This window comes from Oryza sativa, chromosome 5 (genome assembly GCF_034140825.1).
Source record: "Oryza sativa Japonica Group chromosome 5, ASM3414082v1".
In the NCBI taxonomy this organism is placed as follows: Eukaryota; Viridiplantae; Streptophyta; class Magnoliopsida; order Poales; family Poaceae; genus Oryza; species Oryza sativa.
In genome coordinates, this window is record NC_089039.1 from 13979463 (window position 1) to 14050492 (window position 71030).

The 71030-nt window shown below is 42.9% G+C and overlaps 4 protein-coding genes and 1 pseudogene across 13 annotated transcripts; 2 read left to right on the plus strand and 3 right to left on the minus strand.

Moving 5' to 3' along the window:
* Positions 1-1351: 1351 nt before the first annotated feature.
* LOC136356640 (uncharacterized) lies at positions 1352-6907 on the plus strand. The gene is made up of 4 exons (XM_066310886.1): positions 1352-2620; positions 5592-6512; positions 6684-6827; positions 6902-6907. Exons 1-4 carry the CDS (start codon positions 1352-1354, stop codon positions 6905-6907), a joined length of 2340 nt encoding a protein of 779 aa, XP_066166983.1.
* Positions 6908-19722: 12815 nt separating this feature from the next.
* LOC9272544 (uncharacterized) lies at positions 19723-28936 on the plus strand. Of its 3 annotated transcripts, none has more exons than XM_015784896.3 (14): positions 19745-19978; positions 25432-25543; positions 25672-25907; positions 26016-26248; positions 26985-27060; positions 27307-27393; positions 27502-27582; positions 27681-27713; positions 27804-27857; positions 27958-27999; positions 28122-28200; positions 28363-28433; positions 28539-28626; positions 28710-28936. In XM_015784896.3, exons 1-13 carry the CDS (start codon positions 19814-19816, stop codon positions 28599-28601), a joined length of 1332 nt encoding a protein of 443 aa, XP_015640382.1. In that variant the 5' UTR covers positions 19745-19813; the 3' UTR covers positions 28602-28626; positions 28710-28936. The 3 variants fall into 3 exon arrangements, with proteins under 3 accessions (XP_015640381.1, XP_015640382.1, XP_066166820.1); XM_066310723.1 differs by having other exon boundaries at positions 27027-27060; XM_015784895.3 differs by having other exon boundaries at positions 19723-19978; positions 28539-28936.
* LOC4338370 (pentatricopeptide repeat-containing protein At2g34400) lies at positions 25719-32579 on the minus strand. Of its 4 annotated transcripts, none has more exons than XR_003242352.2 (8): positions 31567-32579; positions 30226-31470; positions 29443-29689; positions 29012-29204; positions 26957-27095; positions 26785-26873; positions 26010-26296; positions 25719-25887 (listed from the first exon to the last, which is right to left on the minus strand). XR_003242352.2 is itself a non-coding variant. In XM_015784894.3 (2 exons), exons 1-2 carry the CDS (start codon positions 32550-32552, stop codon positions 30522-30524), a joined length of 1935 nt encoding a protein of 644 aa, XP_015640380.1. In that variant the 5' UTR covers positions 32553-32579; the 3' UTR covers positions 29953-30521. The 4 variants fall into 4 exon arrangements, 1 of the variants encoding a protein (XP_015640380.1); XR_010741518.1 differs by having other exon boundaries at positions 29438-29689; XR_003242350.2 differs by having other exon boundaries at positions 30128-31470.
* Positions 32580-39538: 6959 nt separating this feature from the next.
* Positions 39539-46521, minus strand: LOC4338371 (double-stranded RNA-binding protein 3-like). 5 transcript variants are annotated; one of them, XM_015784952.3, is made up of 8 exons: positions 46193-46467; positions 45951-46044; positions 45379-45638; positions 42856-43069; positions 42195-42718; positions 40582-40684; positions 39914-39978; positions 39539-39837 (listed from the first exon to the last, which is right to left on the minus strand). In XM_015784952.3, the coding sequence occupies exons 2-8, from the start codon at positions 46033-46035 to the stop codon at positions 39793-39795; spliced, it is 1296 nt and encodes a 431-aa protein (XP_015640438.1). In that variant the 5' UTR covers positions 46036-46044; positions 46193-46467; the 3' UTR covers positions 39539-39792. The 5 variants fall into 5 exon arrangements, with proteins under 5 accessions (XP_015640438.1, NP_001407254.1, XP_066166326.1 ...); NM_001420325.1 differs by having other exon boundaries at positions 39542-39837; positions 39914-39996; positions 46193-46521; XM_066310229.1 differs by lacking the exons at positions 39539-39837; positions 39914-39978; positions 40582-40684 and having other exon boundaries at positions 41964-42718; positions 45951-46062.
* A 4423-nt stretch (positions 46522-50944) lies between these two features.
* Positions 50945-52373, minus strand: LOC136356542 (uncharacterized; annotated as a pseudogene).
* Between the last annotated feature and the right edge of the window lie 18657 nt (positions 52374-71030).

A 71030-nucleotide genomic window follows, 5' to 3' on the forward strand; every position in this document is an offset into this window, starting at 1 on the left:
AGACCCCCTCAAATGTATAAAATCAAGCGGACAGGAACTCGAGAAGTGCATAGGATAATTTATTTATTGCAATCAAGTTTTTAGGAAAAACCGTACTATTAAGAGGGGTTTCAGTTGATGCTCAGAGATATGTCAAGTGCTCTTAGTGTGAACCAAGTGTCGAGTTTCCCTAGGAGTCCTTTCTGCAAATACTCCATCTGTCCTGAACTGCAAGTCCGGAACTTCCTGTCTTCCAGGTCCGGAAGTTCCGGTCTTGTGAAAAAGTTTTTCCTAAGTATAGTCCGGAAGTTCCTATCCTACAGGTCCAGAACTTCCTGTCTAGTCTCCAGTTCAAATTTGTGAGTAACGGCTAGATGACGTCACCTAGCCGTTATACATATACAGCTCGTTTCCAGCTCGTTCTTTGGCCATTCCACTTTCACTTTTCTAACCTAGAGCTATTGCTAGCTTCTCCCAAGTGTTTCTTGCCTTCTCCACTCAATCTAGAGCCTAATTCGTGTGTGAATGAGAGATTGAGAGGGAGAGAAGAAGATTTGGAGAGGTGTGAAGACTAGGATCTTGGATGAGCACTTGGAAAATCTCGTGGGCTGTCATCTCGGTGCTTATTACTCTTGGAGATGATCTCCTAGACGGTTAGGTGTCGCCCGCGAGAATCCGTTGCATATTGTGGATGTCCCGGGTAAGTTTGTGAATGATTTCCTCTCCTCCGAAAGGGAACGAGGTAAGTTAGTGAAGTTCTTGTGCTGAGATTCTAGAGGCTTTCCAAGTAGAGCAACCCACACTTGTGGTGGATTTCTAGAAGTAGGTTGAGTTGGATCTTGGTGGTCACTCAATTCTAGAAATTTGCCTAGGGGTGTTTGGGGTTGAAGGTTGTGGATTTCCTCTGGGTTTTTGCACAAGTGAGGCAAGGGGTTAATCGAGACCCAGCTCTTTGGAGCTCCTCAACGGAGAGTAGTATCGCAAGATCCGAACTTCGGGAAAAAATTGCTCTTGTCTTTTTCTGTGATGTTTCTGTGGATGATTCTGTGATATATCCTCTGCTTAGAATACCTGTGCACCATCTTGTGAAGATTGGCTTAGTCTCTTGTTTCAAAATTTGAATTTCATCTCTATTCTGTTACCCGGAAGTTCCTGTCTTAGAACACCAGAAGTTCCGGGCCTGAGATGCCGGAAGTTCCGGAGTTCCTTACCAGGAAGTTCCGGGTTTGTTTGAATTTTACCGCTGCGATTTGTTTTTAAGTTTTCAGGGACAACCTATTCACCCCCCCCCCTCTAGGCTTCATCAGCGCGTTTAATTGGTATCAGAGCAAGGTGCTCTTGATTCAAGCTTCACCGCTTTGAGTGATCCACAATGTCGGACTTAGGGGAAAAGAATGGGGAAAATGGAAATGAAGATGGAGCGAGCAGCAAGGGAACTCCATCAACCAAGGGAGCTACTATACCTTTTGATTACAGCAAACTTACCATTCCCTCTCACAACTTTGTCTCCGTGCCTTCCGGGCATGCTCCTCAATTTGATGGGACACATTACGCCGCTTGGAAGCACAAGATGAAGTTGAATCTAATCTCTCTGCATCCAAGTATTTGGAAAGTTGTTTGTACAGGTGTTGATGTACCCCATGATGATATGGAGCTCACTTCGGAGCAAGAGCAACTCATCCACCGCAATGCTCAAGCTTCCAATGCAATTCTCTCCGCCTTGAGTCCGGAGGAGTTCAACAAGGTTGATGGGTCTGAGGAGGCCAAGGAGATATGGGATACTTTGCAATTGGCTCATGAGGGTTCACCCGCCGTTTGTGAGGCCAAAATTGAATTATTGGAAGGAAGGCTTGGAAGATTTGTGATGGATGACAAGGAGACACCACAAGAGATGTATGATAGGATGATGATTCTTGTCAACAAGATCAAAGGACTTGGGAGTGAGGACATGACAAATCACTTTGTTGTCAAGAGACTTCTCCGTGCTTTTGGTCCAAGAAATCCCACTCTTGTATCTATGATATGGGAAAGAAAAGACTTCAAGAGGCTCACCCCAAGTGACATTCTTGGAAGAATTGTGTCTCATGAGATGCAAGAAGAGGAAGCTCATGAAGTGAGGCAAATGGTGAAGAATGCCGCCATGATCAAAAATCAAGAAGTTGCTTGGAAGGCAAAACAAGAAGAAGAGTCAAGTTGTGAAGAAAGTGAAGATGAAGAGATGGCTTTTGTTGTCAAGAGATTCAAGCACTTTCTTCGCAAGAGTGGCTATGGCAAAGGGAGGAAGGATGATGACAAGGGAAAGCGGCAATCAAAGAGAGCTTGCTTCAATTGTGGTGAATATGGCCACTTCATTGCCGATTGTCCCAAGTCAAATGAAGCTAAGGCTAAGGGAGGCAAGAAGAAGCCGGAGCGTGCTCATGTGGCGGAGGCACACATGGCGGAGGTGTGGTACTCCAGAGATGAGGAAGATCCCGAGGTCAAGCCCATGCCCAAGCCAAAAGACAAGGTTGAAGGAGAAGGTGGTGTTGCTACCGTCGCCTTCAAGTCATCATCTTCAAGCAAGGCGCGTCTCTTCAACAACTTGAGTGATGACGACGACGACTCCTACCACTACTCTTGTTTCATGGCCCAAGGCCGCAAGGTGATGTCACGCCCGGAATTTCTATCCAAAATTCCAAACGCTTACATGTGTGTGAACCCTCGTCCAGGAATCAGCCGAGGCACACAATAACAAATTGATAATAGAGTACAATTATTACTCTAATTAATAAGCGAATAAAATGTCATTACAGAGGTAGATAGTTCCTCTCAATCAATAAAAATCTAAGCAGCGGAAAAATAAGATAAACGGCGCAGACGGCTCCACTCCACAGGCAGCTTGACCAGGGCTACACCTAATCCTCCACACCATCAGCATCACTGTAGAACTCTTCCTCTGATGAATGATTGCAAGGTGAGCATATGACATACTCAGCAAGCCACGCAGCAAATATGCAAGTGCACAAGGATACCAAAGAATGGCATAATATAGGGCTCATTTGCAAAAGCAGCATTTAGCAAACATTTGAGAATTATAAAACAGTAGAGTAATTAATCATCAATTTTAATCAACACTAAACAGCACACCCATGCTGCTCAGGCCCAACCATCCTGAACAACCATACCCGGCTGTACAGATCTATCTCCAAACCAGGAATATACCATTCCAAACCAGGAGCTAAACAACTTATTACCAGTTATAGCATCTTTTATTATGGTGAGAAGTGTGAAAATAATCACGAAAGACATTGTTAGACCCGTCCATAACCGCGGGCACGGCTATTCGAATAGTTTTACTCTGGTCAGAGATGTACCACTATACCCACAAGACACAGCCCCACAACATGTCACCATGTGCCTCAATACCACCACGGTACCTCGGAAAGGAGCTGTGACAGTACCCCTCGCACAACACAATCCACCACAGCGCACCTTTCCTGGATCATAATCACCCCCTTTTAAACAAGGCATGGACTCCCCAGCGACCCCCGTGGGCTTATCTCCGCCACTTCTCAGTCTGGTGCTCCACAATGAACCATGCTATACAAAAGGTAAAGCCGTTGCCCACGCTGGCTTGTGGTTGGCACAGTTAATGTTTCACAACCGAAACTCGTGAACCGGTCCTTAATTGTCATGAGCACGACTCTCAAAACCATGTGCTCACAACCCACCATTATCAAGTTTTAGTTGGCAAGTAATTAATTAACCAATCACGATTGACCATCGTGAACTATCATTAAGCCATCTTTAAATAATAGTGAGTCATAAGTTATCCCAAGAGTGTGCTAATGTTTCTAAGCATGGCTAAGCAATCATATCTAATATCTAGCTGAACCAATATATATAGCCCAACTAGTCAAGTTATAATAACCCAAGGTATCAAGGAATAAAGTAATCAAGAACAAAAGGGCTATAACAAACAATAGGTTAATTCCACCCAATGACATTCGAAAATAAATGCAATAGTTGAATAGAAACAATAGCTTTAAACGGGATCAACATGCTCAAAGGGTTGTTTGGGATCTGTGTGACTTGCCTTGCTAGCCTTGGAACTCTTCAAATTCTTTTCCTGCGAAAATGAACTCTCCGGAAACGTCGGAATCTAAATAGAAAAGAGCAAAAACACCAAAACAGCACATAAACAAGCATGAACAGTACATGTGGATATTTTTAACATGTAGATCTCAATTTTAGAAAAATTTAGAGACTTGAACCAACTAAATCCGAGCTAAGATGAATTAGTTATGAATTTTCAAAGATTCAATCGGATTAAAACACTTATATGGGTTTTTATTGAATTATGACGCAATAATGAATTATTTTTGAAAAGGAAAAGGGAATTATTGCGTCAGCGGCTAGGGTTCGCGGTGGACCGGGTGCACGGCGGCGGCTCACGGAAACGAACGTCCGAGATCGATCCTATCCAAAACGGACGGCCAAGATCCATCGGTCCACGACCGGGCCACGGGGAACGACGACGATGACGTCGGTGGTGACGTCACCACCGGCGGCGGCTCGGGCGTGCATGCTCGCCGGCGAATGACGGCGCGGCGGCGCAAACGAAGAGCACCTACGGGTAGCGGACGGCACGGCGAACTCACCGGTGACCAAAGTAGCGGCGGAGGAGCAACGGACGGCGACGGCGTCGAGGAAGAAGCGGCGGCAACCTTCGGCTTGATGACGACGGCGGTGCTCCGGCGACCTACGGCGACGGCGGAGGGGCGGACGAGGACGGCGACGTGACGGCGACCACGACGGTGGCCTTCCCGAGTGACGGCGACGACTGGAGCGACGGCGACGCACGGCTGGAGCGGCGGCGACGACGGCGGCGCGAGGCTACACGGTGCTAGGGCGCTACCGACGGCGGCGGGCAAAGGCAAGGGTGGCGGCGGGTAGCGGCGGGCTTGGGGGTCCTTATATAGGGGTTGGAAGGCGGCGGCGAAGGCCCACGGCAAAGGAAAGTCTAGGGTTCGGGGAGAGAGACGAATCCGATTCGAGATCGAATCCACGGATTTCCAAACGATTTTAGCCGACGATTCCAAAAGAGAAAAGGTAGAGGAGATGCCGAAGATCATTTCCCCTCTATTGATTTCACCGGAAAAGGAAAGGGGCGGCCGAATTTGGAAGGAGACGGCGGCACGGCTCGGCGCTAGGGCTCGGGCGGCGGCAGCGGCGCGAGGAAGACGAAGACTGACAGGTGGGCCCCACCTGTCGGCGGGCGGACGCGCTCGCGGGTGGCTGCTGCCGGACTGGGCCGAGGGAGAGAGAGAGAGAGGTTTTGGGCCGACTTTCGGCCCAAAGTCAAAAGAAGACTTTTAAAAACTTTTTTCAATTTAAATTATTCATAAAATGCAATTCCATTTATTAAAAATACTTCCTTAGCTCAAATAAATCCCAGAAAAATCTAGGAATTATAGAATTAAGCAAAGTATTTAATGAAATTTTATCTGGCCCCATTTTATATTGGAATTTATTAATTAAAACTAGATCTTCTCTTCTAGGCTTTTAAAATAAATTCTAATAATTCCAATTAAACAACAATTTATACATTTAGGATTTTTAGGGTGTGACAGGTGATGACTCAAAAGCCCTCTCACACATCTCTTGATGTTGATTCTAATGATGAGGAAAGTGATAATGAATTAGATGATGTGCTTAAGAGCTTTAGCAAACCCGCTATGCAACATTTGGCTAAGTTAATGAGAGCTTTGGATAGTAAAGAACAATCTCTCGAAAGGCAAGAAGAATTACTTATTCTTGAGAACAAAAGAAACCTTGCCTTAGAGGAGAGCCTAGCTAAAGAATGTGCTAAAAATGAACAACTAGCTAATGAGCTTAATTTGGCTAATGGTTCTCTAGCTAGCCTTAGGGATGTCAATGAAACTCTTCAAGAGAAGTTTGCTAGTTTAGACAAAAGTCATAAAGATCTTGAAGTTCAATTTGACACTCTTTGGAATAGCACTTCTCAACCAATTGTGGTTTCTAATTCTTCCAACCCATCTACTAGCAATGGTTGTGCTAGGTGTTACAATATTGATTTAAACTCTTATGCTACTAATGTTGATGCTATGCAAGCTCTTAAGAAAGAGAATGAAAGGTTGGGCACATTGGTGAAATATGGATGCAAGAAGACATACCATTCAAAAGATGCCCTTTACAAGACCATTAACGCTCATCCTAACAAGGATGGACACGGGCTCGGATTTTCTGGTGGAAGTCCTGTGTCTAAGCGTGTGATGGTAAATGGGAAAGAATGCTTGATGTTTGTAAGAGAAGGAAAAGCTCCACAAGCAAGTGAGATGACTTATCCCCTCACTGGTCAGACAACCAGAAGTTCCGGGCAAAATGACCGGAAGTTCCTGCCCTGTAAGACAGGAAGTTCCAGACATTTTGTCAGGAAGTTCCGGGCTTCTGATAGGCCGAAGGGGCTGACCGGAAGTTCCGGGTATAATGCCAGGAAGTTCCGGCCAGAGGGTCTTTACTATGATTCATATGTAATTTCCAAAAATTCAGAGGGCAAAGTGGTTGTTTATTTTAATGGGAATTACAATGATGAGTACCGCACTTGTGTGTGGGTGCCAAAGGCTTTGATGACTAACATCAAGGGACCCAAACTTAGACAAATTTGGGTTTCTAAATCCCAAGCTTGATCTTTTTTTTTGTAGGCATACTCCTCCGGTGGCTCAAGTTGGGTTGTGGACAGTGGCTGCACCAATCATATGACGGGAGAGAGGAGTATGTTTACAAGTCTTGATGAGGAGGGTGGAAGTCGTGAAAATATTGTCTTTAGAGATGATGGTAAAGGAAAGGTAATGGGTCTCGGTAAGATTGCCATTTACAAGAATCAATCTCTATCTAATGTCCTCCTTGTCAATTCTTTAAGCTATAATTTATTATCCGTGTCTCAATTGTGTAAGTTAGGATTTAATTGCTTGTTTACCGATGTGGATGTGACCGTTTTTAGGCGAGATGACTCTTCCATAGCATTCAAGGGTGTGTTAAAGGGTGATCTCTATCTCGTTGATTTCGACGTAGATAGAGTGAATCCGGAGGCATGCTTGATTGCTAAATCCTCTATGGGTTGGCTATGGCACCGTAGGCTAGCCCATGTTGGAATGAGGAATTTGGCATCTCTGCTAAAAGGGGAACACATTCTTGGTCTATCGAATGTTTCTTTTGAGAAAGATCGTGTGTGTAGTGCTTGCCAAGCTGTCACGTCCTGATAAATTCATCCCAAAATAAAAATCATTTTCTAAAAGGAATAATAGAATTAATTAAAATTCGAAAAGAAATTGGCAAACACTAAAATACGTACAAGAAAAATTCGAATGTGGTCCGGAGAATTTTTGTTAAATTCTCCTTGGTCTAAAAGGAGCCCTCAAATTTTACTTGAATTTTCAGAGCATGGGAATTATTTATTAAGCAACAACAACCTTGATCAAAGTTTATTTAAAAAGAAAAAGCTAAAAATAATCCCCCTCCTCCCTTTGGGCCAAGTCTGGCCCAAAGCGGGCCTTCCTCTCTCTCTCGGCCCGCGGCCAAAGTCCTTCCCTCCTCCCTCTCTTTTTCCTTCCCCCTCTCTCTCTCTTGGGCCGCCCTCCCTCCTTCCCCCTCGGCCCATCTCCCTCCCCCTCCCTCTCCTCTCCCCGCGGCCCATCCGGCCTCTCCCCGCGCACGCGCCGCTGACGGGCAGGCCCGCCCGCCACCCTCGCTGACGGGTGGGGCCCACCCGTCATCCCCTTCCTCCCGCCGCTCCCGCCGCCTCGCCCGCGCCCTAGCGCCGCCGCCGCCGCGAATCCCGCCGCCTCCCGCCGTCCCCACGTGCAATAAAGAGGGGGAAATCACTCCCCGTGATCCCCTCTCCCTTTCCCCCCATTTTTCCCTCTCTCTCTCGCGTTCAAACGGACGGATTTGCCCCCGCAAATCTCACCGGCGCCATTGATGGCGGCCGGACCTCCCGCGCCTATTCCTTCCCCGCCGGCCGCTCTCTCCCCCTTCCAACCCTATTTAAACCCTCCCCGCACCTCCTCCGTCCGTTTCCGCCTCTCGCCGCCCTTCCTCCTCGCCGGAATCGAGCTCGCGCCGTCGCTATCTCTCTCCGCCGTCGCCGCCGAGCTCCGGTCTGCCACCGTCGTCGCCCCAGACCACCTCCCACCTCGGCGCCGCCTCCTTCGGCTTCGCCGCATCCTCGCCGACCTTGTCCACCCCTCCGTTTCGCTCATCGACCGCCGGAGCACCGCCGTCCCCGTCGACCCGAGCCGCGCCGCCGCCTTCCTCCGCTCCGGCTGCCTTTTCGTCGTCGCCGTCGACCTAGGGTGAGCCGTGGACCGCCGCCTCGTTTCCCCCTTTCCCTCCCCTCTCTCGGCCGCCGCTCCGATGTGCCCATAGGGGCGCGGGCGCGCCGCCTCCCGCCGGCCGCGCCGACGTGGCCGCCTTCGGGCGCACCGAGCGGCTGCCGCGTGGGGCCTGGCCGTCAGCCGCCCGCGCCCTCGGGTGCGGCTAACACGTGGGACCCACGGCGCCGGCCGGTGTGAGCCCGAGTGCACCCGGTCCACCGTGGACCGTGAGGCTGCCGCGTGGGCCCCACTCCCGTGGACCCGGTCCGCGCGCCCCTCCCCCTCGGCTGACGCAATAAACCCTTTTAAAATTAAAATTTAAATGAAGAAATTCACAAATATTCATTTAAAGAGCATATAAACTTCAAATGGCCATAACTTGGCCATTTGAACTCGGAATTGGACCGTTCAAGTCTCTAATTTTTCCTTAAGAAGTCAAGAACCCATTTTCGTGCTTTGTTCCTGCTTGTTATATGGAGTTTATTAGAGTAAAATCCTTTTCTTTTCTGTTGGTCGTGTAGATGCTGCAGCTTCGGAAGATCCGCTCTTCGTGGAGGTTGAAGCCGACGTTTGGGAAAACGACCAAGGCAAGTCACATCATCCTTGAGCATATTGAATCCCAGTTTATAAAATTATTTTGATTTAAATTAATGCATTACCGCTTTATTTAAATTCCCGCGTTATCACTGTTTTATTTAGCCATGCCTATTTACCTTTGTTAAGACATTATTATTGCTATTGTTATTATTACCTTGTTCACCCTAGAATAAACAAAACACCAACTAGTGGGTACTCTATTCATGGTTCCACTAGTATGAATTTAGGTAGATGCTTCGCTGATTAATAGGACAACATTAGGTGGTTTTTATAACTTTAGACTTTGGGAATATTCATATCTCTTGGATACTATGGAATGGTTGGCTTATGGTGGAATTGGACATACCCCTCTCTTCCTCTTTCAAAGCCCCTAAAACCTGTTTTTCGGTGGGGTTTGGGTGCATGCCAGTTGTGGGAAGTAGCACCCCGGCCAATATAAGGATAAAGCTCGGGCCTCTGTTGCAAAGCACTACCGTACTTCCACATGTCTAGTGGGTAAGGCTTAGTTTGTGGCTCAGTCTGGTTATAAACAAAAGTACACGGATGGAGATGGACGAAGTCGGGGGTCGATGGACATCTCTAGGACAAATGAAGGCTACACGAGCTGCGGCTCGGTAGTCGAGATGTCATGGCACAGGGCTGGTGTCCTGCTGCTAGGGGCTCAATCCTGCCTGCCTGTCCCAGGGGTTCCGGCCGTAGGTGGGGTTGGGTCGGTACTCTTGTTTATGGCTAGGATGGGTTGGGAACTATATTACGTCTTCCGTCCGTATACCGTGGTGGTATGTGGCACGTGGTTACACGTGAGGAAGATGTGTCTTGTGGGTAAAGATATACACCTCTGATCAGAGTATAATCTATTCGAATAGCCGCGCCCTCGGTTATGGGCAAGCCTAGCAATGTACCCAAATTAGTGTTTTAATTCTTAAAATTTGCTTAACAACTAAAATGTGGAATGTTGGCCTGGGTTGGCTTGGGACGAGCTGGGACCCAGGGTCGGGTTGCCAGTTCGGTCTGAATCATCGTAGACCTTGGGTTAAGGCAGGTTCGTGAGGGTTCACGGCCTTGATTAATAACACTGTGTAACTCTAGGATCGTCTTTATAAAATGGCTTTGGGCAACTAAGTGACTTTTAAATGCTGTTTTCTGCAAAACTTAACCCCTATATCATTACCCCTTGTACCCCCTTGCATTAATCATGCATCCGCCGGTGTGGCTTGCTGAGTACTGTGGTTGTACTCATTCTTGCTCTATCTTTCTCCCCCCTTCAGTAAGAGAAGCTTTGGAGAAGAAGTCTTAGGTGGAGTCCTGGCTTATACCCCAGTTGAGCGCCTGTGAAGATGGAGCCGTAGGCCCGCTAGTCCGCTGCTGGTTATTTTTGATTGTCAGGCCTTAAGTGCCTTTGTAATAATGTAAATATTATCGATATAATAAAGATGTGCCTTTTGTACCATGTTTGTGTGGTGTACCCCGGCTTTTCCTGGGACGGGGATTAATACACTAGCGTTCGGGAAAATGTATTTTTCTCGGTCGCGACAAGATGGTATCAGAGCCATCTCGACTGTAGGATAAGCCAAGTGGATAAAACCTAAGGACATATTTTATAAATAAAACTATTTGCGAAAGTTCCTTTTTTCTCCTTCCCCTAATGCTATTTGCAAAAGGTTTACTCCCTTCTTCCTTCTTCGGATTTCAACTAGTACTAGATGGTCAGGTCAGTGAAGAAGAAGACATCGTCAGTTGTTTGCCGAAGCTCCGGAAAACTGCAGGATCCGCTAGCGAAGTGGAGGAAGCAGTGAAGCCAGCTGTGAAGGAGTGAAGATCTTGGGAACCAGTCGCAGAACCTAAGCCGTCCTCTAGTATAGTGTTGTTAGTCGTGTGTTTCCTTGCTTGTGTGTGTAGTGCGTGGTTTGCATCGGTGGGTTGTGATGTGACCATGCTAGGTTGTTTGCTTAATCAACCTGCAGAATAAGCAAAACAAACAACACATCAACAAAAAGAGTTAGTTCCTTTAAGGTCTTGTCCCTAGTTCTGGTCTATTCTTTCCTTGTATGCTTCCCCTCTCAACCTCTACCTTGTGACAGATGGATAACACTGGTAACAAAGGCTATGGGAATGATGGATCCGATGACTCAAGAACCCAAGCCAATGGGAATGAGAAAAGCATCAACGAAACCTCACCAGAGCTAATCCAAATTGTGGTTAACCAAACCAACATGTTGGCAACAGCCTTTCAACTATTACAGAATTGGAACAACCCAGCAGGGGCAACCAACGTTCAAGTACCTACAGTCCAGCAACAGTGCAAGTTATCAGAATTTCTCAAAACTGGGCCTCCAACCTTTGCCATTGTCGTCGATCCTATGGAAGCCAGTGATTGGTTGCGCACAGTCGAGAAGAAGCTAGGGTTGATTTAGTGCACCGACCAGGAGCGGGTTGGCTTCGCAACTCATCAGTTGGTTGGACTGGCTTCAGAGTGGTGGGATAGCTACGAAGCATCATGGCCAGAAGGACATACCATCACCTGGGACGAGTTTTCATCTGTATTCAAGAGATCACATGTTCCCGCGGGAATGATCACACTAAGAAAACGAGAGTTTCGCTACCTGAAGCAAGGAGATTTGACCGTCACAGAGTACCTGCACGAGTTCTATCGTTTGGCTCACTATGCACCAGAAGATGTGGAAACGGATGAAGACAAACAAGAAAAGTTTCTCCAGGGGTTAAAAGATGAGCTTGTAGTGCAACTACTCCAAGCAAAATGTCATCGGTACCAAGTGGATCTTTCGCAACAAGCAAGATGAACATGGGGTGGTTGTAAGGAACAAAGCCCGGTTAGTTGCGTAAGGGTTCACCCAAGTCGAGGGTCTCGATTTTGGTGAAACCTTCGCACCTGTCGCTCGCCTTGAGTCAATTAGAATTCTTTTAGCCTATGCCGCTCACCATGATTTCAGGTTATTCCAAATGGATATCAAGAGTGCCTTTCTCAATGGACCTATCTCGGAGTTAGTCTATGTGGAGCAACCACCGGGATTCAAGGATCCAAAGTTGCCAAACCATGTGTACAAGCTCCACAAGGCGCTCTACGGGCTCAAACAAGCCCCTAGAGCTTGTAGTATCATGACTAAAAGGTTCGAGATATCTATGATGGGCGAGTTGACCTTCTTTCTCGGGCTACAAGTGAAGCAAGCACAAGAGGGCACATTCATCTCTCAAACCAAGTACGTGAAAGACATACTCAAGAAGTTTGGGATGGAGGATGCCAAACCTATCAAGACGCCCATGCCTACTAATGGCCACCTAGACCTCGACGATAATGGTAAATGTGTGGACCAAAAGGTATATCGCTCCATGATAGGATCTTTGCTTTACTTATGTGCATCTCGTCCCGATATCATGCTTAGTGTTTGCATGTGTGCTCGCTTTCAAGCGGAGCCTAAAGAGTGCCATTTGATTGCCGTCAAGAGAATTCTAAGATATTTAGTTCACACTCCTAATCTTGGCTTGTGGTATCCTAAGGGTTGTGACTTTGAGCTTTTGGGCTATTCCGATTCGGATTATGCCGGGTGTAAGGTTGATAGAAAAAGCACAACCGGGACTTGCCAATTTCTTGGGCGGTCCCTTGTTTCTTGGTCCTCCAAGAAGCAAATTTCCATTGCATTATCCACCGCCGAAGCCGAATATGTCACCGCCGGTTCTTGTTGTGCCCAACTCCTTTGGATGAAACAAACTCTAAAAGACTTTGGCTACAACTTCACCAAGATCCCACTCCTATGTGACAATGAGAGTGCCACCAAAATAGCCAATAATCCCGTTCAACACTCTCGAACCAAACACATAGACATTCGCCACCACTTCTTGAGAGATCATGAGACTAAAGGAGACATATGCCTTACCCATGTGAGAACCGAAAGCGAATTAGCCAACATTTTCACCAAGCCTTTAGATGAGAAAATATTTTGTGAGCTTAGGAGTGAGCTCAATATCTTAGACTCTCGTAACATTACGTGATGGGTGATTGGCTAATTCATAGCCAAACATGTGTCACTAAAATGTAAATTTAAAAAAAAAAGAGCTTTTGTGTCTTGAGATCACTTCTTGTGTAGAAGATGGTCTTGATACCAGGAATAAAGCTCAAACATTCCCTCTATTATCCAAAAACCCTTTTGTGAAATTTTGCGAAAATTTTTGTGTGTGTTTTTATTGTGAACGTTTGGTTTTTATCCCTTCTTGTGATGTATATTGACCATTGTTATGTAATGTTGATTGTTGGCTGGTCATATACATCATAAATCTCTTTATGTCCATAGGTTTTCATTTCTAAATCATTGAATTCTCATCTATTCCTTTGAACTTGGGCCTGACTGCCCTCAGTTCTGTCAGGCCAGAAGTTCCGGTCACCCCAGTCCGAAACTTCCGGGGGTCGGGGGTATTAATACCCAGGGGGAGCCCGAGCCTTTTCTCTCTCTCCTCACTTCTTCTTCTCCCCGATTCCCAAACCCTAGCCGCTGCTACAGTGCTCCTCTCGGCGATTTTCTATTCCAACCGTGGAAATTTGATTCCTCTCCGTGGAATCAACCACATTGGTGGCTAGGAGGTTCATCCCGCGATCGATTTGCGATTTTCCCTCTCAAGGTAGCACTTTTGATCTTCTCCTTTGGTTCATCATATTTTTGCCCCGATCTCTAAATATGTGAACCTAGGGAGAAAACCTTTTGGATGGAATTGTTCTTGCTACCTTGTAGATTGCCGATCTATAGGATTTTGTCACATGCACTGGCCTGGTTAAATCCTCTGTTCTTCAGTTTTGCAGGCCGGAAGTTCCGGTGTTCTTGGCCCGGAACTTCCGGTCTCTGTCCAGCCAGCCAGTAACCTTGATTCTGCTACTGTTTCATTTAACCAGTGCACTCCAACCTTGTTGATTCTTGTTGCAGTGGTCATTATGCCTCGTGAGAAGAGACAGAAGCTTTCTCAAGATGTTCCTGCTGACTCGAGCCCCCCGGTTCGTGGTCCTAGGGGGAGATTGGGCAAAAAAAAAAGTTGGAGATTTTTACAGTGGGAGTCAGATTCCGATCCATTCCAGGAGGGCTGGTAGCATTGTCATTCGTGATGCACCCCGCTCTCCCTCTCCAGCTGCATCTGAGTCAGATGATGGTGGCAATGAGGATGAGCCTGGTTCTGAAAGCAATCCTTTGAGGCTGTACAAGACAAGGGCTGTTGATCCTGATCCTAAACGCCTAAGAGTGAACTATCTGAAGAATCTACTCAAGTGTGGAAAGGACAGAATGGTTAGTCCCGATACTCTGCCAGCTGACTCTCAGGATGACAGATTCAGGACCTTAGTGCAGGTTGATTGGTATAACTCTATGATCATGGGAAGATCTCATCCAGTGGTAGAGATGAAGTGGCTAGACTAGCAGTACATGTCCTCAAAGAACAACAAAGTCTTCAATGAGGTACGCAAGGTGTGTGAGCGCAAGCACGTGGCAGATTTGTTGCCCTTGCAGTATTCCTGGAATGAGGAAGTGATTGGACAGTTCTACTCCACTGCTTTCTTTGGCACCACCAAGAAGGGGATTGATTTTGTGAAGTGGACCATTCAGGGGCAGCAGTATAGGGTTTCTATGGCACAGTTTGCTACAGCCTTGGGGTTAGATGATGATGACCTGAGTCGTCCACATATCTTTGTAGAGAATGCTCTGTCACCGACCAGCACTACCTTTATGTATGAGAAGGATGCTCCCAAGGATTGTTTGGGGACTACTCGAGGGTTGCGTCCATATTATAGAGTGTTGTACTCTATCTTCAGGTGGTCTTTGCTCCCCAAAGTGGGAGATGCTACAGCTCTTCCAGGTAGGCATGCGCTCCTCCTCAGTCGCATGCGCTACAACAAGCCAGATTTCAGCATCATGAAGCTTATTTGGAGTGAGATCTATGAGACAGTGTGTGAGCCAAAGAGGGGCTACATCTATGCTCCTTATATCATGAAGATGATTGAGGCCAAGACTGGGATTTGTTATTTCAAGGACAATCAACACAAGCCTTTCCGTCCTCATGCTCCCACTACTTCAGCTACTCCTACCACCAGAGTGACTCGTGCTTCCAAGTCAGCTACTCCTTCTTCCTCTGCTGCACCTCAGCGTTCTGAGTCTTCTTCTCCCATAAAGAGGGCTCTCAGGGCTATCTTTTGCATGTGTGCCAAGACAGCTAAGAAGGTAAAGAAGATAGAGAGGCGTCAAAAGGAGGATGTCTCTGACATTTCTGATGATGAGGAGTTTGTTGATCCTTTTACTGCTTATGAGACTGCTCGAGACATTGCTAGTGGTGAGGGTCCCTCTGGCACTTCTCGTTTCTTCAATGAGGAGTCCTCTCACTCCGAGGAGAGCAGTGATGATGAGAAGTCAGATGCCCCTACCGAGAATGTTCCTACAGATCCCAATGAGGCAGTGGACGCCGCCGGGCAAGACATCGACTCTCCTCACTCCGGCGACACTGAGATCATTCCTTCTGATGGCGATAATGATGAGGCTTGATCCTCTTCTTCCCTTGTAATTTTGTCTCTTTTTGGTGCCTTGATGCCAAAGGGGGAGAAAATTGCAATCGAAGGGGGTCAAAATTTTGTTTTTGATGCTTGCCGCCTGCTCTGTCTGTTTAATCCGGAAGTTCCGGATCCTCTTATCCGGAAGTTCTGGACCTGGCAATCCTTTGACCCCTATTCTTAAGAACTCATGGACATGTTCTAATTCTCTTTTTGTGTGAATGTAATGTCTGTTAGATGCTCTTAGCTGCCCTTTATTTATACTGCTCTTCATTTATGCTATGAGTGTCTTATTTATTGTTTGTGATGTGATGTTGATCTTATCCTTTTTTAGTGCTTTCCATGTCATATCTTTTGCACATCATGTCTACTTTTACTGCTTATTTGCATCCCACGAATGGGTAGAGATGATCGAAACTCTCCTCGGTTGCTCCCTTATAGATATGCATATGAGTTTCACTCATATCTTCCATATGCATACACTAAGGGAGTGTTTTATTCACCTCTAACCATTTAAAACAAAATTTATATCAATCTTTTGTAAGCTTTAACCATGTTGTCATCAATCACCAAAAATGGGGAGATTGAAAGTGCATTAATCCCCCTAGTGGGTTTTGGTGATTAATGACAAATGTGGTTAAGGGACTAATGAGTTTATTGAGCTACTTTCAGATGCATTAGTCCAAGGTGTGGAAGATGGATGCTTGGAGACCCCCTCAAAAGTATAAAATCAAGCGGACCGGAACTCGAGAAGTGCATAGGATAGTTTATTTATTGCAATCGAGTTTTTAGGAAAAACCGTACTATTAAGAGGGGTTCCAGGTGATGCTCAGAGATATGTCAAGTGCTCTTAGTGTGAACCAAGTGTCGAGTTTCCCTAGGAGTCCTTTTTGCAAATACTCCATCTGTCCTGAAGTGCAAGTCCGAAACTTCCTGTCATCCAGGTCCGGAAGTTCCGGTCTTGTGAAAAAGTTTTTCCTAAGTATAGTCCGGAAGTTCCTGTCCTATAGGTCCGGAACTTCCTGTCTAGTCTCCAGTTCAAATTTGTGAGTAATGGCTAGATGACGTCACCTAGCCGTTATACATATACAGCTCGCTTCCAGCTCGTTCTTTGGCCATTCCACTTTCACTTTTCAAACCTAGAGCTATTGCTAGCTTCTCCCAAGTGTTTCTTGCCTTCTCCACTCAATCTAGAGCCTAATTCGTGTGTGAATGAGAGATTGAGAGGGAGAGAAGAAGATTTGGAGAGGTGTGAAGACTAGGATCTTGGGTAAGCACTTGGAATATCTCGTGGGCTATCATCTCGGTGCTTATTACTCTTGGAGATGATCTCCTAGACGGTTAGGTGTCGCCCGCGAGAATCCGTTGCATATTGTGGATGTCCCGGGTAAGTTTGTGAAGGATTTCCTCTTCTCCGAAAGGGAACGAGGTAAGTTAGTGAAGTTCTTGTGCTGAGATTCTAGAGGCTTTCCAAGTAGAGCAACCCACACTTGTGGTGGATTTCTAGAAGTAGGTTGAGTTGGATCTTGGTGGTCACTCAATTCTAGAAATTTGCCTAGGGGTGTTTGGGGTTGAAGGCTGTGGATTTCCTCTAGGGTTTTTGTACAAGTGAGGCAAGGGGTTAATCGAAACCCAGCTCTTTGGAGCTCCTCAACGGAGAGTAGGATCGCAAGATACGAACTTCGGAAAAAAATTGCTCTTGTCTCTTTCTGTGATGTTTCTGTGGATGATTCTGTGATATATCCTCTGCTTAGAATACCTGTGCACCATCTTGTGAAGATTGGCTCTCTTGTTTCGAAATTTGAATTTCATCTCTATTCTGTTACCCAGAAGTTCCTGTCTTAGAACACCGGAAGTTCCGGGCCTGAGATGCCGGAAGTTCCGGAGTTCCTTACCAGGAAGTTCCGGGTCTGTTTGAATTTTACCGCTGCGATTTGTTTTTAAGTTTTCAGGGACAGCCTATTCACCCCCCCCCCTCTAGGCTTCATCAGCGCGTTCAGTCACGTCTGACTGGACGGACAACCGTGCTCCCACGTCGCATCTGCTTCCGGCGGAGTGGAGGTAGGTATGACCCGTCCCATCGGGGGGTCATTCGGACGGCGGCCACCACAAGTCTTCACCTATTAATGAGGGAATGACAGGGCTGTCCCCCGTGTCAGGCGAGGGACGGCGCTGGGCCCCGCTCAAGGACAAGCTGTGGTTTAGCTTCCAGGCGAAGGCACGGGTCGAGTTCCAGTCAAGATAGGGTGGGTTCCCACCCGAAAGAAGAGTAGGTAGAGGCGGTGCATGTGGTATCCCCTTGAGGTATAAAAGGAGGACTTTGCCCACCGAGAATGGGGACGACTCTCAGAAGACCTGAGCTTGTGGAGGAGGGAAGTAAGAGTGTTCTCCCGAGTTTAGGAACCCTTGTAACTATCAGTCTAAATCTCATACACATGAGTAGGGTATTACGCTTGATAGCGGCCCGAACCTGTATAATTTGGTTGTGTGCGAGCTAGCTAGGAGCCTTGGGGACGGATACGCGATTTCTAGAGGCGAGCTTCTTCCCCCGGCTGAACTCACGAAGGGGAGTCTCACGATCTCCCGCTAGAAAGGATCACTCCTCGACAAATACCATGTTTTTTTGTGACTTACATTTTTTACAATCTTAACTTATATTTCTTATTTGAAAAATTATAATTGTTATTTATTTTTTGTGACTTATTTTATTATCAAAGAAACTACAATCTTAACTTATATTTTTTAATATTAATACCAAGTTTTTAAATAAAACGAACGGCCAAGCGTTATGCAAAAGGTTAACAACATTATACTAAAAAAGCTGAGTTAATATAATAAAAGTAGAAACATATTTATGTATTGTATATAAATAATAGAAAACATAGTCAAAATTATATTTTGGGAGACTGTATCGTTATCCAAAACGTTAAGTATTATGGAGTGGAAGGGAGTAACTCTTTTTCTTTTAGGATTTCACTCAACTCAATTAGGGATTTGAATCAGTTATTATAAGATATTTTTCCTGCCACCAATAATGCACATATGTGTGTATGACAGGGCGTGCATACTCTTCCGTGGTCCGACCGGATCATGCTAAATATTGAAAAACAAAAAAGGGAATAGGCGAAAGTGAAAGCACGAGAGACTTTGCTTTCATCGGGAGCAAAACCAAACCGCATTGTTGGTTGAGATGTAAGTGCAACTGCTATTGATCCCACCATGTGTCTGTACTATACCTTTAATGTTAGTCTCACCACCTTTCCCTTAATTTTTCTTTCTCAATCTTTTGGATCCCTTAATTAAATTAAATTGCAAGAAACCCCCTTTGTATTAAAATAAAATTGCATTTATAGCGTTAAAAAATTACCTACAAAAGATGTACTTTTAGCTTATAGACAAGTGGCAAAGCATAACCTTTTCTTAAGAGAACCCACACAAGATTTACGCATCTTTGTATTAAGCCCTGTTTAGTTCCCACACAAAAATTTTACACCCTGTCACATCGACGTTTGAACACCTACATGCGTGAAGTATTAAATATAGGCTAAAAAATAACTAATTGTACAGATTGCGGTAAATTTGCGAGATGAATCTTTTAAGCCTAACTGCTCTGTGATTTGACAATGTGGTGTTATAGTAAACATTTGCTAATGATAGATTAATTAGACTTAATAAATTTATCTCGCTGTTTACTGACTGGTTCTGCAATTAGTTTTTTTATTAGTGCCCAAACACCCTATGCGACACACTATATAATACTCGATGTGACACATTAAAACTTTACACCATATATCTAAACACCTACTGAAGGAAGAGTTTTACAACTGACAATGCTTAGAGCAGGCAGTACATCAAACGCATCTCATCTCATTAAATCCACCCCACATCGCGCCAATGGAAAAGCAAACCTTGAAGAAAACAATGTCGACAATTTACAAGAGTACTAATATTAATCTACCCATGCTATTGTTACAAGCGCGCTTCTTTTGTATTCTCATTAAAAGTTGACAAGTTAATTAATCATATTAAATCTTGAGTATGAATCTGGACACATCCGTCCCAAAAAAACCCCAATCCTAAATGGATTTGAACCTGGACACACATGTGTCCAGGTTCAAACCCAGGATTAGGTTTTTTTTTTTTTTTTGGGACGGAGGGAGTATGGCCCTAGTCTTACGTCATCCGATCCATTTAGAAAGAAAGAGACAGAGAAGCAGAGAGAAGCATGAGACTAAGAAGTATACTTGATTAATAAATAGAGAGAGTGAAAGAAAGCGCCCACACACACTAACACTAACACAAAGTGGGAGAGAGAGAGAGAGAGGGGATGGAAATGGCGGATGAGCTGGGGCACTTGCTGGTGTTCGGGTTCCTCTTCAACCTGGGCGTTTACATGGTGGCGCCGGCGATGACCGACGTGACCATGGACGCCCTCTGCCCCGGCCAGGACGAGTGCTCCCTCGCCATCTACCTCACCGGCCTCCAGCAAGCCGTAAGCTACCTACCTTAGCTAGCTCATCATCCATGCATATCATGATTCATCATCTGTTCAATTTCGATCTCTCTTCAGCTGTAAATGATCCATGATATGCATCCATAATCCATCTATCCATCCATCCATCCATATCATCATTTTAGAAGTTAAGCTCAGATCAATCGATAATTTTTTTAAGGAAAAACAGCATGAGACTGTGCTTTTTTATTATATATAGCGAGAGAAAAATACCGCCCCTAAGAGCAAGAAAAGGGGAAAAGCTCTATAGTGTGAGGCAAAAGGTCACGTAAACGCTTTGCAAATCAATTGATATTTCGCTCGTGTTGACGATGATCATATATAGTTTTTCTTTTTTCTTTCATTCGGAATATATGTTTATCATGCATATAGTTGTTGTGTCGCTGGGGTTAGTTTCCTTTTCCCTTCTCGATTGTGAGATGAGAGAGATTTTCTCGGTCTGTTACGTTGCTTCCTTTCTCTATGGTCATGGAGATGGCGTGAGCTGCGAAATGCAAAGATGGCGTCTTCGTCATTATTATTTTTTTTCATTTTCGTCTTTGAGATATTTTTTTGCGAGGGTCTTTGAGATGTTAATTGTGTCCTTCCCCGAAAAAGAAAATTGTGGCGTTCATTTAATTGATAGTAGTTTACTCCCTCCGTGCTAAAAAATTTCATTCCTAGCATTCTAAGGTGGAATTGGGAATGACTAAAATTCCCTTAATTATTAAAAAAATAGTAAAAGTGATGGGTAGATAAAAGATATTGAAGGAATAAAACTTCTTGATCGTTTTACGTGCTAAGAGTAGATAGTATGATAGAAATTAGTTTTTTATGGGATAAAATTTAAGTTTTTTTTTTGACGGATGGAGTACTCATGATCGTACTCCTGTACTCTCCAAATTAATGTGGCATACGTAGATACTTAGTTTCGATTACCTGAACAACTTTTAAGGACGAAAGGAGTATTAGCTGTCTGGAACTTTTAAGGACGTCATAGATTTTCAGTAACTTTCATTTTCTATTAGCATCCTTTTCAAACTCGTAGCCATGTAAACATTTTCTATGTACAATTATTTAAATATCAAATAAATCTGTTTGTAAATTAAAATTATAATAGTTAATATGTAATTGATCATACGCTAATAATCCATCCTGTTTTTCAATCCGTGGACAGCTGCAGCTGCATGGCACCTTCTAAGTTCTAACTGGGCCATATGTAGTTCAATATTACCGTGTAATTTTAGTGGTTTTTTTTCTGCGGCAGCTTTTAGTTCTATTTTTCTTTTTATTTTCCGTGTAACTGGACCTTCTTTTCTGTGTTTTTTTAACTACACCTTTTGATTTTACACGGAAATATTAATTGTATAGAGATTGAAAATCGTCCAAACAAAAAAAATCCAAAAACTTAAATAGGGGAGAAAGTTTTTTTTTTGGGGGGGGGCTGAGTATTAATTAATAATCCAGTGGTTGAGGGGGGCTTGAGTATTAATTAATAATCCAGTGTTGAAAACTGAATTGGTTCGGTTTGTCCCGCTACTTAGCGGTGTCGGTACTCCAAGCATTCTGGTCAGATAGCAGATTGTCAAAAGAAGGAAAAAGGCATCTAGAACATCACCGTAAAATGTCGCACCGACCAATATTAATTGTATTATACTCTTAGAGCAGATACAATAGCAAGTTATAAGCCAGTTATAACCATATATCGAGAAGAAAAAAGAAGAGAGAGAAGAAAACGGGCTGCAGTTTATAGCCGGCTGCAACACGACTCCAAGACGTGTGTATGAGAGGTATGACCTAGTATTAATGATATAGTATACTTTTATACACAACTATTATATGAATATACTGTTAAATTAGCTACAGATAATTTGTAGCCAGTAGTTGGCTATACTATTGAACTTGCTCTTACCAGGTACCACACCTCCCGAATATGTCGAAAGCTAGCTAGAGCTTCTAGCGTACGTACGTCTTTGATTAATTAAGCAAAGTGCCTTAACTGTTAATACCACGGTAATGAAAAAGAAGTCGAGTAATTAAAGAAGAAGTGACTAAACTAATTAAGTGCTCTTATGTCACATCGATGTGCATGAAAGCGACGGGGACAGATGACCGTCATTAGTGCCGCTTTGCCGCAAAAAAAAATTAAATAAGGGAAATGGAACCTCCAATGTTGGATCTGCCCTGTTTCAGCATTGGTTTATACTAATTAGAACCAATATAATATATTAGAATCTAAATTTAAATTCTAGGTTTTATATATTATCACTTTTGTCACTCATGCTTAACTTTAATCAGATAAAATTGGATATATAATTAAAACGGAGCCATTAGTAGCATGAAATAGAGTTATATTCCATCCAATATCACGGTCATGGTGACCATAAATATTACGCACACGTATGATACGCTTTTAATAAAAATGCAACATATCCAGATATTCAGGATTTAGCGTACACCAAAATTTGTGTACAATGTTTGAAGATTTACTCGTAGCCACGTAGGTCCGTGCACATACCTGCATCTTCTCTGTAATCGAAAGAAAAAAAAACACGAGAATGAGAGATCGGACGACCAGCGGGGTTGCAAAAATCGGCGCTCCCCCCGCTCTCTGCCCCCGCGCGCATGTATGCCACCTGGGCCGACCACGGTCCTTACCTCCACATGTAACAAATCACCTACATATTTTGGAAACTCTATATTAAGATAATATAGTTTATTTTTTGTTCCACCAGAAATGTTTCACCTAGGTACTCACAATGTTCCACTATGTATAAATCTAATGCTGCAGTGAACTGAAATATTCCATTACAATAAAAAAACCTACATATTTTGAAACCTCTTGTAAGGGATTCGTTTTATGTTTTGTTCCACCGAAAAATATTTCACATAGTGTACTTATAATATTTCACTATGTATGGATCAAATGTTAGTGAACTGAAACATTCTTTTCGTAAACATTGTTTTTATATAAGGTGAAACAACACCCGATTTATACGAGTGAAACATTTTTGATCTACTTAGTGAAACAATTCCGATATACCTAGTGAAACATCGTGCAACATTTAAAAATAATTCAATAATAAGCTAAAAAAGTTTTCATCGGAATATATCCATGTGTAGTCTTGTTTTGAAGATTTAATTGCAACAAATTTAATGGTGCAATCGGATCATGATTTGGATAAGTAATTTAAGAGAAAAATTAGTTTAAAGTAGTTTTGCACGTATATCGGACGCTGACGTCATGCTGCTGTCAGCGCCCGATTTTTCTCCAAACCGATCGAGCGCCCGGCCCATAAACTCGTCCAGAAAAAACAGATTATATATTTCAGAAAAAGGAAATCAGGTCATATCCCGGCTTTATTATTATTTATTATTATATAAAGGCTCCTGCGTACCGATCAACCGGGCCCCGATGAATGATGGGTCGCTCTAGCTGAAACTAGGCGAGGCCAACGCGCCAAGTGCACGACGACAAAGCAGTGTGGAGCCTGGCCGTGGCGAGCGGCGACAGCGCTTGCGATATTTGGGGTAAAATCGATCGAGACCCCCTATATCGCATCTTGCTGCGCGTGCGCGTGCGCGTCGCTCCACGCTACGTACTCCTTTGCGATATTCGGAGTACGTACGAACAGCGCGGCATGTCTCTCTCCTTTCTCTCTTTTCCATGCTAGTACTGTGTTACAGCGACGCGCATGCACGATCACAATTCCAACTTGTTGCTTGCAGGAGGAACTGTCTGTTATTAGTGGATGTACACGCGTCACGTTTATAGTGTACTGGTCTATTTGGTATTTGAATGTATGATTTTAGTGGCTTTATTAATTGAATAAAAAATTAAAACTTTAACTATCTTTCAAAATATTTAAGTTTAAAAACGTAGATTTTTCTTTCTAATTACTTTTACGATATAATTTATTTATTAGATGATAATAATAATAATAATAATAATAATAATAATAATAATATTATTATTATTATTATTATTATTATATTTAAATAGAAAATTAGTGATCGATGTTGAAAAGCAATAATGATATATATTAAATATATAGTTAGGTAGTAGGTGACATCTAGTTTACTATCCATATGCCCCTTTGTTTGGGATTATAGAGGGTTTTTAGCTACAGATAGTGAAAGACCATATAATAGTGGAGCTATATAGTGGAGGGGTGGGGATGGGAAGTGAACAGGATGGAACAACGACACCAAGGACCTATCGGGATATGGAGAAGCTACTATTATATGGTTCCCTCCCCTCCCCCAATTATAAGTTAATAATACAATAATTTTCTATATTTGAATATGTTGTACGTCATAATTGTTCACTGATGTACTTACCGCATATATGATATAACACATACTTATATCGATTATTAGACGTGAGTTGACAAATCTTGAAATGTCACGCGCGCGCATCAAGTAGTGTCAAGTTCCTTGAGTTGGCTTTTGTATATATAGTTGTGGCAACTATCTCATAATATTTATTTATTGTAGCAGTTAATTGGTTATACTAAAAATAAGTCCATAGTAAGGCTTTTCTTTAGCTGGTTTATAAGTAAGAAACTGAAACCTAAACAATCAAATAATATTAGCATCAATTTTTTTAGACAAAAATTTGCTACATGACACTTAAAATATGTGTAATTAGTTGGGACACCATATAAAAACGTGAATTTGCTCGATGACACTTCAAAAGTGTGGTAATTTGCTATAGAATTTTGGACGCATTAATATAATATCCATCCAATTGATTAGAGAGAAACTAGAGAAACCACTTAAAATGACAATTTTGTATTTATCTTATTCATTCTTCTCTCGGTATTCTTCCAACGCTCACTTGTTGCGAGCGGCTTGCCCAAGGCAGACAGCCGCTCGGCGTAGTCGGACGGCACGGTCACGCAGCATGTTGAGGCCATCGGCGACGACAATGACGGGAGGAACAGCCAGACGCTGTTGGCAACCGCGACGGCATCGCAACAAATTTTGAGTCATATAGCAAATTTTGTCTTTTTCTAAAGCCGTGTTAAACCAAGACCTAATCTTTTTAGCTTCTATGAATTAGAGTTATTACTCACCTTTAAACTTAAGATTCAATAGCCATCAACTTATACCTATAGAAAAGGCTGAAAAGCCACTTTAAAAGCCTACGCTAAAATAAAGAAGCCCCTAAGTATATATCTTAGGAAAATTCAATATTTTGATCAGGGTATGTAATAATGAGATGGAAAACGAAACAATTTACCTTTACACAATATAGAAGCACAGTATAGATTTTTTTTTTGTTATACCAAAGAGTAATTAATCCAGTCTGAATTCTGATGCATCTGGCCTATACAAACGGGGAAATACTGCAACAGATTTGGCACATAGTACTTTTATTTTCCATGCCCTTAAAGTTAAACTGGCACAGTACGTAATATTCTGTGTGACAATTACTATGCTATGTGCAGATTACAGGGTTGGGTGCTCTTGTGGCGACTCCGATCGTGGGCAACCTGTCGGACAAATATGGTCGCAAGGCGTTGTTGCTGCTCCCTGCAACTGCATCCATCCTTCCGTTGGGTATTATTATTACTTCCAAATGTTAATTTGTTGCATAATCAAGTGCATATATATATGCTTAAGAGGAAGAATTTTAATTGCAGAGTTGTTTTAATCTCTAATAATTGCTTCTCCGGCGTGCAATCTAGTTATTTTAGCGTGCAACCGGACGAAGGCCTTCTTCTACGCCTACTACATCACCAGGATGGTGACAGCCATGGTCGCCGAGGGCAGCATGCACTGCCTCTCGCTGGCCTACGTGGCCGACAAGGTGCCGCCGTCGCGGCGAGCGGCAGCCTTCGGCGTGTTCTCCGGCGTCTGCCTCGCCGGCTTCGTCGCCGGCACGGTGGCGGCCCGCTTCCTCGCTGTCCAGTCGACGTTCCAGGCATGTCCGTTCGATCCGCGTACGGGGTAATTAAATTGGTCAGCTTGTGCAGATGATGCGGAAGTTGTTTGATCCTGGGGTGGTGTACTGGTGTTTGCTTACCTTCAGGTGGCCGCCGTGGTGGCGGCGGCGGCGGCGGTGTACATGAGGGCGTTCGTCAAGGAGACGGACGGCGGGGCGTCGCTGCTCCGCGCCACCGCCGGCGACGAGAACTCCTCTTCCCATCCTCTTTGCGTTCCTTCCTGTAGCAGCAGCAGCAGCCAGGACGTTGCGCCGCCGACGCTTCCGCCTCTCCGGAAAGCGCTGTCGCTGTCGGACATGGCGGATCTCCTTACCACCAGGTGACATGTTGTGCAGCCCCCTGTTTTTTTTGATAGAGTGCAGCCCCCCTGTCGGTAAAACATGAAATGGGCTCCTCAGTTGCAATGCAAAAACCAACAGAGCAGCTATATAGCTCCATTAATACTCCTTTTGGTCATAAATATTTGATATTTGGAACAATATTTGATCGAACTTTTAAAATCTGACCATAAATTTAATACTAGAATAAACACATCGCATACTTTTTTTTTTCTTTTAAAAAGTTCCAAAACCTCAAAAGTTTGACCAAAATTTTGTCCTAAACATTTCGTGAGTGGAGGGATTACTATTTGCATAGATAAGCTTAGCCTGAATTTGAAAACTGTACTTGATAAGTATCCATAATAATTACCAAATGTAATACAGAATATCTATGATGACGAAAGGAACGAATATATAAATTTAGAGTTTAAACTCGACCTACTGTGCAGTTTGAAATAGTGAGCTATTAACCGGCCAGACCTAAGTGCAGGAACATATAGAGGTTTAAACATCAAGTTATTAGTACTGTTCCTACCAACTCCCTGTCGATAGAGTTGATTATTTCAATCTGACAACGACTGAAGTCCAGCATGATGTAACAACTCCCCTTCCCTGATACCAACACTACAGATAGATCAAAAAGCGTCAATGATCAATGAAAACTGCAACATGATATGCATGTACGAAGGACATAATCTGCAAATTACCTGCTGAATGCTTGTGAATAACTTTCAGCTCAACCTTCTCGAGAGAATCACTTGTCATATTTTTCTACAGCCTTGGAGAGACAGGCCTGCAAACTGCAATACTGGTACACTTCTTTCTCCGGTAGGAAAAGATAAGATGCTATAGACAAGCATAACATACATACATGTGAATTTTAGTGATGTAAACACTTTGAAAGGGTAGTCTTGGAACGACTCAGTAAGTAGGAATCATAAACAGTCTGATGTCACACCATCCTGGTGAAGTTGATGTCTTCCAATATACCTCAATACCTCATCCACATTAAAAGGAAATGCTTCTAACAGTTCTGTGTTCGGGAAAACAAATGCAGTACTTCCTCAAGGTTCAATTCCAATATAGCAAGAACCAGTATGCCAATTTGCTGCTCGTTATTGGCATTGCTGGAAGCCTTTCACAGGTATAGGTTTGTTTCATAATAATTTCTACAGTGCCTTTCCTGTTATGATCATTACATTGCTTAGGTTGTACCTAAGGTACCTAAAGCAGATTATGACTTATGGTACAGCTAGTTATGATGCCTATCCTAGCACCAAAGTTGGGTGAGCAGAAGCTACTGATTATAGCACTTTTGGGGGGCTGCGTTCATGTAAGAACTAACATTGCTTGCTTTCATACTCATGTTAAGTGCTTTTTGTTAATTTTCTGCAAGAATAATTTGATGTCATCTTGTGCATGCTGCTGCAGGCATTCATATATAGCATAGCATGGACGCCATGGGTATGCAACTGATCAATGCTGTATTGCTGTTTTTTTCCATATTGAAGTTTTCATAGTTAGTTTGAGCTAAATGCTACATTGTTCTTGAAGGTTCCTTATCTTGGTGCAAGCTTTGTGATTGTAAGCATTTTGGTCAACCCTTCTGTAAGTAGCAACATACAAGTGCCCCATCTTTTTTTTCCCCTTGTGTGACCTTCTGGTTTCTTTAAGTCATGTTAGTATGTGATGATTTTATTTGTAACAGATAAGGAGCATTGTATCCAAACGAGCAGGGCCTTTTGAGCAGGTTGGAATTTATAGTTCACATCTACTAGATTGTGTAAATCTACAGAAATGCACCATGAACTACATGGAGCTGGTCATCTAACAACTCTATTTGAATGATGAAATTTTCAAACACTAAACTAGGGAATGGTTCAAGGGTGTCTCACTGGAATAAGCTCAACTGCAAATGTGATATCGCCTATAGTTTTTTCTCCTCTCACTGGTATGCCATTTAATGATATTTATGAGTGCATTTTAACTGAATACAAACTAGTTTTAATTTACCTATTTTTGCATTCACATTTACTTCATCATTCACTGCAATTGCCCTCAAACTTAGGCAATGATTTAAAATAAACATAATTTTCTCCATTTGGCTTCACAGCTTGGTTCCTATCAGAAACTGCACCTTTCAACTTCAGAGGTTTCAGCCTTGCTTGTGCTGGATTTGCAATGGTATGCTACATAGTGGAACATGTTATTGATATGGTTTGTTTTGTATGGATAACTTGTATATGAACTTTGATATTAACTCTTACAGTCTTACTATGCATTTCGCAGTTGATAGCACTCACGGTGAGCATTAATATGAGACCAGCAGAGCTTCAGCCAGATAGCAAATAGAAGAGCTAAGCACTCTATGTTTGTGGTAAAGAACAAGAATATAGATGTACATATGTAGTTGCTAATGTTGTCTCTCTTTGTAAGTTAATCCCTGGCCCTGCTGATCAGTTGTAGGTACTTACACACAACGTGCAATATGGCATAGTAGACTAAGAGGACCAATGTACATAGTGATGCAAAATATCAGAAGTAGAGAACACTAATGAGGCTTGTGTTATGTTGTACTGTAACAATAGAGTTATCCCCTAGTGTTCCCACAAAAGAAAAATGGCTCATGTATTTAATATATAGCAGATAAATTCGAAGGTTTATAAGAATATTTCAGTTCAAATCAATTAATACACACTCCTAGATTGTAACGAAAAATGCCTCCAAGAAACAACAACGTATAAATGCAGATTAAGACTGACCTTCTCATATCCATCATTGTGGTTCATGTGATATTTTTTTCATTTGCATGTCTAGTCCCAGAAATTTTCTGTGGCCTTTCTTTGAACATCTGATCCTTGCAAACTTGATCAAGGCTGAAGCTTCAGAAAAATAATATAGCTTCACCCATTTTTGCATCAAGAGCCATTTGGCATCCATGTTTCCACTATAAACCTGAAGATAAACAAACCAGATTTATCTGAGTTTTTTAAAGTAGAATTATCTGACTGTAGGTTAGGACTAGACATTAAATAATATTCTTGAGTTAATTCTATCTGTATAGCAGAAACTCATGTTCTAGGTAGGATATGCTGTAGGAAACTGAAGAAAGGACAACTACCTGTAGTGAACAAAATTGGTTATGCTATCAGTAAGTGGACATGTGACATCAACAAGAGTCGACTTACCTTACCTGTATCTGTTTTCAATGCCACATTTTGGCGTTTGGTCACCTGCACTGCTGAACCAGGCTTCACCTGTTTGTGTACTTGTGTCACAAAGGATGTTAACCTGAGACAGTTGGCATGACTCACCATTTCTGGCTCGTGCCAACCAAGCCAAAGAGAAACAAATTTGGCGTCCAAGACACATCCCACCTGCAGGCTGCGGGACACCAAACAATGGATGGCTGCATATACACTAGCCCAGGGCAGGACCTCCTGCAGAAAACCAAATGAACCCTTAGCATTTATGTAATTGGCGATATTCCATTCTTATGTGAAATCTGGTTGACATTACAGAATACAATAGCTGAACTTAAAGAGGTCCACATGGTTCATTCCAGCATGCTGCAATGTATATGAATAAAATTAGTTAATCAACAAAAGAATACTTTATGCCCAATAAAGCCATGGTTGATATGTGAATTTTGACAAAGAATAAAATAATTGGAACAAGAAAAGTGAACAAAGCCAAAATGTGATGATAGAATCACTGAGACAAAGATCAGCACAGTGGAAACAGTTCCCATTCTATGTGACTGTTGTATTTACAGTTTACACTCTTTAGCAATCACTGTTTCCCATTCTTGCCTTCCCTATTATCTAGCATGTTCAGACAACTTCTATGATCAATGAAATCAAATCATAAAATGATACCTGTCTGTTGTCTACCTATCTGCTGAAAGTTTCTAGGGTGGCTAATACTCTGTCAAATAAGTTCATGGATCCCAAGCTCAAGCCACTGAAGCACCTACCATGCCATAATTTGAAGAGCGTGGTAGAGCGCAGATATGCTGATTCAGTTAGCATAATGCACTGGATTAGTCCAGATATCTGGTCATATTGAATGATTGGAAATGCTTTGTTAGCAATGTTCCATCTCAGACATCCATTAGTTCTGTTTAGACTTTGCTTCTGCTGCTGTGAGGGGGAAAAACTGGTTCCCTGTATCACATATCCACATAGTAACAGCCTCAGAGACATAAACACCAATCCAGAAACAAATTCAGTAACATTTCAGCAGCTAAAAGTAATTGCTTCTGTTTATGGGCTACACCACATCAAGATTTGGAACATATCCCTCCAGCCTCATCTCATCAACCAGTAGGTCTAGGACTTGATACATATCATCTGCACCATGCTGTGGTTCGTCCCCTGCATAGAATTCAAGGACTTTCCCGCTAACCTCAACCCAGCTGCAACCTGGAGTTTTGTTGACACCTCTTTCCCTCATTAGCCCTCTCATCTTTGCTGAGTCATCCAATCTATCTGAGCTGGCATATATCTTGGATGACACCACATAATTCCACGAGTTTGTGGGTTCCAGCTGAATGATCCTGTTGATGACCCTCTCACCAATTTCAACATTCTTGCATTTTCGACAAGCTGCAAGCAAAGCCCCCAACATCACTGCATCTACCTTGTCAGGGATCTTCTCGATGAAGTCCCACGCTTCCTCCAAATGTCCACTCCGCGCCAATAGATCAACCATGCATGAGTAGTGCTCGATCTTGGGAATAATCTGAAACTCAGGTGTCAAGGAATTGAACCAACGCTTGCCATCTTTCACTAACCCAGCATGTACACAAGCAGAAAGGACTCCTATGAAAGTGATATCGTCTGGTTTGAGCCCCTCCTCGTTCCTCATCAATTGAAAATGCTGAATGGCTTCATCACCTCGCCCGTTAAAGGCAAGACCGCAAATTAGGGCATTCCAAGAGGCAACATTCTTGCATGGCATCTTCCTAAACACTTCTATGGCTTTGTCAAGATCGCCACACTTAGCGTACATGTCCACTAAGGCTGTCCCGACGTAAACATTGCTGTACAAACCTCTGCGTGAGGCGTAACCATCCAGTTCAGAACCTAGCTCCAGGGCTCCAACTGCAGAGCAGGCCGAGAGGACTCCAGCCAATGTTATCTTATCTGGACGCATGCCTGCTATCCTCATGCTGTGGAACAAGGAAATGGCTTCATTTGACATGCCATTTTGCGCATATCTGCATAATTTTAAATGAATATATGAACACTCAAGCTAAAAACAAACTAATTAGCTTCATTTCAGGTAATAACCAAAGAGAATACTGTGTTCTTACCCAGTAATCATGGCGTTCCAAGCGACGATATCCTTGTCAATGATGGTGTCAAACACACGCCGCGCCTCTGCAATCTCTCCACACTTCTCATACATACCCAAAAGTGCCGAGCCAACAAGAGAGTCCATTTCCATCCGTGCGGACCATGACCACTCTTCCACCCACCTTCCAAGCACCAGATCCCCCTGATCCCTGCATGCCGCTAGCACGACAGCCACCGTCACCACATTGGGCGCCACCGTGCCCTCCTTCACCATGTCCCGGAACATCCTGCCTACCTCACCGTTCATCCCCACCCGCCCATACGCCTTCATCATAGCGTTCCAAGAGACCACGTCCCGGGTGGGAATTCCGTCGAACACCTTCCGTGCGGCACCAGGGTCATCAAGGTAGGAGTACATCGTGATGAGGGAGTGGACAGTGTGGTCGTGGCCATTCAACCCGATCTTCCCAAGGAGCGCGTGCGCGGCACGGGCGAGTGATGGGGCGGGGTACCGAGCGGCGGCGAGGAGGAGGAAAGGGAGCGTGTAGGAGTCCGGGCGGATCGCGGAGCGAAGCATGTGGAGGAAGAGGCGGAGCGAGGTGTGGGGACGGGAGGAGGCGAAGAAGCGGATGGCGACGTTGTAGGAGAAGGCGGTGGGGGCGGAGTGGGATGCGAGGAGCAGGAGAGCGTAGTCGGAGGCGGCGGCGGCGGCGGAGGAGGAGGAGGAGGAGGTGAAGAGGGAGAGGAGCTTGGAGAGGAAGTGGTTGTAAGGGAAGGAGGCGCGGTGGAGGAGGTGGGCGTGGAGCTGCTTGACGGCGGCGAGGGAGCGGCATTTCGGCAGGAGATTGGAGGCGAGGTAGGAGGCAGTAGCCGCCGGCGAGGAGGAAATGCGGACCATCGCTGGCGACGAAATCCCCCTCCGCGCGCCGGTGCACCGGTATTCAGCCTCGGCCGCTGCCGCCGCCGCATCGCCGTCGATTTGGGCGAAGGCTGAAGGCGGCATCGGCGTCGCGTCGACCTGAGGCGGCGTAATTTTAGGCCCAAGGAGGTGAACGAGAGGATATGGGACTAGTCCTTAGCCCAGGGAAAAAATAAAGTCTATTTTGTAGCCCTCAGCTCTTAAAACCGTTCTACTCATGGCCGGTCCTGCCGGATGGTTTTAACAGCAGTTTCTTCCATGACTAATTTAGTTATGTTTCAGTTTTGGCTAAACCTTATGGGGGGGGTTCTAATGGGCGATCGATCGCCAAGGCGACGATCACCCAGCGATCAGATCCGCCCCCCTCCCCCTATAGGCAATACCTCCTCTCTCTTCTCCCCTTCCTCCTGTCCTTATCTTCCTACTACAGTACACCACACAACCACACAAAATTTTTTAAAAAAACAAAAATTTAGAAAAATTTATATATAGAAATACTATATATAAAAAATTTGAATTCAAATTCAAATTTAAATCGGCTATGTAAACTTTTGGCTTATAAATTTTGGGTCTATAAACTTTAGGTGTATAAACTTTAGATGTATAAAAATACTATATATATAGAAAATATTTGAATTTAAATTTAAATTTGAATCAGATATAATTTAAATTCAAATTTGAATCGGGTATGTAAACTTTTGACTTATAAACTTTGGGTCTATAAACTTTAGGTGTATAAACTTTAGATGTATAGAAATACTATATATAAAAAAAATTGAATTCAAATTCAAATTTGAATCGGATATATAAACTTTTGACTTATAAACTTTGGGTCTCTAAACTTTAGATGTGTAAATTTGAGGTGTATAAACTTTAGGTGCATAAATTTACTAAAATAGGAAAGTAATGCGGTGCCAAAAAAGGAAACCAGGTGGAGGGAGGGAGGAGGGAGGGGGGAGGGGATCGATCGCTACCTGATGGGTCAGGCGATCGATCGCCCATTAGACGTTTCGAACCTTATATGCCTAGAATGACAAATGATGATTTTGAAGAAGGCATATTGGTTGTTGGGTTCTGAACAAAATGTGAGGTAATTTATAACACTCCATGGCCACCAGTACTATCTTCGTTTTACTATATTTACTAACATCCTGATGTGACCACGGCTACTATAGGTACAACCATTGCTCACATCATAGGTGAACAAGATGATAACAAGATCAAGTGCTCCACATGCTAGAATCCGATTCGGCCACCTGCTACACCACTGACTTTAAACGGTCGCCGAATCTGCATACGACCTCCGTTTTCGGCCCGTGAGTACTTGATGGAAAGCCCACGGAGTCTTCTTTCCAACGGATCCAGCCTCATCGCCAAATTCCATCCAAGTCATCCGCGGATGAACAAACAAGGTGCTGCGTCACCTATCATGGGCCTTTGGGCTTGTAACTTCGTTTGGGACCCCGGCCCAAGTGGGGCCCAAGTGGGGTGCGCCCCAACGAGGTGGGGCACGACCCTAGAGTGCCCTTGGTCGTCCTCCTACCTCTTTAAATAGTTAGGTCCCCCTTTAGAGTTTCTTGGGTTTTGTTTAGATTAAAGTTTAGCTTTCGTGTAATCCCGTGATCGGTTAGATCGCCGGTTTCCTCGTTACGGAACCCCAACCTATCATTCGTGTTCAATTCCTATCTGCAATTCAGATTGCTTTTATCTTGTTCTTGCTTGTTTCTTCTATTTGCTTATAGGAATAAGGTTGATCTGCACCGGCTAGATCAACAACCCACGGAGAGGTGTATCGATCGCTAAGGCACAACACAACAACGTCTAGTACGGTTGTAGTCGGATCGTCAACGTTTCTCCCAAATCGTAGTTATCTACAACTCACCGAAAGATCGGGCCAACAACAGCCTTGAGTGTCTCTCGTGGAGCTCAGGGTTCATTAGGTGGTATCACAGCTTTCGTTGCTCGGTGAGTTTTTATCTACCCATAACCAGAAAATAGCCAGACAAAAAAAATGTATCATTTACCTAGCCATATTGTGCCATTGCAGTGTTCTTTTTTGTTTTTGCTTTGTTGAATTTTGTGTTGCATCGTCACGTCGTGTTGCTGGTCTTAGCGTCTAGTTCGTTTAGAGTTTCGAGTTCTGGTCACGTTTTGTACCACAGTCGTCACCGCCACCGTGTCTTTGTTGTCGTCGGGACCTACGAAAACAGAATTGGCTCGCTGCCACGGTTCTATTTTCGTAGTTTTCAGAAGTTTCTGTCGGTTAGTTTTTGAGTTCTTGAGTTGCATAGCTTCTGTTCGGTGGCTGTGCCGTGATGGTGTGTGCCGTGATGGTGCTCCTGTGATGTTGCTGGTGAGGAAGAAGAGACAAAGGGGATAGTAGATCGGTTTTTGGATGGAGTGCTACAATTTGTAGATTGGTTTCTATTTGGAGGGCCACGCAGAACTATAAAAAAGAAGTGACGAGTCTGTTTCTGTTTATTACGTGGTGCCTTTCCAAACCGAGGCCGAGTGGGATCTCTTCCCTTCCAATCTAGCGGCCGGGACTTGTGAGTCCGACTCCCTCCCTCCTGACTCCGTTTCTGTACAGGTGTGTCAAACACAGGTAAAATTTTCTTTTGGTGTCGGATTCAATATTCGTTTGCAAAAACAGAACATGTAGGACGAGAGCATTCTATTTTTGTATAATTTTAATTTTGGGTTTAGACTTTTACATTTGAGTCCCTGTAATTTTTATATTTATATTTGAGTCCCTATAACCTTACATTGAGGTTCTTGAGTCGGTTTTTGTTAAAAAAAGAGAAAAAAAAGTAGAAAGGTGCATAAAAAAGAAAAGAAAAGCCGCACCAAAAAAAAGGAAAAAAAAGAAAAGAAAGAAAAATAAAGAAGAAAAAGAAAATAAAGAAAGAAAAGAGAAAATCAGTTGTATCATTGAGATTTCTTTTATATATCAGAGCATGCTTGAGTTATTTCTAGTGCTATCTTGTGTATTTCTAGTGCTATCTTGTGGTATCGTTTGTGTCTAGGCTCGTATCTTCAGTACGTTCTAGCCTAGGATCAGCACGGTACTTGACTTTGAACGATTATGAATAATAACAAGATCAAGTGCTCCACGTGCTGGAATCCGATTCGGCCACCTGCTATACTGTTGACTTCAAACGGCCGCCGAATCTGCATATGACCTCCGTTTTCGGCTCGTGAGTACTTGATGGAAAGCCCACAGAGTCTTCTTTCCAACGGATCTAGCCTCATTACCAAATTCCATCCAAGTCATCCGCGATTCAATATCCGTTTGCAAAAACGGAACATGTAGGACGAGAGCATTCCATTTTTGTGTAATTTTAATTTTGGGTTTAGACTTTTACATTTGAGTCCCTGTAATTTTTATATTTATGTTTGAGTCCCTTAACCTTACATTGAGGTCCTTGAGTCAGTTTTTCTTTAAAAAAAGAGAAAAAAAAGCAGAAAGGTGCACAAAAAAGAAAAGAAAAGCCGCACCAAAAAAAAGGAAAAAAAGAAAAGAAAGAAAAATAAAGAAGAAAAAGAAAAGAAAGAAAGAAAAGAGAAAATCAGCTGTATCATTGGGATTTCTTTTATATATCAGAGCATGCTTGAGTTGTTTCTAGTGCTATCTTGTGGTATCGTTTGTATCTAGGCTCACGTCTCTAGTACGTTCTAGCCTAGGACCAGCACGGTACTTGACTTTGAACGATTATGGATGATAACAAGATCAAGTGTTCCACGTGCTGGAATCCGATTTGGCCACCTACTACACCGCTGACTTCAAACGGTCGCCGAATTTGCATACGACCTCTGTTTTCGGCTCGTGAGTACTTGATGGAAAGCCCACGGAGTCTTCTTTCCAACGGATCCAGCCTCATCGCCAAATTCCATCTAAGTCATCCGCGGATGAACAAACAAGGTGCTGCGTCACCTGTCATGGGCCTTTGGGCTTGTAACTTTGTTTGGGACCCCGTCTCAAGTGGGGCCCAAGTGGGGTACGCCCCAACGAGGTAGGGCACGACCCTAGAGTGCCCTTGGTCGTCCTCCTACCTCTTTTAATAGTTAGGTACCCTTTTAGAGTTTCTTGGTTTTTGTTTAGATTAAAGTTTAGCTTTGCTATTTTGCCGTGTAATCCCGTGATCGGTTAGATCGCCGGTTTACTCGTTACGGAACCCCAACCTATCATTCGTGTTCAATTCCTATCTGCAATTCAGATTGCTTTTATCTTGTTCTTGCTTGTTTCTTCGATTTGCTTATAGGAATAAGGTTGATCTGCACCGGCAAGATCAACAATCCACGAAGAGGTGTATTGATCGCTAAGGCGCAACACAACAATGCCTAGTACGGTTGTAGTCAGGTCGTCAACGTTTCTCCCAAATCGTAGTTATCTATAACTCACTGAAAGATCGGGCCAACAACAGTCTTGAGTGTCTCTCGTGGAGCTCAGGCTTCATCACATCCGTATAAATTTGGACATATATATGAAACATACATACGTATCTGCATAATATCTATTTAAAACTCAAAAATATTATTATAGAACAGAAAATTATCTTTTTATATAACTTCTATCATAATTCATTTGTTACGTACCCATGTTTAAATGTGTTTTCATTTGCATATGTACACGATCAAACCTTTGGTCCACCCTGCAGGCAGCTGATCTGCTTCCTACAAAATATATTGAAACGGCTAGGGCAGCGTTCTACTCTCTTTTCCTAACTTCTTCCTCATTTTTCACGCGCTTCCCAAACTGCTAACAATACAGTATATTCTTTTTAAAAAATATAGACAAATTGTTTTAAAAATCATATCAATCAATTTTCTAAGCTTCATTACCTATATTTAATTAATCATGTACTAAACTACCGCTCCATTTTGCTTGCTAGAGAGGAAGGATTCCCAACACATAATAACGAAAATGGCGTGGTGTTTACTTTTCTTCCCAACTTCTACTCACTTGTTTTTCACACGCTCAACGCTCAGTTCTGAAATACTAAACGGTGAGACTTTTTAAAAATTTTCTATAGGAGAGTTGCTTTAAAAAATAACATTAATCTATTTTTATGTTTTTTTAGTTGATACTTGTTTAATCATGTATCAATCCGTTGTTCCGATTAGCTAGAGGAGAAGGATTCCCATCCATCCAAAAGAACACAGCCAGATTCGTTTTGGAGAAATCTCAAAGGAGTTGGATTTCAAAAGATTAATTCCTAAAACTGCCATTCGGTGAAATGTGAATATAGGAAAAAAGAAAATTTTCCTTTTCTATAAGTTGTAGAGAGAACATAGAAATTTTCCATTCACTAAAACCTCATGAAAAAATTCCTATAGATTAAAGTGTGGATGTGTTCCTATTCCTCCATATTTTTTTCCATCCCTATGTGTTGAAATTTCTTCAAAATGAATAGGCCCTTAGTTTTTTTTAGATAATAGGAATGGATTATATCTCGGTTTCTATCATAATACAAACAACCATAATTTGTTTAGAAAAAGTAAATATAAAAATTAAAAAAAAGACAAATCCCTAACTCCCTTTTATATTGACTAGCATTAAACCATATAGAATGTTTTTAGCTAGTAATTCTAATGGAACATGTTATTTATAATGAAACAAGAGGTCTTGACTATCATTTCTAAAAGTATAAGACTGTTGCGCATAGTATCCTACTCGAAGATTTTGAGACAGGTTAGAATAACGAGCTAAGCTGATCATGAACGCTGCCTGGTTGTGTTCCCTCGAGTGAACTCGTAGGAGTTGTACAGATAGCTGAATCACCAAAAATGCAGAAAGCCGCCGATGCGCATAGTCACGTAACTCTGCTGTATCTGCACTCACTCCGAAGAAATGACGTACTTGGGCTGAATTTCCTAGTGCTTCCAACTCCCACCGCAAGCTGAGATGGTTCTCTTCAGTTCGTCGTTTGCTCTTGCAGGTATACACAAGTTGCGAGTAAGTTTGCCTTTGCACAAACTAGCCTACCACTGCACTTGGCCCTCCTACTAGACATAGAAGCGAAGTACTCCCTTGCCCCAAAAGATAACATATTTTGGATGAATGTGACACATCCTATCTAAATATGAAGTAATATTTATGGATAGCAGAAAGCATAATGGTGACTTGGCAAAATCATGTGCTCTACCAAAAGTGTCTGACAGATTTTTGTCTTGTGATTATGATCGGTTTACAAGCTGATGGACTGGTGCAATGGGCCGATTCTTGTTGTAATATTCAAGTAGCAAATGGGTGATGACATTTTATTAGGAAAATTTTATTCTGATGGAGGAATACATCACGTTTACGTTAGTGTCACAAAACTTAACTTTGTGGTCTGACGCTTTTGCTATAAATTAAAGCATAGAACTGTAAGTTCCAGTTTTTCTAATTCGACAAAAGTAACCCCACACATGCTTGATTTTTCCCCTAGTTATTTTATGCTTTCTTCCCAGGTTCGCTGAAGAAGAGCGCCGCCCGCCGGCGGCCTCCCAGGCACACTGCCTCGCTCGCCCGTCGCCACTCCGCTCACCGTCCGCTCTGCCAGCAGCCCGCCGCCGCGCTTGCTCACCACTGCTCTGCCAGGGTTGGAAATTTCGGTCCGAAATTCGGTCATTTCGGTGACCCCCGATACGATATTAATTCGGCCAAAATTTTTGAAATTTTCATTTTTTTTATGAATTTGGATAATATTTGTTCAAATTCAACTAAATTTTGTTCAAAATTTCAGAAATTTCGGACCGAAATTTTTGAAATTTCGGGATTTTGGTGACCCCGATCAAAAACTCTAAACCGATATAGTGAACCCTGTGCTCTGCTCACCATCCGCTCTGCCCGCCGCTCTGCTCGTCGTCCGCTCTGCCTGCCGCCGCGCTCGCCTGTCGTCCGCTCCGCCCACAGCCCGCCACCGTGCTCGCCCACTAGCAGCCCCGTCTATTAACGCCTCTCAGGCTGCAAGGAGAATGCAGTCCTTCGATGAAGATGCAGACGAGCTAGAACTCCAGTCTAGGCGCTAAAGTGAACATGAGTAGTCATAGTGAAGTATATTATAAACAGTCTAACAATAGAAACAGATAGGAAATCATCATTATCACTTTCAACTTCAACTATCTAGTACTATCACTCTGGACCAAAAAGTAAAAAGGGCACTTCGTCAAAAACACACAAGGATAAACAATGCAGCAGCTTATGCAGTGTCTTTGCAACATTCACCTTGTTAAATACCCAAATCTCCCCTTTAGCTGTAGGCTTTGGTACACCATGACCATTGTAATTAAAAAGGACTCTCTCTGTTCAAGCAAATTTACGGCAAGTATTACACAGCTTCTAAACTTCCTCTAATGTCGGATCCAGCTGAAGCTTGTAACGAGCCTGCAAGCATCATTCGGGCATGACGTAAGTAATGTCATCATAATAAAGTCTATAAACAGCAAAAGAAGTGCCTCACCTTTGGCTGCCAGCGCTCATATTGTGAGTGTAATGTTTTCCCAATAGTTTCAAGGGCTTTTGGAGCTGCCATAGAAAATGGATCTGAAGATAAATAAATGAAAGAGCTATGAGAAAAACTCAAAGCAACTGTACAAATGCATTAGGAGCACAAAGATGAATCACCATGTTTATTTTAGATAAGCTTTCTCACTCTAGAACAATCAACAAATAATAAATTTTATTGATCAAGTCCCTATCCTCCACAACTTAAAGGTACAGCATCTTATAAAGCAGACCCAAAAATTTTAATCCTCAACCAATCCTCAAGCTTTCACAGATCAACGTTTTTATATGCATATAATCAACTACAGAACACAGAAAAATTAATACTCATTTGGTTATAATCAAACAGAAAATTAACAGTAATTTTACAGAATAGCATGTGTCAGACCAGTCTTTGCTGCAATAACCTCTGATTACAAAATAATCACCCTTGTTTGGCATTTAGAGCAGTCAACAAAAGATATAGCTTAAATGAGTTCTAACTAACATTTGCATGTGGAGATAAGAAATACAACAATACTGGAGTTGCATCCCATAAACATGAAATAAAACTGTCAACTGCAGGCAGACGTATATTTTTCAGCTGACTAAAATTCAAGCATATACATATGACCAAATGTTTACCTATCCAGCACTCCTTTCTTACACAAGGGGAGATTTTGATCACATCCGGCGGATCAACACTAATGTTTAAACACAAGACAAGTGCCACACAGCCAGTTTTCATCTGCACTACCAAAACACTATTAGTAAATAGCATAAAAGCAATAACATCCAACAGTACACCAGAAAATAAAAAGAATAGAAATACAAATAGAAGTATAGAATATCCAAAAGAAGCATCCAGAAGAAAAGAAAAGGTATTGGGACAGATTTCTGACCAACGTAGACAGTCATCTGAAAAGCAAAGCTATTTGCTGATCTGCTACTTCTAGATAAAACTGACCACAACCATGGAACAATTAATTGGTACATGGGCTCTCCATCATGTCATATTAATTTAGAATATTCTCTTTTTTTTTATGAAGCACATGCCACAAACTGGTTTACTAAAGTTCAACACAATGGTCCACCCTAGATAAATAAAAATAAAAAATAAGATGCAAATCCCACTAGGGACATCAGTCACCTAAAGAGGAAAGAAATAGTTTATTCAACATGAGTGTTCTATTGTTGGAACCAAGCATTTCCACGATGTCCAAAAGGATATATGGGGCAGCCAAACATCTGCATTGTACAAGTGATTTGTTTTGCCCGAAAGCAATTACAACTCACAAAACTATCCCAGATGGGGTCTCAAGGTTCCTAATTGTCATTTGTTTCCAGTATGCACTGCTTCCCATCCATCATCATAATTCCATTGCAGAATTACAGCCCTTAAACTACCGCATGCTCACATGCTAGAGCAACATGTGGGTGGAAATCTGATATGCCTATAATGATAGCATTACCTTGGATAACCAAAAACTGTAATATTATGACTATACTACCGTAATGCTGGTTTTGTCCATTGCCCCCACTCACCATTTTCACATATCAACTTGCCCGCCAACCTCGGCTGAAACTATATTTTCTCTTTCTATTAACTTCGCTGCCAAACTCCTGAAACTATGTTTCTCTTTCTATTAACTTCTGAGCCAAACTCGCCTGAAACTAAGTCTCTCTGCCAACATGGTGCCAAACTGCCAATCAGTAATTAGCAAATACTGTCACATGGATAAATCCACCCTACTAGATTAAAGATTCAAGGACCATCCCAACAACAGGCTGGCTCTGATAAGAAAGATGAGATGGACTTGTTATCTGAAACATGCATATACGAGAGTCGGGGATCGCCATGCTGCTTTTAACCATGCAGCAAAATGGTGCAACAACATAGCAACACTACTACTATGCCCCATCTGTATAGATTAACATATGATAAATTCAATAAAATGACGCATTTTTTAGCCCCGCACCTGAGCCCCTCGTTGATAAAGTTGAGTGTCCTGCTTACATAGCACTACTAGATAAGGTAACATCAACCATTGCATGACTTGAGAACCCCAATTACAACTGAAAGTGTCGTCATAATCAATCAAATTAGTAACAATAATATGTGGAACAAAATGGATAAAAGATATTTACTAGTACGCCACCCTCTTAACCCAATCAATAGCTGCCCCTAATTTTCATGTTCTATTTGTTCAGGCTACCTCAGGTGTTGATAAACTAAAACCTTCTGGCTTTACACTTACAGCTTCCTCTTTAGGTTGCAGGGTTGCAGCATCGATGGATGGTTCCTGCTTAGCACTTATAGCTTCCTCATTAGGTTGCACCACTGAAATATCTCTGGATGGCTCCTGTTCTACTCTAGCTTCATCATCAGGTTGCACCAATGCAGCGTCACTGTGTTGGTTCTCCTTATCAGGTTGTACCATTTCAATATCTCTAGGTGGCTCATCTTCTACTCTTTTAGCTTCCTCACAAGGTTGCAGGAACAAAGTGCCACAAGATGCCTCCTGTGTTATTACCGTTGGCTGCATTAGGACATCAGAATCATGAGCATCTCCAGCCACTCTAGCTTCATCCTTTTCAACATCAACAGCTTGACCATCCTTCTTCATGAATTTCCTCTTGTTCCATTTCTTCTTGAAACCACCTTTCTTTGCTTTAAGTGGTTTGGGGGTTTCAATTGGCCTTTTTTCTACCTCCTTACCTACCCTTTTACCAGGAACTACGATATATTTTGTCGCACCATTTGCAGAACCCTCTGATTGACCTGCACCAAGCAATGCCCATGCATGACCCAATGTTCACCATAACACACAAAAAAGAACATAGCAATATTAATTTCAACAGTGAATAGCCTGGATAAGATTAAAAAAAAAAGACCCTTGAAGAAGAACAGCACAATACCTTGGATTGCCAGAAGAGCAGTTCGGGCAGCTTTTATCTCTGCATCTTTCTTTGTTCTGGCTGCAGCACCAATATATTGTATTCCACCAATCTCTACAGTGCATAAGAAAGGAGCCAAGCCTGAGGCTGGTTTGGTGCAAATATAAGATGGAATGGCATAATTCATCTTCTGTGCATACTCCTGAAGAAGATTCTTGCACAGCCCAGTCTCTTGCTGAAAACATATTAATATGTGTAAAAAAATGCACAGTGATCCAGGAAAGAGATAATAACACTGCTAATTTTAGTCAGCCTGATTCCTAAGGACTAAAGAACATCCGAATTATCTAAAGCCTGGCAGTATGAGTTCAGTAGCTATTAAACGACTAATTTCCTATTGTATTCATGGGAATAACTTAGTAGAGTTGTGAGCTTGAGAAAATACAAATAAATCATGACAGAAGACAACAATAAAGACTGTCTGCAATCTCCTCCTACCTGGCCCATCTATACAAATACGCTCCCTTCTTGCTCACTGGGTCCTAACTATAGCCAACAATCTAGTGATCTACAAACCCGAAAGCTCCAAGTATTCCTGGAGTTATAGTCCATGGTTTGCCTTTTCTGTCTCTGTTTTTATGATTCTTATGCCGTTCTTCAGATTTCCGAGAATTCAAGACCAATAACTGTATGAAACAAAAAGACCATTCCAATGCTTTCTAATAATTATCTATTACAGCAGCAGGTCCCAATAGCCCTTGCTTGCACAATGCTCCAATCAGCTGCCCCAACACTAGTGCATCGTGCACAAATAGTGGCTCCAACAGTAACTCATGTGCCTGTGTGGCACCACCACCTGCCTGCCGCAGGCCTATCAGCTCCGACAATGCCGTTGGATCCCACCGCAGGCCACGCCTTATTGCCTCCTGCACCAACTCCCTCACTGTGCCCATGTCCCCAGCAGACATGCACCCGGAGACTACCACGCCAAATGTCCTTATATCCGGTGGGCACCCGGCGTGCTCCATGCAGGTCATCATCCGCCGTGCTCCAGCAAGGTCACCTTTCCTGCATAGCGCACTGATGTACACATTGTACACATCCACGTCCGGCACCAGCCCTCTCAGGAGCATTTCATCGAACCCCTCCTCCACAGAATCGAACTCCGGGGTCTCACTGAAAGCTTGCATTATTAACTTGAAGTACGCAAGTGCAGGTGCCACACCGTTAGATCCCATCTTATTCTTCATGACCTCATATGCCTCCGCTACCTTTCCCTCCTGCAGAAGTGCGTCGAAGACGGCGTGGTAGTCAGATCTGCTTGGGGAAATGCCCCAATGGCACATCTTGTCCAAGAATGCTACTGCATCCTGAGCGGAAGCATACTGGCACAGGGAGGAAAGGACAGCACGACAACTGGCCGGGTCAGGGTCAAGTAGAAGCGAGGGCATGCAGCAAAGGAGGTCGGCGGCGGCGGTGGGGCGGTGGGCCTGGCAGAGCGTGGAGGTGAGGATGTGGAAGCTGGTGGCGTTAGGGGAGACTGACGGGGCAGCAAGCAGGAGGACTTTGGGGGCGAAGCGGAGGAACGCCGGGGAAGAGCAGATAGCAGCGAGGAGGGAGTTGAGGGCGCGAGCAGTGCGGAGAGTGGAGGAGAAGAGGGTGGCAGCGGCAGCAAGACGGCGGTGACGTGCAAGGGTTGCCAGAAGGCAGTGGTGGTGGTCAGCTTCTCGGTGCATTTCCCTCTGGTTTAGTTGCTGACTTCCTATGTTGCACAAGCCAGTCTCTTGCTGGAAAACATATTAAGATGCATTAAGAACATAGAAATCCAGGTAAGAGATTATAACACTTTGCTAATTTAGTCAGGCTAATTCAAAAACGTGAATATTAGGGAAGGACCTAATATCAAATAAATAGAAGGGGTGAGGCTTCGAACCCAGGCCGGCTAGCCCACCACTTTGTGGAGTTAGCCAGAAGACCCCTGGGCGTTTCTCAATCAGGCTATTTCCAAAGGACTCAAAACTAAAAGCGCATCCAATTTATCTAAGTCTTGGCCTTGGAAAGGACTACAAAACTTAATACGTGTACTTTGATGTTTGAATTGTTCATGGTTCTCAAACGGGGGAAGATTGAGTTTGGAAGCTCTTTAACAACCAATTTCTGGTCATATTCATACAATACTTTAGTAGAATTATGAGCTTGAAAAGATACAAACAAATCATGATGGTAGACAACAATAAGACCGTGCTGACTGACATCAAAGCTTTCACAATCCCTTCTATGAAAATACCAGCCTCTTCTTGCTCTCTAGGACCTAACTCTATCCAAACTCGAAAGCCCTGATTCGTTCTGGAGTAATCAGCTGAGTGACTATCTCATTCTTCAGATTCGCGCAAATTGAAAAGCAGGGATTTTATTGAAATAAGTTGAATATCCCAACACTTTTACTTATCTTGTACTACACTAGCAGGTCCCACAGGCCCCAGGTATTCCATCGTGTTGAGAGTTAAACAAAAGAGAACACAAGTAGAGCAGAGAGTGACTTACAACAGCTGGGATGTTTGCGTTGGCTGGTATGGACTTGACAATTTCCATGAGGGCAACTTCAGCAGCAGACTGTTCTGCAGCCTTTCTGTTGGAGAATCCGGGCAGGGAGCCATAGCTGGTGTTATTAATCACCACTGTGGACTTGAAGACAGGCTCATGGGAAGGTCCCTCCTTGGAGGTATGATACTCTGGAGTCTGGAGGCCGGCTTTCTGCGCATACTCTTGCAGCCGGCTCTTGAAGACGTAGCAGTTCTCAACCCCTGGGCCAAATCAAGCAAACCATAACTCAGAAAATAGCATTACCAAGATGGCATAATGCAAGTAATGTTTTGGCAACAAATGTAGTAGAAGTAGTAATTAGCTATATCCCAGGCGCATCAATGCATCATGTATGATGGTGAATGCTCTCCAGTAAAGTAAATACGTTAAGCAATCTCCATTTAAAAAGTGGAGAGGAACCAAAACCTGTGGTTAGCGCGCTGGAATGAACAGTCCATGGTTCTTGTTCAGACCAAAGAAGAGTCCTGAGAGTGAGAGGGCGGGAGGGGAGAAAAGGGGAGAGAGAAACATACGGATTCCGGCGGTGGCGCCGATGGGAGCGGGCGAGGTGTTGGCGGTCTCCGGCGGAAGGGGTGTGGGAGCACTTTTTTTCTTCATGTTTCAAACCTACAAAACAACAATATACTATATATTCAACCCTGAATCATTCCTGGATTCAAATTGTAAATCAAAAATATTCAACCACGAACAATATCCTACAGGCTAGATTCAACTATGAATTAAATCCTGTATTAGCCATGAAGGGAAGAGTTACCTTCGTCGGCCGGTGGAGCCGTGGAGGTGTGGACTGGAGTGGGAGCCTGCTGCCCTGCCGTGCTGCTCTGCTGGAGGGGAGGCCGCGGCCGGGCGCGCTGCTGGCTGCTGCCGGCGCGGCGGCGCCCGGCTGGCCGCTGGCGGTTAGCGCGTGAGTGCGCCGGACGCGGGGGATGCGCCGGGCGGGCGGCGGGCGGCGGCGGGGGGCAGGGCGACCGACGACGGCGCCGGCGCGTCGCTCCTCGCCTCCTCGGTCGCTACTCGGGAGTCGGGAATGGATCCAATGGGAGGAGGTAGGGTTAGAATAGTGTTTTTTTTTTTTTTTTTTTTTTTTTTTGCTATTGGGCCAATGGGACTGAAATAGTAGGTAGGAAGATTGGTGGAAGGGATAGGAATTGTTTTGGAATAAGTTCACTCTAAGAACGTCAATTTGTCGCTAAGTCCGAAATTCGTCCCTTGAATGCAAAATCAAGTATAACGTAACCTTCAACTTACAAAACGGTGCAAATGAGATCCCTCGGCAGTATGGTGCCTGTTTTTTTGGCTGACGTGACGTCTACGTAGCTCATACGACTAGTTTTGTGAAATTTACTAAAAAAGAATGAATGCCCATGTTGGCCTTCTCTTCGTGTAAGCTCCTACGATGACATGTGGGTTCCCGGGAAAATAAGAGCTCTCGTTGCACCAGGCACGATACTGGCACAATAACCCTCTCCTCAAAGCTCAAATGGCACGACAAATAAGGAGATTGAGTAGAATGTAGTTACACTCTTTGCACCGAAAGTCATCAATGAATTTATGCTAATTGATTCACCTCTACCTATCTCGTCCCCGTGAGCTTATGCTTCCTTCAACTCACATTTGCAAAATCAATGAGTTGATTTAGATTATGTGATAAAAACATTGGTGGTTTGCTAATAATATTTTGGAGATTTTATAAACGATTGATTTTATGAAGTGAGCGATTTCGATTGACCCCTGGCGGTTAGATCGGCTGGGTGTATAAATAGAGAGGGAGGGTGTGGCCTCCCGGTATCGGTTTTTTCCTGCCCCTTTTTTCATGGAAAAAGGAAAGATGAATTTCTCCATTCATTGAACCCTAGTTCGGGACTGACGTAGAGAGACTTAAGTTGAGAGAAAGTTAGGGTTTCAAGTTTAGTTCGAGATTTTGGTGAGGAGTGTTGTTGGTGCACTTTGTAAACACTAGTTGATAGTTGATGCAATAAAGTTAAGATTCAATCTATATCTTCGAGTTTGTCATCTACCGGTGTTTTTCTGGGTCCCGACGGTCTAACCGCTGGCAAGGCGGTGGTCTAATTGGCGGGAGTGTGGCGGTCTAACTGTAGGTGTGCACACGGTCTGACTAGTCAGACAACGGCAGTCTTACTGGTAGGTGGCGGGCATTGTGACCAGCGATGACAAGACTTCGTCATCTACTCCGTTCGAGGTAAATCTTTTATTCTACTAAAGATTTTGGGTTTTTTATTTTTCCTACCATTCACCCCTCTATGATAGGTTTATTTGATCTGGTTCGATCCTAAAACATTCCCAACGCATCTTAGTATAGACCAGTTAATGCTAGTTAGCCGTAGCATTAGCTATAAAATAAGAGAGAAAGAGAGATGACTATAGCCGCCAGCAGGCTATACTATTAGCCTCGCTCTTATTACCAACTGAAAGAATACTAGCCAGTTGAATGTATAGAAATTAATGTTGCGTTGAGCATGCTAACAAAAAAGGGGCTACTTATAAGAGCTAGTATAGCGAACTACTGGCTCTAAATCATTTATAGTTAATTAATAAAATAGTTACCTATAACATATAGTACACAATTAATAACTAGTTCTACTTGTCATACGCACATGCATCTTAGAGCACATGCTGCAGGTGGCTATAAATCTAGCCTGCTACTCTTCTCTCCCCTTTTTTATCTTCTCGAAATGTGCTTATAGCTGGCTTATAGTTGCTATTGTACCTGCTCTAAAGTAATGAGATATAGGTGCCTGCTGGCATGAATAAAAGGAAAGCCAATTGACCAAATATGAATTGTTATCAGAAAATTGAAGTGGTGGGGCTGGCAACTAATATAATACATTTGAGTTATCTAATAAAATATCTTAAACTTAAGGTTATAGGTTAGAATCACAAGAACTAAGCCAACCAGAGGGGGGTGAATGGTTGGTATACTCAAAAACCGAAAACTTTTAGTGGAAATAAAAGTTACCCTCAATTTCGATGAGATCGGTCTGATCGGAGTAGATTAGCCGGTCTGATCGAAGCGTAGCCGCCGGTCTGACTGGTGTTGATCTTCCGGTTGGACCGCCCTGGAATCCCTGCCACACCTGTTGTCACCCCGGTCTGACCGCTGGTGTGTCGCCAGTTAGACCGCCAAAACCCGGTGAAACACAAATTGAAGAACTCTAAAAGTAGATGATGACTTTATTGATTCTCTCTGTGTTTACAAAGTACACCTACAGCACTCCTTACTAAAATTTTGGCTAAACTCGAAACCCTAACTCAAAACTCAACTCAATTGCACTCAGAAGCGATACCGGGAAGCCTCACGCTCCCCCTCTATTTATACATGAGGTAGGCAGCCTAAAGCCACGAACCAAACTCATACTAAGAGTCCTAAACACCTTAGGAAACCCTCTAGTACAAGAAAAAAACTTTACATAACCAATCGTACCATATTTGGACTCCTTCCAAATTCGACTCCGCATCCCATACGCACACAATACCTCCATCGTATGCCATATGGAATCTCCATCAATCACGTGCATCAACTCTAGCCTAAGTATCCCGCATGATCTCTGACCACCACGGACATCGTCTTATCCCCAAGCCGACTCCCGGTCCATCACCGCAAATACTCTCCCGAGGCATCGAGTCACCTACACATGAAATAAACAAAGAAACCATATTCCGAGACCAAGCTATCTCCAACTTGACTCATTAGTAGCAAACAACAGTATTACATACGTATAGTATCCATCTAGAAGTCATAATCATGAAATAATCACATTACTTCTCCCCCTTTTGACAATGATTTCATCAAGCATAGGAATTATGTTCATTAATGTTCGAGAGTTCAGCATACATATAGCATATCATGTCATGTGTTGCAATAAAAAGAAGATAAACCCATCTATAATATAACAAGCATGCATTAAAGTATAACTATGAACCAAAGATTTTACAATTAAGCTTGAATCAACAATCGAAATTCATGATTTCATACGATTTATAATGCAACATCTTAACAAGCACATAGGTTGAAGAATAAACACTAAACACATATACCTATTGTATTTATCACTCTTTCCCAAATAAACTATAGCACAGAATAACCAAGATATTTTTTTTTCAATTTTTTCTTTCCTTGAGCCTTTTTGCTCATATTTTTCTCTTTTATTCCGGGTACATCCCTGTCGTCAAGACTGTTTCTAGGGATTCGACACCCATTATTTTGCTCATATCGAATACGTCCTTGTCGTCAAGACTGTTTATAAGGATTCGGTATTCATTTTTTTTATATTTTTATTCTCTTTTTCACAATGAGCAATTAAAGCTATTTGAGGAATAACAAGTCAATAAAGCATATATATAGAGCATTTATAAATCAAACCATATGCTAGCATCAACATTGCATATTTGTTTAATTCAAGTAGACTTTAAGTGTCATGCATCATCTCCCTTAAAGCCAAAATCTAAATCTCATGAAAAGACTAGAATACATACAAGCTATGATAGAGACAAATAAACCTTCAAAGTATTGCTAGCATGCACAAGAAAATACCATATGCATAAACAAAGCTCTCTTTTATCAATTTTTCTCATTGTCATATTATTGCTTGATAAAACCATGAGGTACAAACTCCCTCTCAAACCATGCCAAAAGGATGAATTATGCCCAATTCACCACGAAGAAAAGCAAAGCGATTAGAATCCAAAGGTTTAGTGAAAATATCATCAATTTGCAACTTGGTGTCCAAAAACTGCAATTCAACATCTCCCTTCTTAACATGATCCCTCAAAAAGTGAAAACGAATATCAATGTGCTTTGTGCGTGAGTGTTGAACAGGATTCTTAGCAATATTGATAGTACTAGTATTATCACAAAAGAGAGGTACTTTCTCAAAAGTAAGACCATAATCTTTTAAAGTAGATAAAAAGCCAAAGAATCTGTGAACAACAACTAGCAGCAGCAACATATTCAGATTCAGCAGTTGATTGAGCAACACTAGATTGTTTCCTAGAAGACCATACAATTAATGATGTACGAAGAAAATGACATGTTCCACTAGTACTTTTTCTATCAATTCTACAACGCCAAAATCAGCATCGGAATATCCACTTAAGCATATAGAAGATGAAGGAGAATACCAAATTCCAAACTCAAGTGTATGATTCAAATACCTCATTATACGCTTGACCGCTTGACGATGTGAAGCACGAGGAGAAGCTTGAAAGCGTGCACACAAACACACAGCAAATTGTATGTCTGGCCTAGAAGCAGTTAGATACAACAAAGATCCAATCATACGTCTATACTCTTTTTGATCAACAGCTTCACCATCTTCATCAGGATCCAACACAGCTGTAGAACCAATTGGTGTTGAAATTGGCTTGCAATTCTCCATCTTGAACCGTCTCAAAAGATCTTTTGTATACTTCGTTTGATGCACAAAAGTACCTTGAGGTGTTTGCTTAATTTGCAATCCTAAAAAGTACGATAACTCACCTATCATGCTCATCTCAAATTCCCTGCGCATAGTCTCAGCAAAATCTACAACCAAAGCATGAGTTGAACAACCAAAGATGATATCATCAACATAAATCTGAACAAAAAGTTAATTATCACCATGCTTAAGAACAAAAAGCGTTTTGTCAACCTTTCCCATTATAAAACCTTTCGCAAGCAAAAAGTTCTTAAGCCTATCATACCATGCCCTAGGAGCTTGTTTCAAACCATACAAAGCTTTAGACAATTTAAAAACATGGTTGGGAAAATCAGGATTTTCAAAACCTGGTGGTTGTTTGACATAAACCTCCTCCTGTATAAAACCATTTAGAAAAGCAATTTTCACATCCATTTGATACAATTTAAAACCTTTTAAAGCAGCAAAAGCCAACAAAAGTCTAATTGCCTCAATTCTAGCAACAGGAGCAAAAGTTTCATCAAAATCCAGACCCTCAACTTGAGTAAAACCTTGAGCAACAAGTCTAGCTTTATTTCTCACAATCAAACCATCCTCATTTTGTTTATTTTTGAAAACCCACTTGGTTCCAATAATATTATGTCTAGAAGGCGGTTCAACTAAAGTCCAAACTTTGTTCCTCTCAAAATTTTCATGTTCTTCATGCATGGCGTTAATCTACGATTCATCAGTTAATGCATGTGACACATCTTTGGATTCAAAAGAAGCAACAAATGCAGAATTTGCACAAACATCATGAGTCGTTACCTTAGACCTTGTAGTCCGCTCACCTATATTACCAATGATTTGTTCCGGCGGATGTCGTCGTTGAATGTGCAAAGGAGCATCAACTTCTTAAGTTGATCCACGTTCTATATCAGTACTAGTCGAAGTAGTAATTTCCGGAGGACCATCTCTAATAGCATCAACAGAACCCTCAGCCGATGACCCTGGCCGGTCTGACCGCACCTCTTGTGCCGGTCTGACCGGAGGTGTGCCGGTGGTCTGACCGGCCTGGCGCCCAGTCTGACCGGCCGAGCCGACCTCGTCGTCATCGTTGTCGTCGCTCTCGTCTTTAAAAATACGACCATCCTCCCCTTGAACCTGTGACAGTGTACCTGCAATATCGGGTCTAGTACCTAGACTAGCCTCATCAAACGAAACTTCGCAAGTCTCAACGATTTTGTTAGTCTCCAAAATAAGTACACGATAGCCACGAGTATGTGCGGGGTAACCAAGAAACAATCCATCGGTAGAACATGCCTCAAACTTATCCAAATTTCCAGATTTCAAGACAAAGCACTTGCAACCAAAAACACGCAAATGTGAAACTTTGGGTTGATGTCCAAATCGAAGTTCATACGAAGTTTTTCCAAGTTTTGATCTCAAGAAAACCCGATTTGAAATATAACAAGCAGTGTTAATTGCCTCAGCCCAAAAATTTCTTGGAGTTTTATATTCATCCAACATCGTTTTAGCCATCTCAACCAAAACATGATTTTTCCTTTCAACAACACCGTTTTGTTGAGGAACACGAGGAGAAGAAAATTCATGTTCAAGACATCTTTCATTGCAAAATTGTTCAAAAGAAGCATTTTTAAACTCACCACCATTATCACTTCGAATTCTTTTCAAAGAACCAGGAAATTCAAAATCCAATCGAAGAAACAAACCACGAAAGTGTTGAAAAGCTTCGTCCTTAGTTGCCATAAAGAAAACCCAAGAATATCGAGAAAAATCGTCAACAATAACCAACACATACCACTTTCCTCCAACAGATTGCACTCTAGCTGGACCAACAGTGTCCATATGTAATAGCTGTCCCGGTGCATCCGTCATCACAGAAACAATAGGAGCATGTGAAGAAGCAACCATCTTAGCATGACGACACGGTGTACAAACCAAATCAAGATCTTTCTTAAGTTTAGGCAAACCACGAACAAGATCCAAACCACTTAACCTAGTGAGATGATCAAAACCAACATGTCCAAGTCTACGATGCCAAAACATCACATCTTTATCAAACTTAGCAACCAAACATGTTATCACAGATGAAACAGGATTTTCAAAATCAGCTTTAAACACTCTTCCATAGCAAGAAATATTCAGCACAGAATCACCACAAGAATCAAAAACTTTACTTCCAGTTTTCTTAAAGTGAACCTCAAAATTTTCATCAACAATTTGTGAAACTGAAAGCAAATTTTACTTTAAGTCCTCAACCAAAGCTACATTCTTCAATTCAAAATTTTCATTTACCTTAACCAAACCTGTAGCGAGAACAGCACTAGTAGAAGTATCACCAAAGATAATCGATTCGGTCTTGGATGCCTATTTGAGGGAGGAGAACCAATTTTTATCACCGGTCATGTGCCGCGAACAACCGGAATCCACGATCCACACGTTCTCCTTCCTTGCCACCAAAGCCTACACACAAGCAGAAGTCGAAGCCTCAGTACTGGGGTTAGATAATAATAAAGATTTAGGAATCCAGTACTGAGACACACGACCAGCAGATCCAATAGGCATATATCCACGTGCAAAATCAATTTTAGAATTTTTAGAAAAATTCCTCCGAGGCCGGTCTGACTGTGGGTGTGCAGCCGGTCTGACTGGGGGCCGGTCTGACCGAGGCTTCACCGCCGGTCTGACCGGTGGTTGGTCTGACCGAGGCTGTTCAGCCGGTCTGACCGGTCGCCGGTCTAACCGCCGGACCCACTGCGGTCTGACCGGTTTCCTCGAGGGAAAACCCGATTTTTGCCACTTTGATTTTGCAAAAGCAATTTCTCTCTCCTTAGACACATTGGTAGCATTAGAAGATTTAGCAACACAAGCAACAACAGGAGATTTTGCATGCACAACATTGGATTTTGAAGAAGATGCACTCATAGTAGACATGATACTAGCAGATTTAAACACAGTTTTGTTAGTTTCAGGTTTAACCAAAATCTCACCACTTCTATCACCAACACCTAACACAACAGGAGGATGTCTAGAATTATGAGCATAAGGATTAAAACCTAAACCACGATTATGTGTGCTAACATTTGATTGATCCAAAATCATGTTGAGGTTCTTTTTACCATCAGAAAATCTTAGCAAAGAATTTTTCAAATAAGAAACCTCTTTTTTCCAAATTAGCACAATTTTCACAATCTACCATGACATCTTTGCTTTTACGACATTTGGGGCAAGAAAGCACTTCATTGTTTTTCACAACATCTTCCATGAACTCAACACGACCTAAAGCATCTTTCAATTTCAACTTATTCAAATCACATGTTGAGCAATCCAAAACATCATGAGGTTGTTTTAACTTTTTAGCAGAAATCATATTAAACATCAAACTAGCATGAAAAGCAATTTGATATTTTTGCAACAACTTTTTAGTTAAAAACAACTCATCCAAAGTGCGTGTGTGCAAAGCAAAACTACAAGCAAGAGAAGATCTATTTTTCAAATCATGTACAGCATTAACATCTCTAATTTTTGAAATCTCATTCATTAAAACCTCACAATTTTCGCAATCATCATCATTAGGAATAAGAGATTTTAATCTAGCAATTTCAGATTTAAAAGATTTAATGATAAATTCCTGTTTTCTATACATTTTTTCACACTTCTTATTCTTTTCACTCAAAATATTAATAGCTTCCTCAAAATCACTTACCTCATTATCTTCATACTCTATGTCAGATTCACCACGCGCCATGAAGCAAACATCGGAGATGTTCTTTCCCTTATCATCATCCCCACTTTCACCATCTACATCACTTAGTGGCTCGAAGGCGGCGCAAACTTGTTGAAAAGCCTTCCTAAGATTCTCCATCTTCCTCCCTTGGTATGAACCCATTGGCTTGTTGTTGTTGTTGGTCTTCTCACCATCTTTGTCTTCTCTTTTGCCTCTCCCAAGCTTAGGACAATGCGAACGAAGATGATCAATTGAACCACATTCAAAGCAACGATTTGGACCACCTCTTTTCCTGTTCCTGGCATTATTCATAGCTCGAGCAATTCTGTTAGCAACCAAAGCCAAATCCTCCTTCTCGATTTGTTCGAGTTGATCATCGGATGTGGCATTAAAAACAGCAAGAAAAGAAGGCTTAGATGAAGAAGCATCAACATCCAAAGTAGAATAAGAAGAAACCAAAGCACTCGACTTAGAATCAACTTTTTGAGAAAGAACATTCATCTCATGTGTTTTCAATTTAGTGTAAAGTGAATCCAAAGTCAAAGTAGACATGTTAACAGACTCCTGAATAGATGTAACTTTCATCTCCCAAATAGACATGTCAAGACCATTCAAAAAGTGACGAGAAATCTCAGATTGTGGATAATTAGTATCATAAGAAGAATCAACAGATCTAAGATCACTCAAAATTTTATTAAACCTAGAAAGATAGTCATCCAAAGCTTCTCCAGGTTTCATCTAAAATTTAATATACTCCTTTTTGAAAATATCATGACGAAGTTCTTTAATGTTATTTGTTCCTTGATGAAAGTTACTCAAAGCATTCCAAATTTCATGAGCAGTTCGAAGATGAGGAACACGATCATAATCCGAATGAGAAATCCCACTCAAAAGAATATTGCGAGCTTTGCAATTTTCTTCAAACTCAGTTTTTAAAGCAACAGTATTAATCTCTTCAGGAATCACATAAGAATGAGAAACTTTTCTCCAAATATCATAATCTTCAGCTATAATGTAAGATTGCATCCTACTACACCAATTTCGAGGGTAACTTTTATTTCCGCTAAAAGTTTTTCGGTTTTTGGGTATACCAGCCATTCACCCCTCTCTGGTTGGTTTAGTTCTTGTGTTTCGATCCTACAAAAGTTGAGATAATTGAAGTAAAATATTGCATAATTCTGCTTCATGGAATCGGCAATCATTCTTTTCAACACAAACTGACAAAAGGTAAACTTTCTTTAGAGCTCTTGGTTTTTTCCTTTTATCAAACTAGTAAAATAAATTTTAGCAAATTGAGGTCATTAACCAACATTTTTATACTTTGTATATATACACTAGATTTGGGAGGAGGGGATTGCGAAAGTTGCTTCATGTTTCTTCCATGTCCCTATGTTTTTGGATCACTACAGTGAATGTTACAAGTTTCTAACCGCTTTATTTGTTCTCACAAACTGTTTTGGACGATGTGAAATCAAAACATCGATACCCTATTACCTATTATCAGTGAGGCATAATCAAGCTGAAGAGGCCGAAACAAGGATGGGTCAAACTGAATACTGATGCAGCGTTTCGTGAGGACACTAAACAAGGCGCTACAGCGTGTGTTATCAGAGATGAACTGGGTGGTTTCCAAAGTGGGAAAGCTACTTGGTATGACAGTTTATGATGCTTGTTCTATGGAAGCAAGGGCTTGCCTAGATGGCCTAAAATTTGCAGCATGTTTAGGCCTGAGCAAAGTGGCGGTGGAGACGGACTGCCTTCAATTTGTGCAGCTATGGATGAAGAGGGAGTCACAGCGATCCATCATTGCTGGTCTTCTGACTGAGATACAGGAAGTGTGTCGTGCTTCTCAAGAGTTTTCAATTTCTTATATTAGTAGATCTTGCAATAAGATAGCACATGTTCTAGCTAAGCAAGTTTCTTCTTCGCACCGTACGGCGACGTGGCTTGAAACTCCGTCGTGCGTGTATGACATGATCATGGTTGAGGCTTCGGCCGGATGATAATGAAAGGAAACTCAGTCACCAAAAAAAAAAAATCATGCTGAAGAGGTTTTTGTTCAGTCCACTAGGCCTGCTGTTATTACGGGGCAGGCACAAATGTTGACCCAGTAGGAGAGCGTCGTCTCACTCTGATGTGCAGCACAGGTTCCCGACTCATCCCATTCCAAACCACCAATCTCGTAGTCCATGGAATGTGACAGTTCGCACCTCTCTTTCGCTTGTTCTCTTCCTGTGGATGAATGAACTGTTTGGTTTTTCACGGCCTTGGGGTCTTATAAGAGCAAGTATTCTTGGATTAATTGCAACATTATCATCACAGTGCCTCAGGAGTCAAAATTTACACTGCTAGAAAAATAATTTTTCGTGACGTCACACTATAATTTTCACAGGCAGTCATATGCTAAAACCGTCAGCAAAAACGTATGAGGTGGGGGGGGGTATATTCGCTGGCGGCCACGTTAAGAGGTACACCATAAAAAATAATATATTTTTCGAGGCGGGCCTCTTAAATGTCCGCCGGCGAAAACCAGCGTTTTTGTTGGCAGTTACTAAAGAGATCCGCTAGTGAAAAGCAGAACCCCACTAAAAAGTTTTGACCGCATTTAAAACCGCGCATGAGATATGATTTCACCCACCCACCCACCCACTGCCTCTCTCCTCTCTCGTCCTCCTCTCCACCCACCCACCTCCAGTCCTCCTCCCCCACCTCTCTCCCCTCCTCCTTCCCCACGCTCTCACTGGTGACGGTGACCATGACGACCACGACGACCACAACAGGCCGGGCCATGACGATGACGACGACTGGCGACGGCAACCACGGCGACTGGCGACGACAACCATGGCGACCACGACGACGGGCTGGGCCACGGGTGGCGGATGTGCGGCGGCGGGAGGGGACGGAGGGGCCACGACTGAAGGGCCTCCTCCTCCTCCCCTCCCTCTCCCTCTCCCAAATCTAGCCGGAGGGAGGGGGTGGCGGCCGCCGCGGTGGCGACGGCAGGCGGGCGGCGGCGGAGCTGACAACGACGACGACGCTGCCGGATGGTGCGACTCCTCGCCTCGCCTCGCCTCCCCTCCCTCTCCCTCTCCCTCTCCCTCTCCCAGATCAAGTCGGAGGGAGGGGGCGGCGGCGGAGCTGACGACGATGATCGCGACCGCGGCAACGCCAATGCCAGGAAGAGGAAGGCGCTGGCGACGACGATTTTGATGTATTGCTCCATTTTGATGTTTGTTTGTTGAAAATGAAGTGAAAAATTGATGTAGTGTTCTCTTGAGGTGGATCTGATGTGGATTTGAATTGTTATGGATTTGAGATTTGGGGATGTGGATTTGTTAATGTAGGTAGCAGCATGGGGGCATATTTATTTTTGCTAGCGGCTAGAGGGCAGCTGCATAGGTTTTTTTCCCAAACTTGATTATCTCTGGCGGCCGGTATAACACAGTCATCAGCAAAAATCGATTATTGCTGGCGGCCGGTATAGCACAGCCGCCAGTGAAAATTGATTATTGCTGGCGACCGGTATAACACAACCGCCAGCGAAAATCGATTATCGTTGGAGGCCAATATAACACAACCGCCAGCGAAAAGCAATTATCGCTGGCGGCCGATGACCGCTAGCGAAGATCGACATCTTCTCTAGCCTTTGCTTTGTGACGGCTGCAATTTCCGTCAGGAAAAACCTAAAATGACCACCACGAAAAATGATTTCTGTAGTAGTGTTAGGATCATATAAAATGCTTCACAAACTACTGCTCTCAATACAACCTCTGTGCAAGAAAGAGTCAATTACTATGCCCTCACTTCTTAGTGTTATCATTCAAATCCACTACGTACATCTTAGGTCCACTCGAGATGGTAACCACTGGATTCAAATCAGAAGCCTTATTAATCTTGACTCTTGAGTTAATAAACTACATATCTTTGTATTGGTGACGTTTCAGCTAGGCTTCCAACCTCAACAACATGGATGATAGAGAAAATATTTACGGCCAAACAGATGAATAAAACCGTAATTGTTTATCAAAAAAAGAGAAACATACTAGATCGAACAACTTCAAGGGATAGTTATAATCCATGTTATCGTGGTCGATGTAATGGGGTTTATTTGATAAATCCATGTTATTTACAGGCGATAAAGATATGCACAGAACCGGTTGGATTGGATCCGATGCATGTGACTTGGGATTTTGCAGTGGACGATAACCGGTTGAGATCAATCGGGGATGGTTTTTCGGTGCCGTATGACTGCTAAGTCGACCGATCAGAGTTCACCGGCACGGAATGCAAACCAAGTCCAGCCACCGCGCAATGCGCAAAGCAGGAGGCCCCTAATTAAGTAGTTTTGTCCGATGGTTAATTCTTCCAGCTCACCTGTCAATTCATCCACTATACTCCCTCCATCATAAAGGAAGTCGTTTTGGACAGCAACACAGTCTCCAAAATACAACTTTTACTTTTTGTTTCTATAAAAGTATTTATTGAAAAGTGATATATGTATACTTTTATGAAAGTATTTTTCAAGACAAATCTATTCATATAATTTTTATATTTTTAAACTCAATAACTTAAGAGTTATTCATGATTTATATTTCCAAGGTTTAAATTAAACATTGTCCTAAATGACTTTCTTTACGATTACGAAGGGAGTACATCTCAGATCATTCGTGATAGCAACATGAGCTTAGAAAGCGGGAGAAATGAAATTTAAGTTGAAGGATTGCAAGCATGCATCATCCTTTTGTCAAAACAAAATATAGAACTGTATGTCCTTAGGACGGTTTCACCCACACACAATATCTAGCATAGAATTAGTTTTCTCTTAGGTGCATAGATGTTGCAAATAAAAAAAAGTTGGAAATGCTACTTTTGCTGAAGTCCAAAAGTTGCTAATAATGACCCGGCAATCTCACCAATTAATCATCATCTTTATCAGGAAGTACAACTTGGCAATCTCACCAATTAATCATCCTGCGAGATGCACGCACGAGATAAGTGGAAGCCTGAGATAGGTGAGCCGGAAGACGCACGACCTGTGCAGGTAAGCTCACTCGCTCCTAGACATGCATGCGTACTGAATGGCGATCTGTTCAGCTGGCTGGATCGCCAATTCTGCGCTGCACTAAGCTGGTAATGGGCATATGCGCTTAGCTGCAACCGCGCTGAAGAATTATTCGCCACCCTACAGATTCAATGAGTTGGGCTAAATTTTCCCATGCTTCCCACTCCCACAGGCCACAGAAACTGAGATAGTTTGACACTCCCACTCTCGTCGATTCCAGAGATCGTTGATCTTGCAGGAATATATTTGTGCAAGTGTAACAGTGTGTAAGTTGGGTTTCCACAAGCTAGCCTTCTACACGAATGAGCAAGGGTTTATATGGACAGAAGAGCGGTGGTCTCAGACTGAGTTTTGTTTTTTTCTCTGTGTGTGAGGGGGTGGGGGGGGGGGTGGTTAGATTGAATCATTCATCGTGGCGAGAAAAGAAAAACCTTAAACCAGTTTCGGTGCTTTCTTTATTCTGCATGATTCCTTAGAAATACCGCTCCCTCTAGAAAACCAGGAAAAAATAACACTCCTTCTGAAAAGCTGGTAATTCACCGGTTAATGGGAAAAAAACAGTGTTTCAATCAAATGTCTAGATTTTGAATTCAATTACTTAGGGCATTTGAGAAAAAGGAGACCTTAAGCAATTAATATTGTAACAGTACATGACTTTTACTACTGTGGAGGTATACCACAAGCTTCATGCTAGTAAAAACAACATTAAGCTTAAGGTGTGACACAAGAGAATAGAATACAATTGTTGTACTGTTCACAATAATAAAATATACATATCGGTTTAACTGCTAAGTTTCTATTCCACGGTTTTGTAGATAAGTATCGATCTTTTCTTTTCCTTGGTGGGACCCAGCGGGACCCACTTTAACACCTCCCACTCACATTAACCATTGTGAAGAGAGACTTAACTACTGCTATCTACACCGGGCCCCATCTTATTGTCCAGTGTTCATACACACATTGGGCTTGCCCTTAGGCTCACTGATTCATATTTTTTCAAAGAGTTGGCATATAATATAAAATATATAATACATCATAAATCCTCAGCTACATTAATGAGGAGCCAAGTATATATGACGAACCTGAAGTACTAGAGATTTAGAATTATGTGTTTCACGAATAGTGCCATCCCACCATCTTACTAAAAACGTGACTACTATGAAGTTTTCTAGTAGAAGTCAAGTACAATGTTTGTCGGAGATGTTGATTAGTTGATCTTTTTTCATAGTGAGTTTCGTTCACTACATGCTAACAAACACTGTTTATGTAGTGAAACAGCACAATAAGCTGGTATGAGTATGATTATGGCATAGCTTTTTCAGAAGTAATTGTTGAAGCTTTCCATCGAAAATACATCATATGTTGATCACATTTGAAAATCCCCATGTTGGAAGAAGCTGCTAACTGATCTGTCGATCTTAATTAGCTTCTTCTGCCCTCTCTTAAGTGGCAGCAGGCTCGGCAAGCAGAAATCCATTTGATACGAAAGCAGAGTCCATTTTGGTTTGGAGTTCAAGTTTGGGACGATTAAAGTTTGAAGTTTGTATAGAGATGTTTGTTTCCTTGTGTCGAGGGTTTTTTTTTTAAATGTGATTAGAATTCCTTGTTCTAGTTGGATTCGTGGTTATGAGCAACCATATTTTTGGATATAAGTATATGAGGGGTTCAAAATAGCAAGTAGGAGACTTTTAGTAGCGAAAAATTGGTGTTTACTTTGAGGCTTCAGTTATAGTTTGCGAGTTGAGAGAATATTTCTTTAGATGCATTTTGTAAACGCATCTTGATGTAATAAAGTTGATTTACTTTTAAGAGTTTTGTTAAGACGTTTTTTTCTAGGTCCCGACTGTCAAGCTAGCCTTATTGGTGCGGTCCAACCGACATGTATAGTGTGGTTGGACCGATGGACGGTGCAACCGGCGGTGACAGAGGAGATTGGTCCAGCGGGCAGCCTGAGTGGTGATAGAGCGGCGATCCGATCAGTGGCAAATTGGCGGTCCAATCAATGCACTCCATCAGGTTTGAGGGTTCCATCTAATTCCGCGAAAAGATTTTTATTTTTTGTGTTCCTAGCATTCAGGCCTCCTCTAGTAGATTTGGTTTCTTTTATTCGATCGTACACTGTAGACTTAGAAAGTGGGAGAAAAAATTATCCAGGCCGAAGGGATCCTAATCACTCTCTTGTCAAAACATAATATAGAACTGGATGTCCTTGGGAAAGTTTCACCACACACAATCTAGCATACTACTCCCTCCGTCCTAAAATATTTGACGCCGTTGACTTTTTAGCACATGTTTGACCATTCGTCTTATTCAAAAACTTTTGTGAATTATATAAAACTATATGTATACATAAAAGTATATTTAACCATGAATCAAATGATAGGAAAATAATTAATAATTACTTAATTTTTTTAAAAAAATAAACGGTCAAATATATTTTAAAAAATCAACGACGTCAAATATTTAGAAACGGAGGGAGTACTACTTAAGGTGCATAAAAAATTGGAAGTTCTACTTAAGGTGCAGTCCGAAACTGGCTGAGAAAGGCCCATCAAAATAGCTGATAATAATGCGGGCATGTCCTCACATTGCTACTCAACACGTTAGGCAATAATCCTAATAGCCATCTTATGAGGAAGTATCACATCAAAATCTCATCAACTAATCATCCTACGACATGCATGCACGAGACAGGTAGAAGCACCTGAGATGGGTTGGCCAGAAGACGCACGGCCTTTGCGAAGCGCGCACACTCACTTCTAGACATGTATGCGTACTGAATGGAGATCTGTTCAGCTGGCTGTCGCTTGTTCTGAGATGCACTAAGTTGGTAAGCATATGCATCAGCTGCAGCCGCTTTGAAGAATTGTTCGCCAGCCTACCGAAGCAATGAGTAGGGCTAAATTTCCCCATGCTTCTCACTCCCACGGAAACTGAGATGGTTTGACTCCCACCTCCTTGGTTCCAAAGATCGTTGATCTTGCAAGTGATTCAGATCATGCATGCAGCTGGTCCAGACTATTTAACACCTAGGTTTTGCAAATCTTTCCCGATCAAATCTCTTTGTTCTATAACTTGTTTACTTGTCCAAACACTTGTACAAAATGGATTGCATCATTGAGTGAAAGGATATTGAACTTATGAATGGATGGCACAGACTTGATTCAGAAGTAGCCTAGTAGTTGTGTGCACGGGGGGCTGTGGCTACTGCCGCTTGGGGGACTGATGAATGTGTGTATTTGAGATAGTGTGTGAGGATCCTCTGCAATAATACTACTACCATTACAGTCACTAATATGTGGGTCCCACCTTACTATTGCCACCATATATCGATGCTTGTTATGGTAGTGCATTATAGTAGAGAATGTGAACCCTGAGATTGTAGTAGTCTGCTTTATTCCATGGCTATCCCCTAAAATTTATTTAAGCATTCGTCACAGAGTATGTTAGCTACTGGGTTTGTCACGTATGTACGTGGCAATTGCATGCAGACAATTACATTTTGCCAGTTAACTCTAATCTCCTTGAAGTATCCTTTCACCTTCCTGTGCAGTGAACAACGTTACGTTCCACTACGTACAACAATAGTCATGCCAAATTGCCAATGGGCCAGTGCATATTGAGCCTGTACTATCGACATGGTGGCATCAAGAATGGATGCAGATGCACTTGTCAAAAGCTACCCAATAAGAAGAGTGGCTCCCTCATTCACGAGTCCCACTACGGTGCTCTCTACTGGTGCAGAAATAAAACTAAACTGCTGATTTGTTTTTATTTAAGGGGCTAGATCTAATTATACGACCACCTTAATCGTCCAAATATTGGTGTGGAAGGTTACAACTGTAATTTTGCATATTAGTGTATTCCCTTTATATTTGTGTGATACCCATGTTCCTTGGTGTCGTAACGTCGTTCACCCTTCCGCAATAGACACATGTCATAGTTTCCCGCCCCTTCCACCATGAACGCAAGCGATGCATCCCAACGTCTTCGCTGGTGGTGCTGTATGTACTGCTGTCTACGGTCGTTAACGCAAATGATCCAGGCCCCATACTACAGAAACCACGATGAATGCAAACTCTGGCGGAACCTTTGCCAACAACCAAGGCAACATCGACATCCTTGACGATGGAACATGCATCGATGCCCAATGAAACTGAATTTTCATCCACAATTCCACCGTGGTTTGTCTTGTATGCATTGTGATGAGTTCTTGAAAATTTTGATGATGATATCAGTGTTGACGGTCGTTATCGATCAGTTTTGACCACCAATACTACCAAAATAGGAGAGAACTAGTGATGCTTGCAATGCATAAATATAATAGAATAATAATATTCCACTAGTATTAGGTCTACTAATCTTTTGCAGAGAATGACAATAAAGTGGAGGAGAATCGACATCAACACTAGCGATAAATCAATCGGACGATGTCGAGAGATAGACTTATGTATAAATGGGCCAAAAACTTAGAATTGACACGACACAATGGGCCAAAATTCAGAAGTCTACGAAGGAGAACAACAGAGGAGGCCACCTGCCGAATATGGGCCAGGTTGGGCCGTCCCCTGGTTCGGCCGAACTAGGAGGTTCGGCCGAACCCCCATCTCCACCGTTGAGGCCAGGGTTTGGCAGGGACGCTCCAGATCTTCTCCTGATGACGGTTGGAGGGTACTTCGGACAATTCCCCTTCCGCAACCGTCATACCTACCTCTATATAAGAAGCTCCTCTCCTCACTTCACTCACACACTTCAAGCAAGAGCTCTCTCATTCCTCTCAAGTTTAGTTTAGTAGTATCTAGCTGGTGGAATAGAATTAGAATAGGAATCAGGAGTCCGGAAGCCTTCGGAAGAGTTCGGGTATGGTTCTAGTAGCTTTCCTTTCCTCTTTTGTAAGCTTTGTACTTTTATTAGAATACTCTTCTAAATACATTTATGGTTTTGAAATACTTTCTGAGTATATGAGTACCTACTTTATATTATGTTCATGTTATACTGAGTATACTGCTAGCTTATCTAGGAGATGCTTTGGTGCGGGTATAGTGTTTGCTTATGCAATTACTCTATGTCATGACGATGATATTAGAGTAGTATTTGGTAGTTTAGAGTGGTGTCTAGATTACAGGATATCATTATTTGGGGTTATATATTGCGGATGAGAGGTGGGCCGCTGATGGTGACAGCTCAGTATGGGTATTCCTCCGCGCCTATATATAATCCTAAGTTAATTTCCTGGGGAGGGTATTCCTCCGTATTTAGCCCCGGTTGGATGGTCATGACGGGCCGTCGTAAAGAACTCAGCAGTCAGGGGTGGCTTCTCGAAGTACCAGGAGGGCATCGGATAGAGGGTATTAGCTAGTATATCAGTTGACTAGAATGTATGTATACTATGTATATTAGAAGTATAGGAATATATTCTCTTTCTCTTTTCTTTCCACCTAGCTTAGATTATTTATTATGAGGATGAGTAGTAATGCTTGTGTGTCACTCTACCCTTGGATTATCTTAACCCCTACTTATAATATGATTATCACAAGTAATATATAAATTATTAGTTGAGTTCTCTCTACATGATCTTCCCACGGGATAAAATAAATACGATACCTTGGAATACTCTCAGGTGAAATACTACAATGGTATATCCGTGCGCTTACGGATGAACTCTGCAACCATAATATACCAGAAGTATTTCTGCGCCATTGCTGGGAATTATATTTCTAGTAATGTTGTTAAGAAATACCAACAATCAGCATATGTTAGCAATTCTAATAGTCCATAGATGTGTGTTCATTAACGACAGCATGACTGAAACCGTTCAATCCAAAAGAACATGAATGCAATTCCCAATTCATTTCAATGTGCCGACGCATGTGTGGATGTCGATCCCATGGTCGACATCCCAAACTTACGGTCATCATCGTGTTTGTGCATGGGCGGTAGCTATACGCTCGCAGCGGAACGATGATGGGCTGGTCCGGCAGCTCCATGGCGCCGATGGTGTCGGCAGCGAGCGATGTTTCTTGGTCATCGACCGTTTTGGCGGCGGATAGTCTGGCGAGTCCATGTGTCGGGGGCGCCAGCGGCAGCGTGGCGATGCAGTGGATCACCGGCTGCGTCAGACTACCAAAAGGAAAAGAAAATCTAATTTTCTAAATTACCTTAATTTGATCACATAGATAATAAAGTTCTAACATGTCCTTATGAACCGACGGCTAAGATTGTTTCTAATGGTAGTATAATATTACTAGTAGATAGCACTGTATCAGTTCTCCTCACTTATATATTAGGTCCCTTACCTTCGACAAATAATATGTGATTATTCAACAATTCCCCTTTACACATTGGTGTCCTTAGCTATTCAACGCACACCGACTCTCCCTCGGGTATACGGGTCATGCGGGCACCCACGGTCCATCAAGCGTTCACACACTGTGTCCATTGAGCCAAAGATGTTGAACTAGTCAGGATTTGATACTAATTGTAGGATCGTAAATGGCACTTTTCACCCCAAAAGCTAGCTAATGAGGTGAGGGGATCCCTCACTTATATATTAGGCCATTTATCTTTCCACAATCAATATGAGACTATTTAATAGCCAATATTCACCAGTCACGCTGCTTCACAAATGGAGACCCAGCAGGCGAGCCTCCTCCCACTTCCGACGTGTAGCACAGTATACCGATTCAACATCTTCCAAACCACTAATCTTGCGAAATTTTTGCCATATGCGAAAAATCCTTGGATTTTTCTGGTAGTGTTGTTGTTCATGAAATGTGACACTTCTTTAGTCCCGGGAGTAAAGATTCATCTTTAGTCCCAGTTGGTAACACCAACCGGGACTAAAGATGGATGAGCCACGTCCCGGTTGATCCCCTTTTCTTGTTTTTTCATTGTTAATTTGCTACTGATTGAGTTAATCCTGGTATTTTTTCCCAAAATGGGTGAGATGCATATCCCCAAATCAATCCTCAAATCAAGTAACATCCCAAATCATTCACCTCACAAATCCTAAGTTACTTGTACACACAAATCAAATACATCACAATTCCTTAAAAAAAATTACACAAAAAATAAAAACATCACAGATCCATACAATGAATCACAAATTCTAGAAATGAATCACAAATAAAAAAAAAGAAAATGAAGGACTCCGGCCGCCGCCTGCGTGCGCTGCCCCGCCGGGTGCTTGCTGCCGCTGGCCGCCCCCGCCTGCCAGCCCCTACCGGCTGCCACCGCCTGCCCGCCGCCGCCGCCGCTGGTCGCCTGCTTGCCCGCGCCGGCTGCCGCCGACCGCCTGCCCGCGCTCGCCCGCGCCGGCCGCCGCCCGGCCCGCTGCTTAGCGCTCGCCAGCGCCGGCCTCCACCGGCTGCCTGCCCGCGCCGGCTGCCGCCCGGCCCGCCGCTCGCCGCTCACCCGCGCTGGCCGCCGCCTGGCCCGCCGCTTGGCGCTCGCCCGCGCCGGCCGCCTCTCGGCCCGCTGCTCGCCCACGCAGAGGGTGGAGAGGGAGTAGAGGGGAGGAGGAGCCGAGGAGGAAGGGGAGAATGGGGAGGAGGAGAGGGGAGGGGAGGAAGAGATCGGATGTGAGGGGAGGAGGAGATCGAGGGGACTTAACTGATCTTATCTAGAACTTAACCGATCAGAGATGTGAGAGAAATCTTTACCCCCGGTTGGTACCAACCGGGACTAGTACCAACCAGGACTAAAGTGGTAATCTTTAGTCCCAGTTGGTAGTACCAACCGGGACTAAAGATTCTCGGCCCCTTGGCAAGCTTCTGACAGGGGATGAACCGGTTGGTAACACCAACCGGGACTAAAGATCAATTATTTTTTTAACCGAGACTAAAAATAATTTTTAGTCTCGGTTCTCATCAGAACCGGGACAATTGTGGGAATCGCTCGACCCTCCAAAGACCATTTCTCCAGTAGTGATTCACACCCCTCACGAATATATAGGATCCATGACTCAGGCCTCCTAGGTCCGCAGGACCCCTATTCGGATCTCTATCCGAATTAAGCTCATATTGGATTTCCATCCAATCCCCTTATTCCGACCCATTAAGCGTGCGACCCTGTAGGTTCATGTACACTCTACTGTGCCCGAAAACTCCTTTTCGGTCCACATGTCAACAGCAGACCCTAGCAGAACGTATTGACCGACCGGGCATACACAAAAATCATATCGGTTGAACCTCTAGAGTATACTTGTATGAACCCCTTTGTCTCATGATATCGATTAAGCTCTAGGCTAGATATGTGATATCCTCTAATAGCTCAATCATTCATTCGAACTTGTGATAGATTATATAACTTTTGATTGACTTCTCAATCACATTTGATAATCTATAACATCGAGGGGCCTAAATATATCTCTCCATAGGAGGTGCAAATCCCATCTTGATTATTCATATCCCACTACATGTTTTATAGCATACCTGAAAACTAGTTTTATAACTACGCAATTACGGAGTAGCGTTTAGCGGTCCCTAAGTAAGCTACTACACATGTTGGGAACCATGATAATCTCAGGCCTAAGGATTCAATACCAACACTAAATGAGATCATTGATGACACAACACATATGGTTCTTACAGTGTCTCATGTTGGGTCAATCCAACAACATGTTCCCCAACACGTATACACATTATTAATTTGCTTGCACAAGACTTGCAATTCAAGGCGTAGTCCATTGTTCAAGTTGTGAGTAAGTGTAGCTTGGAGTTCTACATGGATGTTCAACCTTAATCGGTCTCCATCAAACCGCTAGTATATAAACAGTACATTGGAAAAGGCAAATCTCAGTGGGATTTTGAGATTTGGTGGGGGATTGTTGGAATTAATAGATGTGTCTTAGCCCATTCGAAGATTAATTCTTTGGAAAATCACAAAAGCCCACCTCATTGGATGGCATGCATGGGGAGTTTAGTACCACCTTGCTTATTCTAGGAGAGGGGGACCTCCTTAAAAGGGAGGATGCCCTCCTAGCCACTTGAAGCATATGTGGTGGAGAGAAGAGGAGGAACACGCGCGCGCACTTGCTCGCCTCGCCGGGCCGGGCAGGCGACGCGCGTGCTCGACGTACGCGTCAAATGGTCCGCAAAATTGGCTCCTCACCCTTGCGCAGATGCAGCCTCCTTTTGCAGTTTTGTTTTGCTGCAGGAAATTCGGATTTGTTTTGTTTTGGAAACATTCCAAAAATTCCGGTGCGTGAAAACGGCGTGGAGTCCAGATAAGTTACGCGCGACTTATCCGGTTCGGTTACGCGGAGTGGAGATCGAGCGGGCGCCCTGATCAAGCGACCTATCTCTATATAAGCCGAGCCGCCGCCTTCATGCAACATACGCGAAATAAATCTAGGGTTTGCCTCCTACTCTGTGCTGCGCCGTCGCTCGTATACTACTCCATCCCGCTTACCGGCGTGCACCAACGATCGGGAGAGTAGGTCTTTTGAACCTCTGCCTTCGATGTCCAGCACCGGGAGAAGGCGGCAATAAGGTTTTTAGGAAGCGCTTCGCGCGACTGCTCCCTGTTCGTCCGCGACAGCTCGCCTTCCTCTCCGCTCGCGTGCTACGTGCCTTCGTCGACGCCCGCAACCCCGAGTAGTTCCTACCGAGCAACCGGTCTTTCCGCCACCTCGGTACGTGTTCGACATGTTGCGCATATTTAATCTGTTCATGTTATACTGTGTAGTTTACATGTGTAGATCTAATGATGCGTTCATGCTAGTTTACATCTGCAATGTCATGATTTATTTATGGAATAAATTAAATCATTATGTGCTTATAATTTCAACAATCCAAAAACCTTATTATAGGCACTGTGGTTTTACTATGGCTGGTTTTGCCGATGCACCGAGGCTAGATAAATTCACCAGTGTGCACTTTAAGAGATGGCAGATCAAGGTCACTTTGTGGCTGGCAGCTATGAAATGCTTCTGGGTGAGTGCTGGCAGACCTATGGGTGTTCTTACTGCTGACCAGCAGAAAGAATTCGATAAGACCACTACTCTCTTTGTGGGATGCATTCTTAGCGTTCTTGGCGATCGTCTGGTCGAGGTGGATATGCATATGACCTACGCTAGGGAGTTGTGGGATGCACCGAATACTAAATTCGGTGCTACTGATGCTCGCAATGATCTGTACATCATGGAGCAATTTCATGATTACAGTATAGCTAACAACCGTTCTGTAGTTGAGCAGGCTTATGAGATACAAACCATGGCTAAGGAACTCGAACTCCTTAAGTGTGTCTTGCCCGACAAATTTGTGCCCGGGTGCTTTATTATGAAACTACCTCCATCTTGGAGAGGTTTCGGTACTGCACTCAAACACAAGAGATAGGAATACTCCGTTGAGGGGTTGATAGCGTCTCTTGATGTTGAGGAAAAAGCTAGGGAAAAGGACGCCGCGTCTAAGGGCGATGGTGGGCAGTCCAGTGCCAATGTTGTGCACAAGGCCCAGAACAAGAGCAAGGGGAAATACAAAACTCAACAGACCACCAACTTCAAGAAGCAGAAGAAGAACAACAACCATCCTAACCAGGATGAGAGGACTTGCTTTGTGTGTGGTCAACCAGGTCATCTGGCTAGGAAGTGTCCACAACACAAGGGGATGATGGCACTTGCAGGGCAGACTTCTAAGTCTGCTAATGTGACCATTGGCAACACTGGAGATGGAAGCGGGTATGGTAATTTACCTACTGTTTTTTCAGTTAATCAGTCTACTAATTGGTGGGTTGATACAGGGGCCAATGTACATGTTTGTTCTAACATCTCATTGTTTTCTTCTTATCAGGTCGCATGGGGTTCCACCGTCCTAATGGGAATGGGTCACATGCTTCTGTTCATGGTGTTGGCATGGTAGATCTGAAGTTTACTTCGGGAAAGATCGTGCAGCATGTCCCTTCTATCGACAGGAATCTTGTTAGTTGCTCCCGTTTGACTAGAGACGGATTTAAGTTGGTTTTTGAGTCTAATAAAGTAGTCGTGTCTAAACATGGATATTTTATTGGTAAAGGTTATGAGTACGGAGGCCTGTTCCGCTTTTCCCTTTCTGATTTCTGCAATAAGTCTGTGAACCATATTTATGGCAGTGTGGATGATGAGGCTAATATTTGGCACTCACGTTTATGTCATATTAATTTTGGCTTGATGTCTCGGCTTTCTAGCATGTGTTTAATTCCTAAGTTTTCCATCGTCAAATGTTCTAAGTGCCATAGTTGTGTGCAATCGAAACAACCTCGCAAGCCTCACAAGGCTGCCGAGGAGAGAAACTTGGCACATCTAGAACTCCTACATTCAGATCTTTCTGAAATGAATGGGGTCTTGACGAAGGGTGGAAAACGATATTTCATGACGTTGATTGATGATGCTACTATATTTTGCTATGTG

Coding starts and splice junctions, on each gene's coding strand:
- LOC136356640 (XM_066310886.1), top strand. CDS start 1,352: ATGTCGGACTTAGGGGAAAAGAATGGGGAAAATGGAAATGAAGATGGA. Junction 2,621..5,591: donor TCATGGCCCAAGGCCGCAAG/GTGATGTCACGC, acceptor AGGGTGTGACAG/GTGATGACTCAAAAGCCCTC. Junction 6,513..6,683: donor GTCTTTACTATGATTCATAT/GTAATTTCCAAA, acceptor TTTTTTTTGTAG/GCATACTCCTCCGGTGGCTC.
- LOC4338371 (XM_015784949.3), bottom strand. CDS start 46,035: ATGAAGAAAAAAAGTGCTCCCACACCCCTTCCGCCGGAGACCGCCAAC. Junction 45,639..45,950: donor CGGCGCCACCGCCGGAATCC/GTATGTTTCTCT, acceptor GATTTGGCCCAG/GGGTTGAGAACTGCTACGTC. Junction 44,622..45,378: donor ACGCAAACATCCCAGCTGTT/GTAAGTCACTCT, acceptor TATGTTTTCCAG/CAAGAGACTGGCTTGTGCAA.
- LOC4338370 (XM_015784894.3), bottom strand. CDS start 32,552: ATGCCGCCTTCAGCCTTCGCCCAAATCGACGGCGATGCGGCGGCGGCA. Junction 31,471..31,566: donor TGGAACGCCATGATTACTGG/GTAAGAACACAG, acceptor AAAATTATGCAG/ATATGCGCAAAATGGCATGT.
- LOC9272544 (XM_015784895.3), top strand. CDS start 19,814: ATGGAAATGGCGGATGAGCTGGGGCACTTGCTGGTGTTCGGGTTCCTC. Junction 27,714..27,803: donor GCATAGCATGGACGCCATGG/GTATGCAACTGA, acceptor TTGTTCTTGAAG/GTTCCTTATCTTGGTGCAAG. Junction 28,434..28,538: donor CTTGTGCTGGATTTGCAATG/GTATGCTACATA, acceptor TGCATTTCGCAG/TTGATAGCACTCACGGTGAG.